Raw genomic sequence first — 72,089 nt, 5'->3', positions numbered from 1 at the left:
TGTATTTCTGTGGGATCGGTGGTGATATTCCCTTTATCATTTTTTATTGTGTCTATTTGATTCTTCTCTCTTTTTTCTTTATTGATCTTGCTAGCGATCTATCAATTTTGTTGATCCTTTCAAAAAACCAGCTCCTGGATTCATTAATTTTTTGAAGGGTTTTTTTTTGTCTCTATTTCCTTCAGTTCTGCTCTGATTTTGTTATTTCTTGCCTTCTGCTAGCTTTTGAATGTGTTTGCTCTTGCTTTTCTAGTTCTTTTAATCGTGATGTTAGGGTGTCAATTTTGGATCTTTCCTGCTTTCTCTTGTGGGCGTTTAGTGCTATAAATTTCCCCGTACACACTGCTTTGAATGCATCCCAGAGATTCTGGTATGTCGTGTCTTGGTTCTCGTTGGTTTCAAAGAACATCTTTATTTCTGCCTTCATTTCGTTATGTACCCAGTAGTCATTCAGGAGCAGGTTGTTCAGTTTCCATGTAGTTGAGCGGTTTTGAGTGAGATTCTTAATCCTGAGTTCTAGCTTGATTGCACTGTGATCTGAGAGATAGTTTGTTATAATTTCTGTTCTTTTACATTTACTGAGGAGAGCTTTACTTCCAAGTATGTGGTCAATTTTGGAATAGGTGTGGTGTGGTGCTGAAAAAAATGTATATTCTGTTGATTTGGGGTGGAGAGTTCTGTAGATGTCTATTAGGTCGGCTTGGTGCAGAGCTGAGTTCAATCCCTGGGTATCCTTGTTGACTTTCTGTCTCGTTGATCTGTCTAATGTTGACAGTAGGGTGTTAAAGTCTCCCATTATTAATGTGTGGGAGTCTAAGTCTCTTTGTAGGTCACTCAGGACTTGCTTTATGAATCTGGGTGCTCCTGTATTGGGTGCATATATATTTAGGACAGTTAGCTCTTCTTATTGAATTGATCCCTTTACCATGATGTAATGGCCTTCTTTGTCTCTTTTGATCTTTGTTGGTTTAACGTCTGTTTTATCAGAGACTAGGATTGCAACCCCTGCCTTTTTTTGTTTTCCATTTGCTTGGTAGATCTTCCTCCATCCTTTTATTTTGAGCCTATGTGTGTCTCTGCACATGAGATGGGTTTCCTGAATACAGCACACTGATGGGTCTTGAGTCTTTATCCAATTTGCCAGTCTGTGTCTTTTAATTGGAGCATTTAGTCCATTTACATTTAAAGTTAATATTGTTATGTGTGAATTTGATCCTGTCATTATGATGTTATAGCTGGTTATTTTGCTCGTTAGTTGATGCAGTCTCTTCCTAGTCTCGATGGTCTTTACATTTTGGCATGATTTTGCAGCGGCTGGTACCGGTTGTGCCTTTCCATGTTTAGTGCTTCCTTCAGGAGCTCTTTTAGGGCAGGCCTGGTGGTGACAAAATCTCTCAGCATTTGCTTGTCTGTAAAGTATTTTATTTCTCCTTCACTTATGAAGCTTAGTTTGGCTGAATATGAAATTCTGGGTTGAAAATTCTTTTCTTTAAGAATGTTGAATATTGGTCCCCACTCTCTTCTGGCTTGTAGGGTTTCTGCCGAGAGATCTGCTGTTAGTCTGATGGGCTTCCCTTTGTGGGTAACCCGACCTTTCTCTCTGGCTGCCCTTAACATTTTTTCCTTCATTTCAACTTTGGTGAATCTGACAATTATGTGTCTTGGAGTTGCTCTTCTCGAGGAGTATCTTTGTGGCGTTCTCTGTATTTCATGAATCTGAATGTTGGCCTGCCTTGCTAGATTGGGGAAGTTCTCCTGGATAATATCCTGCAGAGTGTTTTCCAACTTGGTTCCGTTCTCCCTGTCACTTTTGGGTACACCAATCAGACGTAGATTTGGTCTTTTCACATAGTCCCACATTTCTTGGAGGCTTTGCTCGTTTCTTTTTATTCTTTTTTCTCTAAACTTCCCTTCTCGCTTCATTTCATTCATTTCATCTTCCATTGCTGATACCCTTTCTTCCATTTGATCGCATCAGCTCCTGAGGCTTCTGCATTCTTCACGTAGTTGTTGAGCCTTGGTTTTCAGCTCCATCAGCTCCTTTAAGCACTTCTCTGTACTGGTTATTCTAGTTATACATTCTTCTAAATTTTTTTCAAAGTTTTCAACTTCTTTGCCTTTGGTTTGAATATCCTCCCGTAGCTCGGAGTAATTTGATCGTCTGAAGCCTTCTTCTCTCAGCTCGTCAAAGTCATTCTCCGTCCAGCTTTGTTCCGTTGCTGGTGAGGAACTGCGTTCCTTTGGAGGAGGAGAGGCGCTCTGCTTTTTAGAGTTTCCAGTTTTTCTGCTCTGTTTTTTCCCCATCTTTGTGGTTTTATCTACTTTTGGTCTTTGATGATGGTGATGTACAGATGGGTTTTTGGTGTGGATGTCCTTTCTGTTTGTTAGTTTTCCTTCTAACAGACAGGACCCTCAGCTGCAGGTCTGTTGGAGTACCTGGCCGGCCGTGTGAGGTGTCAGTCTGCCCCTGCTGGGGGGTGCCTCCCAGTTAGGCTGCTCGGGGGGTCAGGGGTCAGGGACCCACTTGAGGAGGCAGTCTGCCCGTTCTCAGATCTCCAGCTGCGTGCTGGGAGAAATACTGCTCTCCTCAAAGCTGTCAGACAGGGACATTTAAGTCTGCAGAGGTTACTGCTGTCTTTTTGTCTGTGCCCTGCCCCCAGAGGTGGAGCCTACAGAGGCAGGCAGGCCTCCTTGAGCTGTGGTGGGCTCCACCTAGTTCGAGCTTCCTGGCTGCTTTGTTTACCTAAGCGAGCCTGGGCAATGGCGGGCGTCCCTCCCCCAGCCTCGCTGCCACCTTGCTGTTTGATCTCAGACTGCTGTGCTAGCAATCAGCCAGACTCCGTGGGTGTAGGCCCGTCTGAGCCAGGTGCGGGCTATAATCTCCTGGGGCACCATTTCCTAAGCCTGTTGGAAAAGCACAGTATTCGGGTGAGAGTGGCCCGATTTTCCAGGTGCCATCTGTCACCCCTGGAAAGGGAACTCCCTGACCCCTTGCGCTTCCTGAGTGAGGCAATGCCTCGCCCTTCTTCGGCTCGCGCACGGTGCGCTCACCCACTGACCTGCGCCCACTGTCTGGCACTCCCTAGTGAGATGAACACGGTACCTCAGATGGAAATGCAGAAATCACCCGTCTTCTGCGTCGCTCACGCTGGGAGCTGTAGACCGGAGCTGTTCCTATTCGGCCATCTTGGCTCCTCCCCTCTAGTATGACAGAGTTTTAATTGCTACAGTTTCGGAATGATTATGGGGTTATTTTTGAGACAGGGTCTATCTTGCCCAGACTGGTCTCAAACTTATGGGCTCAATCAGTCCTCCCATATCGGCCTCCTAAAGTGTTGGGATTATAGGTATGAACCACTGCACCTGGCCCTTGATTGCGTTTTGACTGTGGCCATATAAGTTTCCACTCAGATCTTCAAGAGAACCTATTCTGGGGACTACAGGTGATTGACATCCAGCTGCCACCCCTTTGGAACTACCATGCATTCATGTCAATGCCACATATCTCTGGAGTTGCCCCCAGATAGTGGCTGAGTACAGCAGGAGTACTAAACTTGTTCTTTCTTGTCCAGTGCAGAACTCCTCTAATGGGCAACTTTGGCTTGGGGAACTTCTCATCAGCCTGGATGAGACTATCTTAGAACTACAGTGTAGTCGAGGCTCTTTCTACCCAATATTTCCTTCTCTTCTTCCTTTTACAGAAGTCAGACCTGCACCACAGTCTGAAGGCTCTCTGCCAATTCCTGAGCCTTCCCACTTTATCCTTCACAAACATGTCCCCCAATAAATATCTTACATGTCTAATCCCTTCTTGGCATCTGCTTCTCTGAGGACCAGAACAGACAGGTGGTTTACCAAGTGGTGCAAGAAAACAGATAGTAGATGGGTTTTGGGCAATGGCTTACTTGGTCCCTGGCACAAAGCAGCCATTTTAGTCCTGATTTAGCCAGCAGTGACCTAGGAAAACATCCCAGAGAAGGGAAATCCTCTTGCTCGTGCAATTCAGGCATTTAAAAGGGGGAATACGATGCCTACAAAGACAGCAGAGCTGGCCAACTGTTACTAAGACAAGTAATGCCTTGCAGATGGATAATGAGAAACTGAGGGCACTTAAACAGTTAAAGGCTAAGTGTGGGAGCCAGGGGGCTTCTCTGGAGCTTAACAAAGCAGCTTTTATTTCCTGCAGTGGAAGAGCAGAAATGGGATTGGATGGTCACAGAGCTCTAAAGATATTTGAATGCTCAGCCTAGGGAGATCCAGTATGTAGTCAGGGCCCTGATTGGGGAAACCAGCCTGAAGCTTTGAAACATGGGATGGGTGCCCCTGAGGATTTTGGCTCTGTAGATACCTCTGGACACTCAAGAGCTTACAGAACTGGCTCATACTTCCTAGTAAGAGCAAGCACTTCCCTCATTACAGAAAGACCTCTTCCATAATTGTTCTCAGTTTTTCTCCTGGCTGCCAAGCCATGGTAATTGGAGTTAATTTAACATCTCAGCATCATCTGCCTAGGAACTGTTGGGCCCTGATAAGAAAGGCAAGATTACACACGGAAGGAATTGAAATTAAGTTAGCATGACTATCAGGAGCCAGAGAAGTACACTTAGGATTGGATTTTAAGGGTGTTCAATTAAGGGGGCTGGAATTTAAGACGAGATAAGCAAGACTTCATGGACTTGGGTGGGGGGTACTTTTTTGGGACAGATTTAACCTCAGCAAGTAGTCCCGAGGTTAGCTTTTCAAAGCCTGGAAAAGGTGATGGCTTTGAAAAAGTGGAAATGAATTCACACCATGGCAGCTTTTAACTTGAGGAGAAGATAGCTATTTATTTTGGCATACTTATGTGGTTACTGCTCACTTACTAGTCCCAATTGTTTTGTAACCACTTTTTATTTATTTTTTGAGATAGTCTCATTCTGTTGTCTAGACTGGAGTGCAGTGGTGCAATCTTGGCTCATTGCAACTTCTATCTCTCGGGCTTAAGCCATCCTCCCACCTCAGCCTCCTAAGTTTTGCATTTTTTGTGGAGATGGGGTTTCCGCATGTCACCCAGGCTGGTCTTGAACTCCTGGACTCAAGTGATCTGCCCATTTTGGCCTCCCAAAGTGCTGGGATTACAGGCGTGAGCCACCACATCGGGACTGTTTTTTTGTTTTTTGAGATGGAGTCTTGCTCTTGTTGCCGAGGCTGGAGTACAATAGCATGATCTCAGCTTACTCCAACCTCCACCACCCGGGTTTAAGCGATTCTCCTGCTCAGCCTCCTGAGTAGCTGGGATTACAGGCGCCTGCCACTCTACTTGGCTAATTTTTGTATTTTTAGCAAAGACGGGTTTTCGCCATGTTGGCCAGGCTGGTCTCAAATTCCTGACTTTGTGATCCGCCCACCTCGGCCTCCCAAAGTGCTGGGATTACAGGTGTGAGCCACCATGCCCGGCCACCTGGCCTGTTTTATACCAATTTAAAAAGTGTTTTTTTTAGGCTTCACATGGTGGTTCACGCCTGTAATCCCAGCACTCTGGAAGGCCGAGGTGGGAGGATTGCTTGAGCCCAGGAGTTTGAGATCAGCACCTGGGCAACAGAGTGAGACCTCACCTCTACTAAAAATTAAAAAAAAAAAAAAAAAATTAACCAGGCATGGTAGTGCATGCCTGCAGTACCAGCTACTTGGGAGGCTGAGGCAGGAGGATCCCTTGAGCCTAGGAGTTCAAGGTTGTGGTAAGCTATGATTATATTACTGCACTCCAGCCTGAGTGACAGTAAGACCCTGTCTAAAAAATAAATAGTGGTTTTTAGATGATCATCTGCAAATATTTTTGTTCTTTCCCTGTATCCCTTTTTAATCTCATCACATTGATTAGGACATCCAGAACACTGGTGATTCTTGTTTTGTTCCTGACTTTAATGGCCATGTTTCCAGTGTTGTATACATGTTCCTAATTTTTGATACATACCACTGGTGACGCTAAGGACATTTCCTGATATTCTAAACTCTCTAGGAAATGGATATTGAATTATTAAAAAAAAAAGTCTCTTTTTAGCCTGGGCAACATAGTGAGACCCTGTCTCTAAAACAACAACAACAACAACAAAAATTTGCTGGCATGCTGGTGCATGCTTGCAGTCCCAGCACCTCAGGTGGCTGAGGCAGGAGGATCGCTTCAGCCCAGGAGTTTGAGGCTACAGTGAACTATGATCCTGCCACTGCACTCCAGCCTGGGCAACAGAGCAAGACCCTGTCTCTAAAAAAAAAAAAAGAAAAACAGGACCATTTTTTGCATCTGGTGACCATATGGTTTTCTCTTAATATTATGACAATTTATAACTGTTCTCATAAATGATAATGATCTATAAATTTTTATGTTTGCTTTCTTTTTTTAATAATCTCTTCTAGGTTATGAGTCCTAGGCAATTGCATTAAATTTTATAACCACAGTATTAAAAAAACTATTTATAGTCAACAACTCAATTTTGGTTTTCATGAAACACTGGGTATTTTTCAATGCTTCCCATCCCATGCAGGATAAACTCAGAGTACTAAATCTCATATTCTAAACTCCCACACAACCTGACCTTTATTTACTGGCTTCTTCATCCATTAATAAAACTGTCCCTACTCCACAAACTGCCTTTCCCTTTATAATCGTCCTTTAAAGCCCAGCTCAAATACTAACTCTTTATATTGAAATCCAATTCAAATTCCATTTCTTAGAAACCTTCATTTTTCCTTCTAGTTTACCTCTTCTTTTTATAGCATGACTTTTTAAAAACCTTCATTAGAGTGCTCACCAACCTGCCTTTCATTAATTAGTAACTCTGTTTTAGACTATATTTAAGTCCCTGAAGGAAACAAACTATTCCACAGCAGAGTACTGTGCTCCTAATAGGTAGTTTTAAAGTTTTTATTACATTAAAATTAATTTTGTAAATTTCAGTTAAATTGAAGCCTCTTGCAATGATCTGAGATATGCTTGAGATGGCAAAACTGAGATTGCTTTAAATATTACCTGTACAAAAGTCACTTATTACCAAATTGTCTTTTAGACCATTTTACCTATCTGTTGGTTGATGACTTCATACTCATATTTAATGAGTCAGACATCTCTCTCTCTTTTTTGAGACACGGTCTGGCTCTGTTGCCCAGGCTGGAGTGCAGTGGGACAATCATAGCTCACTGCAGCCTTGAATTACCGGGCCCAAGTAATTCTCCCACCTCAGCCCTCAGCCTCCCAAGTAGCTGAGATTACAGGTGCGCACCACCACGCCAGACTAATTTTTTTATTTTCTGTGGAACAAGGTGTGACCATTTGGCCCAAGCTGGTACTGAACTCCTGGGCTCATGTGATCCACCCACCTTGGCCTCTCAAAGTGCTGGGATTACAAGCCACCACACCCAGGCCATCTTTAAACTATTTAAAACTATTTAAACTCTTTAAAACTATTTTATCCATTGGCCAGGTGCGGTGGCTAATGCCTGTAATCCCAGCACTTTGGGAGGCTGAGGTGGGCAGATCACGAGGTCAACAGATTGAGACCATCCTGGCCAACATGGTGAAACCCCATCTCTACTAAAAATACAAAAATTAGCTGGGCATGGTGGCGTGCAGCTGTAATCCCAGTTACTCAGGAGGCTGAGGCAGGAGAATTGCTTGAACCTGGGAGGCAGAGGTTGCAGTGAGCCGAAATCACACCACTGCACTCCAGCCTGGCAACAGAGCAAGACTCCATCTCAAAAACAAAAACAACCCTATTTTGTCCCTTTTAGTTTCTATTTATGTAACAGATCCTATTGTCCTCACAATCCTCAGCCTGAAATCCTTAGTCATAACTGCTTCTCTCTTCCTTCCACTTTCCACTCACTCCCTGTTTTATCTGGGTTAAGTCCATCCATTATCCCTTATATTTGCTCTGCAACATCTTGGTATGTGCCCAGCCCACTTTTTCTGAATACACTCTCTTCTAAGAAGTGAGCTCTTGGTAATTTTCTGACTAGTTGCTTATACCAGGTTTAGGGTTACCAGATTTAGCAAATAAATATATAGACAATTGTCTGACCAGTTGCTTATATCTGGCTTATGGTTACCAGACTTAGCAAATAAAAATATAGGACATTCAGTTAAATTATTTGAACTTCAGATAAACAAGGAATAATCTTTTAGTGTTACATGGGACCTACACTGAACATCTGTTTATCTGTAATTCCAATTTAATTTGGCAACATTATTTTATCTGGCAATCTCAATCAGGTTTAACACTTTTCCCAAGCTGAGCTTGTCATTTCCTCCAAAAGAACACAACCCTATTAAGGACAGGTAACGTCCTGTGGGACAGCCATCCTTTGCCCTATGCTGAGAAAACAGGTTTGCAGAGAATAAAAACAAACAAATAAATAAACATTTAAAAAAGCAGTTCTGTGGAAAGAAGTACAAAAGAGGCCATGAGACTCCATAATTAAGCAGAGATGAACTGCTCTAGTTCTTAATGGCTTGTTAGTCCTCATTCCAGTCTTCCACAGGGTGTGACTTGGCTTCCATAAAATAAACTCATGGTCCCACGATCATTTTCCCTCTTTGCTTTAGCAAGAATCTTTAACTAACACAGCTCTCTTTTCATTTCCACTGTCTACCACTCTAGTCTCAACTCTCATGAGTCTGGAATTTTGCAAAAGCCTGATAAACTTGTCACATGATTCCAGTGTCTACCCATTCCTTGTAAGTAACCAAGATATTCTTGCCTGATTAAATGCTTTGAAAATATCATCTTAGGCCGGGCGCAGTGGCTCACACCTGTAAGCCCAACACTTTGGGAGGCCGAGGTGGGCGGATCACTTGATGTCATGAGTTCGAGACCAGCCTGGCCAATATGGTGGAACCCCGACTCTACTAAAAATACAAAAATTAGCTGGGTGTGGTGGCGGGCGCCTGTAGTCCCAGCTACTCGGGAGGCTGAGGCAGGAGAATAGCTTGAACCCGGGAGGCAGAGCTTGCAGGGAGGTGGAGGTTGCAGTGAGCTGAGATCACGCCACTGTGCTACAGCCTGGGCGACACAGTGAGACTCCGTCTCAAAAAAAAAAAAAAAAAAAGAAAATATCATATTGTACTGGCCACCCCTCGTTTCATAATTGTTAATAAACTTCACTACTTTGCTTTCTAATTTCGGTGAAGAACAAGCACAAGATTAAGGAGTAAGACTATGTGAAACTGGGTTATAAATTGAAAGGCTGTTGTATCTTGTAAACAATTCAACGCAATGCCAAGTGAAAATGAAGTTGTTAGTCCCTCTATCTAGACTTCTTTCCCAAATAGCTGCACATCTTTTTCCTCTTCTTCATTTAAGTCTGTGCTGAAATGTTATCTACTCAGAGAAGACACTCTGGATCATTTCATATTAAATAGTAACTTTTCTCACTGTATCCCTTTATCTAGTTGTTTTTCTTTAAGGTACCTACCAGTACCTGACATGTTGTACAGTTAAGTCCTAACTTAATGTCTTCGATAGGTTCTTGCAAACTGTAACTCTAAGATAAACTACATAAAATGAAACCAAATTTACCACAGGCTAATTGATATAAACAAGAGTTAAGATCCTATGGCACATTTCTGGTAAAAAAAAAAAAAAAAAAACCAAGCTTGCAAATAAAGACCAAAACATTTCTAATGTAAAACACTGAAGTAAATGTGAGCTAGACAACATTTAAGAAAGATGAATAAAAACAAGATGATTTATCAAATTACAACAGTTCAGGGTTTTGGGTGGTTGGAGCCCATCCTGGCAGTTCAGGGTGCCAGGTGGGAAGTGATACTAGACAGGACAGCCATCCTATTGCAGGGTGCACTCACACACACATCCACACTCACTCAGACTGGGCAACAAGAGCAAAACTCTGCCTCAAAATAAACAAACAAACAAAATAAAATAAATTATCCAGTCTCAGGTATTTCCTCTTTCTTTTTTGAGATGGAGTCTTGCTCTGTTGCCCGGGCTGGAGTACAGTGGCACAATCTCGGCTCACTGTAACCTCTGCCTCCGGGTTTAAGTGATTCTCCTGCCTTAGCCTCCCGAGTAGCTAGAACTACAGGAATGTGCCACCACGCCTGGCTAATTTTTGTATTTTTTTTTTTAGTAGAGACGGGGTTTCTCCATGTTGGCCAGGCTGTTCTCAAACTCCCGACCTCAGGTGATCCACCCACCTCAGCCTCCCAAAGTGCTGGGATTACAAGTGTGAGCCACTGTGCCTGGCCTAACTTAGGTCTTTTATTTACTGACACATCCCCTGCATACCTTATAATGCCTGGCACATGTTAAATGATGAATAAAAGAATGCTATGCTTGGCTGAACTGAACTAAGAAAGACATTCATGCTTTCATTTTAGATCCAAGAATGTGAGATATTCTGTAAGAGAAGAAAAAATGATTATATAAAAACTGTACTGTGATAGAACAGTAACTTATGCAGTATGTGTGTTTGTGTATGAAAACAAAAGTCATGGGAAAAAAAGTCTTATAAGTACTTGAATTGAGCTAACCACCAAACATGGCATTCAATTTGATCCGACTCATTACAAATTAGAGTTTCCACCAAATAATATAGCCGTCATAGAAAAACTTCATTGGGGCCAGGCGCAGCGGCTCATGCCTGTAATCTCAGCACTTTGGGAGGCCGAGGTGGGCAGATCACAAGGTCAGGAGATGAGACCATCCTGGCTCACATGGTGAATCCCTGTCTCTACTAAAAAAAAAAAAAAAAAAAAAAAATTAGCCGGGCATATTGGCAGGTGCCTGTAGTCCCAGCTACTCGGGAGGCTGAGTCAGGAGAATGGAGTGAACCCGGGAGGCGGAGCTTGCAGTGAGCTGAGAATGCGCCACCGCACCCCAGCCTGGGCGACAGAGCAAGACGCCATCTCAAAAAAATAAGAAAATAAAAAAAATAATAAAAATACAAAAATTAGCCAGGCGTAGGGTGCCTGTAATCCCAGCTACTAGGGAGGCTGAGGAGGGAGAATCACTTGAACCCAGGAAGTGGAGGTTGCAGTGAGCCAATATCACGCCACTGCACTCCAGCCTGGCAACAGAGTGAGATTCTGTCTCAAAAAGAAAAAAAAAAAAAGAAAAGAAAGAAAGAAGGAAAGAAAAAGAAAAACTTCATTGGAGAGTAGGGAAAACTACCAACATTTAAATGAAGACAAAAATAAGAAAAGTCCAGACATAAAGTGTAGGCTCTTGGTTTAAGCAGAAATGGTGTTCTTTTGGTGGTTTGCAGTTAGTAAGCTATATTTGTACTTTATGTCAGTTCAGGTTTCTGGAGTTTGTTTAAGAACTGGCTTCATTTTCCATATTATTAGGAGTTGGGAGTTCCTTTGAAAAAGAAAAGAGAAAATTTAAGAAAAACACAAATTGCAATTTTGAAATTCTACCATTAAGGACGATATCTTAAAGTAAGAATTATGTCTTAAACAGAAAGCAGAAGTGAGAATAAAAACTTTTGTTACTGTTATTAAATAATAGTCTATCAAGTGTAGAAAGCAAATAAATTTAATCTTTCATTTTCAATTAATCTTTAATATTTCAGAAGTATATCAACATTGCCTAACATGCTATTTTACACACAATATATAATCAATGTTTATTGACTTAAAAATCTTTGGTTTAGCCAGATAAATTTGTAATATTTTATGAACTAGTTAACCCTGAGTCATGAATTTACCTATTTTTTTTTTTTCTGGAGACGGAGTCTTGCTCTGTCGCCCAGGCTGGAGGGCAATGGCGCAATCTCGGCTCACTGCAACCCCCATTTCCCAGGCTCAAGTGATTCTCCTGCCTCAGCCTCCGGAGTAGCTAGGATTACAGGTGCCTGCCACCATGCCCGGCTAATTTTTGTATTTTTAGTAGAGATGGGGTTTTACCGTGTTGACTAGGCTGGTCTTGAATTCCTGACCTCAGGTAATCCACCCACCTCGGCCTCCCAAAGTGCTGGAATTACAGGCAAGAGCTTCTGTGCCCAACGTTTTTTTTTTTTTTTTTGAGACGGAGTTTTGCTCTTTTTGCCCAGGCTGGAGTGCAGTGGTGCGATCTCAGCTCACTGCCACCTCTGCCTCCCAGGTTCAAGAGATTCTCCTGCCTCAGCCTCCTAAGTAGCTGGGATTACAGGCGCCTGCCACCACGCCCGGCTAATTTTTGTATTTTTAGTAGAGACGGGGTTTCACCATGTTGGCCAGGCTGGTCTCGAACTCCTGACCTCAGGTGATCTACCCGCCTTGACCTCCCAAAGCGTTGGGATTACAGGTGTGAGCCACCATGCCTGGCCAGATTTACCCACATTTTTATAAGATTTAAAATTTTTTTTAGAGATAAGAGTCCTGCTATGTTGCCCAGGCTGGAGTACAGCAGCTATTCACAGGTATGATTGTTGCACACTACAGTGTCAAACTTCTGGGCTCTAGTGATCTTCCCACCTCAGCCTTCCAAGTAGTTGGGACTACAGGCACGTACCACTGAGTCCGGTGTATTTTTGTAAGATTTTAAAAAGGATTACACATTCTAAATTATGATGTACACATACCATTTACTTATGTGTGGAATTATAAGGTGATATTTTAAATGATGGGAATGAACAACTTGACATGTGTATCAGTAACCTCTAAACATCTATTTCAAACATTGATTAACCGAAAGTCATGATCCTTCAGCTCTTACACTAAGAACTTCCATACATTAGCGCAATATACATATTCAAAGTGACCTAGTTCAATTTGACAAGTAAATTTTTTTTTTTTTTTTTTTTTGAGACAGAGTTTTGCTCTTGTTGCCTGAGCTGGAGTGCAATGGCGCGATCTCGGCTCACTGCAACCTCCACCTCATGGGTTCAAGTGATTCTTCTGCCTCAGCCTCCTGAGTAGCTAGGATTACAGGCATGTGCCACCACGCCCGGCTAATTTTTGCATTTTTAGTAGAGACGGGGTTTCACCGTGTTAGCCAGGATGGTCTCGATCTCCTGATCTCATGATCCGCCCGCCTCAGCCTCCCAAAGTGCTGGGATTACAGGCATGAGCCACCATGCCCAGCCAATAATTTTTCTGTTTAGGTAAATTTGAAAAATATACATCATTACTACCACATTCATCCTAGTTAGAATCTCATTTATATTTATTCCACTATGTTTATGATTTGGTAACTAATTTGAAAGGCATTATATTATCAAAAGTGTATCAGATTAGCTCCCTCAACTCACTATATCTATTAACAGTTCTGAAGAAATAGGCACTGGCTTTGAATATGGCCTGTTCCAGTTTGTGAACCATTGTAGGCAAGTAAAGTTGTTGGGCAAAGAGGTGACCTGTAGGATGATTGAAGGTAAACTGTCACTACTGTATACAAAGAAGAAAAATAAGATGTAGGAAGAGATCCGTTATAATAACATATGACATATTCTATCTAAGCTTTTCATATATTTCAGAATTGTAAAACCAAAAGTATGTAATTTTTTCTAAGATGTATAAATGACTTAATAATAAATATTTCTTGATTTATAATGTAAATAAAATTAAACGAAGATGGGTTACTCGAATTAAAAAAATGGCATGTGTAAATGAGCATTTTAGTACAAATAATTAAAATGTATTTATATTATATATAAATCTACACAATGGAAGATACTACTAAAATGTTGCTCTACAGCACATCACCCTGGACAAAATAGAATTCTAGAATTCTCTTTAAAAAAAAAAAATCACTGAGAATTAGATGATGACTGTGAAATAGGTTCTCCCATTACAATACTACTTCTGTCATTCAAAGTTCTGACCACAGTTGTAGCTGGTGACTGAAGCACTTTACGAGAAAGCCTCATTCTTCCATCGGCTGGGTCACGTCCAAAGTATTTCACCTGTGTTAAAGAAACAGATCTTCCTTTAAAGTTACAGCATATTGAGTGACATCTAAACTAATAGACATTTAAATTTACATGGTCCAAATAAGGCAATGATTGTTTTTACTTGTTCACTGAAAGCATAGTTCAGTGCTAAGTGGAGGTATACACTTAATATATATAAATAGTCATTATAAAAAAGAAAAGAGACAGGGCAATTAGTTGTTCAACTATAATCTGCCGCTGAACTCATCTGTGCCTTTTTATTCTCACCAGGCCAAGTCCTTATACTGGGGGAACAGTCACAGGCATAGTGAATGATTCTAGACAAGTGCTTTGTGAGCCTAATTGTGTTATATACTATACAGGATTATGCTTAGGTCACTTGGATTTTCACTACTGCTCAAAGGACCATCACATTAGTGTTTATTTGGCTTCACCTTGGAAAATGAAAGTCAGGGACAAATGCGAAGGTTTAAAGTTCCTTCTGATGTGAAAACAACAACAAGAACAACAACAAATAAACCAAAAATTCAATCTTATACAGAGATACTGTATCTTAGCACTCATCTTCCCCTGGAGGCTACTTGGACAGTAAGACTACAGATTGGGAATAAACCAGAAACCTTAGTTACTCAGGTCATGGGTATTAGCGTAAGTGAAAGAGAACGTGGTGGAGCCCGAAAAAACTGACTGGCAATGACTTCTTTCATCCACTCATAAAGGACTACAAAGAAAGGGCCAATTTTGTTATACGAATTCTAGGCCTGAATAACATGGCTCTTACCAAGCTCAAAAACTTTAAGTAGTGGAGAAACAAAGTCTCACCTCCTCAAAGATGACATTCAAAGACTTCAACAAGTTACCTTATCAGAGTTCTTATGTCAGTCTCCAAATCATGGAGTCTGCATAGCTAACACTAACATGCTCATGTATTTTTTAAATGAACTAACGGTGACCACCATTTTGGCCAAGCTGCAAGCTCCTTGAGGGAAAGAATTGTGTCTTAAATCCTTAATGAGTCTGTTCAAGCAATTCTAAGATTAAAAATGAAGTACTGCATACAAATAAAAAACATCATAGATGGTGACTCTTCTTTCAACTTTTTGAAAAAAATGGAAGCTTCAAGAACAATTTACAACTTCAAGGCTAAAAGGTGGAATACAAGTACCTGAATTTCTTGGCCAACTTCTAATCCTAGGGCAGTAGGATGTCTAATCTGAAAAAAAAAAAAACAAAAAACCAACCATGTTAATCTATTAGTTGTTGTGCATAATTATGTAGTGTCCATGGAAGTACACATTTTTTCCTCAAGCTTTATTCGTTTTGCTGATTAAAAAAATCAGTTAGCGGCCGGGCACGGTGGCTCAAGCCTGTAATTCTAGCACTTTGGGAGGCCGAAGTGGGCGGATCAGGAGGTCAGGAGATTGAGACCATGCTGGCTAACACGGTGAAACCCCGTCTCTGCTAAAAATGCAAAAAATTAGCCGGGCATGGTGGCGGGCGTCTGTAGTCCCAGCTACTCAGGAGGCTGAGGCAGGAGAATGGCGTGAACCCGGGAGGCGGAGCTTGCAGTGAGCCGAGACCGCGACATTGCACTCCAGCCTGGGCGACAGAGCGAGAATCCGCCTCAAAAAAAAAAAAAAAAAAAAAAAAAAAAAAAAAAAAAAAAAAAATCAGTTAGCCGGGCATGGTGGCTCGAGGCTGTAATCCCAGCACTTTGGGAGGCCGGGGCAGGCAGATCACTTGAGCTCAGGAGTTCGAAACCAGTCTGACCAACATGGTGAAACCCTATCTCTACTAAAAATACAAAAACTAGCTGGGTGTCGTGGCACATGCCTGTAGTCCCAGCTACTCGGGAGGCTGAGGCAGGAGAATTGCCTGAATCTGGGCGGCAGAGGTTGCAGTGAGCTGAGATTGTGCCACTGCATTCCAGCCTGGGTGACAGAGTAAGACTCTGTCTCCAAAAAAAAAAAAAAAAAAATCAGTTAATTATAAAGATTTAAAATATTTAGAACATATTTAAAATATTTAGAACAAATTTTAAGAACATAAAAATTATCCAAAACAGGCTGGGTACAGTGGCTCACACCTGTAGTCCCAGAACTTTGGGAGGCCGAGGTGGAAGGACTGCTTAAACCAGACTGGGGAACGTGAAGATACCCCATTTCTACAAAAAAATCCAAAAAATTAGCCGGGTGTAGCGGTTTGTGGCTGGGGTCCCAGCTTCTCCAGAGGCTAAGGTGGGAGAATCACTTGAGCCTGGGAGGCTGAGGCTGCAGTGAGCTGTGATCATGCCACTATACTCCAGCCTGGGTGACAGAGCAAGACCCTGTCTCAAAACCCTCTCAAGTTGTAGATAACTACTGCTAACATTCCAATGAGTATCCCTTCAGATGTCTATTTAGTGTATGTGTACTACATTTATAAAAATGGACCCTCTGTGCTTACTGTATATCTTAAGGACATCTTTTTTTTTTTTTTTTTTTTTTGAGATGGAGTCTCGCTCTGTCATCCAGGCTGGAGTACAGTAGCATGATCTCCGCTCACTGCAACCTCCTCCTCCCAGGTTCAAGAGATTCTCCTGCCTCAGCCTCTCGAGTAGCTGGGATTACAGGTGCACGCCATCATGCCCAGCTAATTTTTTGTATGTTTAGTAGCCACGGGGGTTTGCCATGTTGGCCACGCTGGTCTCAAACTCCTGACCTAAAGTAATCCGTCCACCTTGGCCTCCCAAAGTGCTGGGCTTACAGGCATGAGCCACTGCACCTGGCCCAAGGACATCTTTTCATATCAAAAAATTAAGAATTACCATTAAGTTTCAAACTATATAGTTTATTTAAACAATCACCTAAAGACAATAATTTGTTTTAAATTCCAGTGTTCCAAATGTTAATGATTGATGAATACAGGAGAAAGATATATGAGGGTTTAGTGTATTATTCTTTCAACTTCTTTGTACATTAAAAACTTTTCAAAATAATAAGGTGAAAAAAAAATAAGTTGAAATGTAGCACAGGTCATGAATTCATCTACTCTAAATATCCTCTCCAAATAAAATCCTACAATGTCTAGGTCCATAGACATTTACCAAACACCCTCTAAAAAGTTTGTGCCAATTCACACCCCCATCAACAGTGTATGAAAATGTCCATCTTTTCTCTTATACACACTGAGAATTTTAAACTATCTGAAAGTTAAAACTGATATCTTAATTTCATTTGCATTTCAAAAATTGCTGCTGATATTAAATATCTTGGTTGACTTTTTATAAAAATAATTTGTTCATGTTCTTTACTTATTTTTCTATTGATATTCATCATTCTTACTGATTTACAAAAACCCTTTGTAAATTAAGCTTCTGTCATATGTTAAAGCATTTTTCCTTTAGGTTGCTGATTCTCTCTTAACCTTATTGAAATTTTTGCCATATAATTAAAAAATTATGGGGTCAAATTTTATAAGTTTATTTACTTTTTTGGCTTTGATATCATGTTGAGGAGTTCTCTACTACTAATCTTATTAAAACATCCAATTTTCCTCTAGTAAACCCTCCTGCCCCAACAAGATTATCTTTTCCTACCACCTTTTTTAAAAAGCACATTTAGCTCTTTGATCCAGACAGGATTTAGGTATAAAAATGAGTAGAGATCCTGTTTTAAGATAACCAGCTGTACCAACATAATTTATTAAATAATCTTTATTCACTGACTATAATACAACTTCTAGCATATATTATAATCCCATGTATATTATTTCTGGTTTTTGTTTTCTTGTTGCATGGATTATCTATTTCTGGGCCGGTAATATACTATTTTATTGTCTATGGCTTTATAATATATTTTAATATATGGTAAAACACACACTCTTTTTTTTTTTTTGAGACAAAGTCTCACTCTGTCGCCAGGCTGGAGTGCAGTGGCACAATCTCGGCTCACTGCATCCTTCGCCTCCCGGGTTCAAGTGATTCTCCTTCTTCAGCCTCCCGAGTAGCTGAGACTACATGCGCACGCCACCACGCCCAGCTAATTTTTGTATTTTTAGTAGACACTGGGTTTCACCGTGTTGTTCAGGATGGTCTCCTTCTCTTGACCTTGTGATCCACCCGCCTCAGACTTCCAAAGTGCTGGGATTACAGGCATGAGCCACTCCGCCCAGCCAATTTTTCTTTATGCTAAACAATGTAAAACTTTTTGCCAGCAGCATCTCTGCCACTTGTTTTCTCTGTTTAGGCTAGTAGTAGGCAAAGTGTATAATTCTTACCAACCTAGGTAATTTCAATACGGTGTTTCAAGGCAGTTATAAAAATGGTAACAATAACATCGTCTTTTTACCTTTCGTTGATCAAGCTGTGTGTTATGAAGCAGTACCGCAGTCATATTTGGATATAATTTTACCATTACACCAGTATCTCTACAAAAAAAAAAAAAAATAATAAGCCTGGTTAAAATAATAAGTATCTGTATATCCATTAACAAATAAAACATTATGTTTTCATATGAGGAAAAAGTAAAAAATGAAAAGAAACCATTCTAGCACGTTTTTAGAACTATAAAAAGTATACTTTTCAACTGAAAATATACCCTATAAATAAATATGTGTGAATCAAAGAATGAAGAAAAGATAAAGAAAAAACATGCAATAGAAAAGCTTTTAGAGCCAGGTGTGGTGGCTCACACCTGTAATCCCAGCACTTTGGCAGGCCAAGGCAGGCAGATCACGAGGTCAAGAGATCAATACCATCCTGGCCAACATGGTGAAACCCCGTCTCTATTAAAAATACAAAAATTAGCTGGGTGTGGTGGCGCGTGTCTGTAATCCCAGCTACTCAGGAGGGTGACGCAGGAGAATTGTTTGAACCCGAAAGGCAGAGGTGGCAGTGAGCTGAGATCGTGCCACTGCACTCCAACTTGGCGACAGAGCGAGACTCCGTCTCAACAAAAAAAACTTTTAGAATATATGTTCTTCTGTATTTCTCTTTATAATTTCCAAAAACATTTTTTTTTTTTTTTTTTTTGCCACCCAGGCTGGAGTGCAGTGGTGCCATCTGGGCTCACTGCAACCTCCGCCTCCCAGGTTCAAGCCATTCTCATGCCTCAGCCTCCCAAGCAGCTGGGATTACAGGCATGTGCCACCATGACCAGCTAATTTTTGTATTTTTAGTAGAGACAGGGTTTCACAAGGTTGGCCAGGCTGGTCTCGATGTTCCAAAAATTTTCGAAATGACATTAAATATTTTAAAAATAGTATAGAATATCATATGATTAACCTGTAAGGTAAGGATTTAAGGAAGGTGGTCAGGTAAAATGGGATACTTATTTCATTAAAAAACTAATCTTCCCTTTTTTCTCTAGTCTATGAAAATAAGCCATCCCATTTCTTATTTTTCACCTGCAATATTAAACAAATTATCTCATTGCCTTTTATTTTATTTCAAATAGCTTTGAACATTTTTGCTACATTTGATAATTTCTTTTTTCTTAAAAAAGGGATTTTCTTATCCTAAAAAAACAGGCTCTTTTAGCTGGTCAAAAAAAATGCTTTGAGATTGAAATTGGCTTTTTTTTTTTTTTTTTTTTTTGAGATGGAGTCTCGCTCTGTCGCCCAGGCTGGAGTGCAGTGGTGCGATCTCATCTCACTGCAACCTCTGCCTCCCGGGTTCAAGCGATTCTCATGCCTCAGCCTCCTGAGTAGCTGGGATTACAGGCATGCACCACCATGCCTGGCTAACTTTTGTATTTTTAGTAGAGATGGGGTTTCACCATGTTGGTCAGGCTGGTCTCGAACCCCCACTTCGTGATCCACCTGCCTTGGCCTCCCAAAGTGCTGGGATTACAGGCGTGAGCCATTGTGTCCGGCCGAAATTGGATTTAAAAATATGTGCCAGTTAAGCATTCAGATATGTTTAAAATAAGCCATCAAAAGAAAAAAAAAAAGAAATAAGGAAATATTGCTAAGTCTATTTTGGGCCTATTTAATATTTACTGGGAAAATTAATTTGGGGTTTCACCAATTACTAGTAGAAAATTTGGTTAAAGAATTCAGTTGGCCGGGCGCAGTGGCTCACGCCTGTAATCCCAGCACTTTGGGAGGCCGAGGGGGGCGGATCACAAGGTCAGGAGATCGAGACCATCCTGGCTAACAAGGTGAAACCCTGTCTCTACTAAAAATACAAAAAATAATTAGCCGGGCGTGGTGGCGGGTGCCTGTAGTCCCAGCTACCAGGGAGGATGAGGCAGGAGAATGGCGTGAACCCGGGAGGCAGAGATTGCAGTGAGCCGAGATGGCACCACTGCACTCCAGCCTGGGTGACAGAGCGAGACTCCATCCCAAAAAAAAAAAAAGAAAAAGAATTCAGTTAAGAGAACCTATCATAATTAGAACCACAGAACTGTTACTGAAATTGTATAAAATGATATAGAAAATAAAATATACCATACTTTAAAAAGTAATGATTATATGGCAATTGGCATGTAATCTAAACACCTTATGATTTCAAAGTAAATAAAGTAAATGTAAAATTAAATTGGGTTTATAATAGGAATCTGTTAAAAACCAAAACAGGGCTGGGCACGGTAGCTCATGCCTATAATCCTGGCACTCTGGGAGGCTGAGGCAGGAGGATGGCTTGAGGCCAGGAGTTTAAGACCAACCTGGGCAACATAGTGAGACCATGTCTTTACAAAAAAATTTAAAAATCAGCCACGTGTGGTGGTGTGTGCTTGTAGTCCTAAATACTCAGGAGGTTGAGGTGGGAGAACTGCCTGATCCCAGGAGTTCAAGGCAGCTGTGAGGTACGACGGCACCACTGCATCCCACTGTGGGTGGCTGGTAAGACCGTGTCTCTAAAGAAATAAAGGAAAAAGCTCAGCATAGTATATTACTTGATATTACCTGATTTCAGTTATTGTGGCGGTATACACTGCTCCAAATTCTAATTGCTGCTCTTGCTGTAAGTGCAAAATAAGCCATCAGATTCATAAAGAAAACATCAACAAAAAGTAGAAAAAACAAATATAGCTATATGATACGTAATTAATGTGATCTATACTTACATCATCCTTGCAGATTTCAGTAATGAAGTCTCTTGCCTCATGCAAAGCACTGGGTGTTGGTGCAAATACAGAAAACGTTTCTTCATCCACCTGACTAATAGTTACACCTTTTAAAAACATAATGTAACATATTAAAGTTAACTTGGCTGGGCATAGTGGGTCACATTTGTAATCCCAGCACTCTGGGGGGCTGACGTGGGAGGATCACTTGAGCTCAGGCGTTCAAGGCCAGCCTGGGCAACATAGGGAGAGACTGTTACTACAAAAAATAAATTCAAAAATTAGCTGGACCTGGTAGCATGTGCCCAACTACTTGGGAATCACAGTTGGGAGGATCACTTGAGACTAGGGGTCAAGGCTGGAGTTAGCTGTGATTGTGTACTGCACTCCAGTCTGGGTGACAGAGCAAGACCCCGTCTCAAAAAAAAAAGTTAACTTGCTCATTCCAGTGGAAACTAGTCTTAAAGATAGATGTGAGAACAGGAGGGACCTATTAGTAGCTGGGTGGAGTTATGCTGTATTTAATCATTACTTTAGGAATGAAGGAATTCATTCATCAACAAATACACTCTGCATACTTGCTAGGTAACTGGCATTATACTAGGTAGGCCTTGGGGATACAATGGTGAGCCAATATGCTTGATTTCTTGAAATTCACCATCTGGTGAAATCAAATATATCTATACAAATTTTGGAGAGTCTAGTTCTGCTCTCTTAATTACGAGTAGAAACTATAATAGAACCCTTTCCTTACCTTTTTTTCTTTCTCCCGCTTACTCTTAAAGGGAGGGGTGAATAAATGAATAAGGGACAAAATCACATCAGTTTCTCAATGTTAGCAAATGGCTAAGGTGACTCTGCTTCTCACTCTCTTGCAATAACCTCAAACCTTGAAGTATGAGGTAATTCAAACACTGCTTCAGGAAAAGTAAATTAAAGCATTTTTTTTAATATTACTCTTTAAATAAAAGAGTTAAAACTAAGTGAACGTAGCAGAATAAAAAGAAGTAACTAAGTAATGATTCCTCTAAAGTTAAAAACTAAAAATTATTCTAGATGTTCAACTATAAAATGTTGCAAAAAAGTCCTGATGAATTCTTTGTAATCCTTCTTGAATATAGTTAAGAATGACCATTTGCTAATTTATTAATAGGCACACAGAAAACTCACAGTCAAGACATGTCATATCCTTTTCTCCTGGTCTTTCTCTCATTTCTCAAATAAATATATATTTAAAGCAACATACTAGAGATGAAATAGCAAACTTTTATGGTCTAGCATTTAATTAAAAAACCCCAAACTTCATACAACTCTTACCTGTTTCAGCCTGAAGTTTTTTTAAGTTATATCCACCTGGTCCAACAAATTTTGCTCGTTTTGATAATGGAACCTGAACAGTTTCTGGAATGTAATACAGACAAATATATAAACAATTCAACTACATACATGAACCTAAAACATGCCATGGTCACTTGAGTTTTTTTTTTTTTTGACCTAGACACATGTAAAAATATTTTACTATAAAACAGAAAAGTAGATGATTAAAATTACTGAAAACTGTTAAAGAATATTCCCTAAAATTTAAAGCATTTTAACTACAAAAGTATTTAAAATATTTTCATTTTGTGCACTGGGTAAAAACAATCTAAAAGCAGTAATATTCGTTCATATATTAATGTTTATCTTACCATGATCACTAAAACTTTTTATTTTTTTTTTTGAGATGGAGTCTCGCTCTGTCGCCCAGGCTGGAGTGCAGTGGCGTGATCTCGGCTCACTGCAAGCTCCGCCTCCTGGGTTCATGCCATTCTCCTGCCTCAGCCTCCCGAGTAGCTGGGACTACAGGCGCCTGCCACCACACCCGGCTGATTTTTTGTATTTTTTAGTAGAGACAGGGTTTCACTGTGTTAGCCAGGATGGTCTCGATCTCCTGACCTCGTGATCTGCCCACCTCGGCCTCCCAAAGTGCTGGGATTACAGGCGTGAGCCACCGCGCCCGGCCGATCACTAAAATTTTAATGTATTACCTACAACAGGTCCATTTTCTTTTCTAGATGTTCGAGGTTTTGAAATAGTTTTGTTCATGATCTGTAATATCTCCTTTTTTGCCACTAGAAGAGAAAAACACAAAAATTATAACTACATAAAACAAATATGATCTGAAATACTACACTCTTAGTTTTCATGGTATACAATCTAAACCCTGTAGCTTAATAATTGAAACTTTCCACATCCCTATTACCTTGAAAATTCACTCATATTCTCTTCTCCATAAATCCTATCTTAAAGAGAGTTGCTTAATTTGTAAAAATTGAAATTTCACTGGTAACCCACTTTGGTGTTTATTCATGCGTCCCAAAAACTTAGTTGTTCTTCTTTTTTTTAAATAAATATGGGATCTCACTACGTTGCCCAGGCTGGTCTTGAACTCCTGGGGCTCAAGCAATCTTCCTGCCTTGGCCTCCCAAAGTGCTAGGATGAGCCACCATGCCATGCCTGGCTACTTAGTACTTTTTTTTTGAGACAGTTTCTCTCTGTCACCCAGGCTGGCGTGCAACGGCGTGATCTCGGCTCACTGTAACCTCTGCCTCCTGGGCTCAAGTGATTCTCTGGTCTCAGCCTCCTGAGCAGCTGGGATTACAGGTATGCGCCACCATGCCCGGCTAATTGTTGTACTTTTAGTAGAGACAGGGTTTCACCATGTTGGCCAGGCTGGTCTCGAACTCCTGACCTGAAGTGATCTGCCTGCCTCGGCCTCTCTAAGTGCTGGGATTACAGACGTGAGCCACCACACCTGGCTAGTACTTCTTGATCTAAGTTATATGAAATTCCACTTTTTAAAGCAATATTTTATAATAAGCCTAATGAGAACCGTAGTTCCCATTAGCAAAGTGGAAAAGAATGAAGGGAGAATCAAGCACACTAGCTCACCTGAAGCTTGTTGAATAGCCTCCATTACAATTTTTATTGGTATTCCAGGTAATTTAATATCAGCCTAATATGGAAAAGTCAAACAATTATATAAATATTGACTCATGGCATTATTTAAACGTTACAAAAATGAAACAAAATGGGTTTTAAAAATACCTGTAATGCAGTTATTCCTTTATTAGTGCCAGCTATTTTGAAGTCCATGTCACCATTGTAATCTTCAATTCCCTTCAGGAATTTAAAAAGTTATGACATAGTTTGAAACAAAAACAAAAGTCAACATATTCACTGTAGAAACATTTCAAAAAACAGCTTTAGAAGTAAACCATATCCTAAGTCCAAACACAAAGCAATGTTTTCTACATTAACTACCACTTCCAATTTGTGACTTTTTAAGCTACAATTATTTTCACCAGAAACATCATTTTATTTTTAGATCATTCCTTTCCCTCATAAATGCCTGAGAATGAATTTATGATCATCCTAAAGTGAGCCATTATGAATACTTACATTGTGTAAGTATCACTGCAATACTTAAGGGTAAGTATTACTACTTTTTTAAAGTAATCATTTTATTTTATTTTATTTGAGACAAGAGTCTTGCTCTGTTGCCCAGGCTGGAGTGCAGTGGCACGATCTTGGCTCACTGCAACCTCTGCCTCCCGGGTTCAAGCAATTCTGCCTCAGCCTGCCAAGTAGATGGGATTACAGGTGTGTGCCACCATGTCCAGACTAATTTTTGTATTTTTAGTAGAGATGGAGTTTTGCCACATTAGCCACACTGGTCGGGAACTCCTGACTTCCCAAAGTGCTGGGATTACAGGCATGAGTCACTGTGCCTGGTCTATTACTATTAATATAATATCTATTTTAAATTCATATCCTATAAGATACAAGGTGAATAAGCAGAGGAGGAAGGGAAGAACAAGTACCTGTTCTTCAAATACTAGCATTCTTCTAAGCATATGCTACGTGCAAAGTACATATAGTCTTCACCATTATTTGTTTTTATATTTTAATTTTTATTTATTTATTTTTAGCCTTCATTATTAAATATTTGAAACCGGGAATATACTTGCCAAAATATCTGTCAGCAAACGATAATCTTCTATTTCACCCTTCTCAGGATCGGTTTTGGTGACCAATCCTATTGCTACGCCTGCAACAGCAGATGAAATTGGAACCCCTATAATTGGAAAAAAGAACTTCTGTCGGTAATGTGTACATGAGCCTAAAACAAATATTTATCTATCAACTTTTTTTTTTTTTGAGAGGGAGTCTTGCTCTGTTGCCCAGACTGGAGTGCAGTGGCATGATCTTGGCTCACTGCAGCCTCTGCCTCCTGGGTTCAAGCGATCCTCCCACCTCAGCCTCCCCAGTAGCTGGGATTATAGGTGCCCGCCAAGATGCCTGGCTAATTTGCTTGTATTTTTAGTAGAGATGGGGTTTCAACCATGTTGGCCCTGTTGGTCTTGAACTCCTGACCTCAGGTGATCCGCCATCCTCAGCCTCCCAAAGTGCTGGGATTACAAGCGTGAGCCACCGCGCCCAGCAGACATTTATTTTTAATGTAAGTGGATATTGTTGTCTAAATTGACAATCACCGAAGCTGAGTTGGAAGTCTTAAGAGGTCATCTGACCACTTCATTTGTTTTTGAACATATAATAAAGTTCCCTAAAACAATGTAAACAAGTACTATATCCAGCAAAAACTTCTCTAACAATAGCAAACTTTATAACTTAAATTATCCATTGCTTTGCTTTTTTGCTTCAGGTGTCTTATTTTCTTTTTGTTGGAAAGTAAGCATCTATTTGGTAAATTCTTCCAGCCTGAACCCCTCAGTTTACCTCCCCATGGCAGCTAACAATAGTGTATCCTCCCAGAAAATTTCTGTGCACAAGTATAAATGTAAATATAATCTTTTGTTTTCTTTACTCGTGGCAGCAGACTATGCATTTACTGTTCTGCACCTTGCCTTTTTCACTTAATAACATGTCTTGGATATTGACACATACCACCACACAAAGCTCTACTCTATCCTTTGAATAGTTGCATAGTACTCCCTGTATGTTTTATAAGTCACACACAGAAGTGCGATTGCTGAGTCAAAAGGTATGTGCATTTACGTTTGTTAGACTGTGAAACTGCCTTCTAAAGACATAGCATTTTAAACTTTTACCAGTGGTGTAAGAAGGTACATGCTACTCTATATTCTTATTAATTCTTGTCAAATCTTTTGATTTTTCTCAATTTAAAGGGTAAAAAATGGTTATTTTAAATCTGACTTGTTTTTTTATGATGAGGTTGAAAACTATTTCATGTTCATAAACCTATTTATATGTCTTATTTTGAGAACTCCCTGTTCATGGCCTTCAACACTTTTCTACTTGGTTGGCATTCTTTTTATTACTGATTTTCTTTCAATATGGACAGATATTTATTAAAATGTAAAGATAAAATGTTATGTTTAATAACATATAAATATAAAATATTTTATTTCCTAGTTTGTTGACTTTGCTTATGGTCATTAGTTTTCTGTGTAGGATTTTTAGTTTATGTAATCATGGTTTCTGGGTTTTGCTTAGCAGAGCTTTTCTTATCCAAGATTTTGATAAAACCTACCATCTTCCATTTGTTTAAAAATGTTTAAGTTTTGATCACTTGGAATTTACTTTGGTATAAAGGAGTGTGGATCTCATTTCATTTTCTCTAAGCAACCTCATGTATACTTATGATTTTAACAACCATCTATAATGTTGATGACTTAAAAATCTATCCCTCCTGTCCAGCTCTCTGTGCCAAACCCTGGACCTGTATTAGTAAACTCCCTGTCAGACATCTCCAGCTAAATGTCCCCAAAGCACCTTAAATATATATTCAAAATTGAGCCAGGCCCAGTGGCTCATGCTTGTAATTCCAACGCTTTGGCAGGCCAAGGTGGGAGGATCACTTGAACTCAGGAATTTGAGACCAGCCTGGGCAACATAGTGAGACCTCATCTCTATAAATAATAATAATGATGATGATGAAAGAAATACATATATGTTCAAAATTCAATCACTATCAAAAAATCCTTTTCCTCCTGCATTCTTTGGTTGAAAGCAACTAAGACACTCATGCCAGAATCAACATTTCTTTCCTCATTTCCTATATCCCATCAAGTCACAAAGATCTGTTTATTTTTTAGAAAGCTGTCCTTTACCTTAAATATTAAAATACCTATTGTTACTTTTTAGTCTGAGTCCACATCATTTCTTGCCCTGGCAACAATCTCCCTGTCTGGCTTCCCAGATTTTAGTTTCTCTCTTTGCTTCTTAGTCTCTCCCATCTCATTCCCCAGGGCTACTCATCACTTAAGCTGGGAAAAACTATTTGGAAAAAACAAAAGCAGATTCAAATCACGCCACTGTTTTCCACAAAATCCTTCAAGCTCCCCATTGCCTACTTTCAGGAAATTTTTGTACATATTCTGTGGTCAAATAAATTTGGAAAAATATTACATGTCCTATTCCTAAAGAGTCAGCATTCAGATTAGCTTATTAAAGTCTATTTAATCCACATTAAATAAACCTGCCAAACCCTGCGGAAACTTAACTTGAGAACAGAATAAACTTTTTCATGGTATACAATAATCAATGTCCCGTGGAACACTATTCCATGGAATACTGAATTGGAAAAATGCTGGCTTTAAGTCCAAACTCCTTAGCATAACAATAACCTTCAACATATGGTTCTACTTTATTACCTTAAAACCTCTTTCGAGTACATTCCTGAAACACACTACACTGTAACTTCTTAACTTTGCACATGCTGGTCCTTTCATGTGAAATACAGGCCCTGCTCCTAATATGCCCAGTCAACAATTACTCAGCCTTCAAAATCAGATGAAATGTAGTAGTCTCTCTCAGCCAATTATGCTTAGCCTAGTTCAACAATCACCCTTACACATATTTGTATTATTACCTCTTTAATCTATTAGTATCTTTTTGTTTGTTTTCAAACCTTTAAGCTTTTTCAAAAACTGGGTACAATTTGTATCCCCAGGGCAAAGGACAGTGCCTGACTTAGGGCAGGGCAAGCCCTACTCAAGCAATTCAAATTCATATTTGAATTGAACTGTCTACCTTGTATCGGCCCATCCCACAGGACTTGACATTCATTCTTATCAAATTTAATTTTTTTGAGGTTTTTGGCTTTAACGCTTCAAATTTAATTTTTAAACTATTAAGCTCCATATTTTTTTATCCTGCTCAATTTTGTCAGTTACCCATTCCTTTTAATCAGTATTTTTATTGGCAGTATTTTTACTGGCAGGCCAGTGTTCTCAGTCAAGTCAACACTGAAAGAGACAGGGCTGAAATAAGCATCCTCAAGTCCTCAACTCGAGATCCTTCTCTGACCTGTTGATCAGATTAAGCAGTCCCTTTGCCCATCCCTTAACCAGTATGAATGGTGCACCTATTATCTAGTCTAAATTTCTGCATCATTTACACAAGATATCATAAAGATATCATAAACAGTAAAGCTGAATTATAGATACATCACACCAACAGCAATACCCTCTACTGCAAATGCAGTAATTTCTTCAAAACAGAAAGTGAATTAACTATGGCATGACTTATTTTGGAGAAGTCCCTTCTGACTTCTTTCTGTAGTCCCTTTCCTTTTTTTTTTTGTTTCTTGAGACAGAGTCACTCTGTCACCCAGGCTGGAGTGCAGTGGCACGATCTTGGCTCACTGCAGCCTCTGCCTCCTGGGTTCAAGTGATTCTCTTGACTCAGCCTCCCAAGTAGCTGGGATTACAGGCGTGGGCCACCACGCCCGGCTAATTTTTGTATTTTTAGTAGAGAAGGGGTTTCACTATGTTGTTGGCCAGGCAGGCCTCAAACTCCTGACCTCAAGTGATCCACCCACCTCAGGCTCCCAAAGTGCTGCGATTACAGGCATGAGCCACTGTGCCTGGCCCCTTTCCTTTCTAACTACTTATAAACCATTCTTTTTATAAGTTCTTAAGAGTCTTGTTGAGGGTCACGATCAAGTTCATTGGGTTATACTTTATAGAAAATACTTTTCTTCTCTTCCAATAATAAGAACGTTTTCCGTCCTTGGGATACTAGTCTCCACGATTTCTCAATGACTGCCATCATACTTCAGTAACCTAATCCTGAAGTTCTCATTATAATCGAGGATGAGCTTTTGTCTAGACCAAAAGATCTGAATTCATTTAAAAATGGCAGGTAAAGACTCTCCCATGATGATGTCATCTTTTATTTTTCAGTTTACTTTTTTCAAGATTTGTTCAGTGTTTTCCAGTATGAGATTTGGAATACTGAGAAACACAAGTGCCATGAAGTCTAAGACTGTTTTGTTCATCACCATGTCCTAAGAACTTAGATCAGTGCTTGGCACATAGGTGCCACAAAGTAAAGATTTGTAGAGTGAAAGAATGAAGATGAAAATAGTAGCAGCAGTATTTTACCAGCTACCTTAAATATCAGATTATGTTTTCCTTTATTGAATGAATTACAAAAGTACCTTTAGCATTTTTTGCTTTGGCCTGTTTTTAGTTTTAATTTTTCTAGATAATATTATTATATATTCAAACTATGTTTTCATTTAATCCTTTGTTACGGCCCTCTTTTCTATCTTTCATGCCAGTACTGTAAATGTGTTAAGTTATCAGAGAACTCCTTCTGGGGCCTCTTTAGTGTCTTTAGGCTCCTTCTCTATCTTCTCGAATAGCAGCATTGATGACAGTTTGGCACGAACTGATTTTAAGAATCTCCTAGCGGCCAGGCGCGGTGGCTCACGCCTGTAATCCTAGCACTTTGGGAGGGCAAGGTGGGTGGATCACGAGGTCAGGAGTTCGAGGTCAGCCTGGCCAATATGGTGAAACCCCGTCTCTACTAAAAATAGAAAAATTAGCCAGGTGTGGTAGCACACGCCTGTAATCCCAGCTACTCAGGAGGCTGAGGCAGAAGAATCACTTGAACCCGGGAGGCGGAGGTTGCAATGAGCCGAGACTGCACCACTGCACTTCAGCCTGGGCCACAGAGCGAGACTCTGTCTCAAAAAAAAAAAAAAAAAAAAAAAAAAAAATCTCCTAGCATAATCTTTCATTTTTGGCCTTTTTAGACCTGGGGATTATAATGAACCATTTGTAGTCCACCTTCCTAAAATTGTGTGTACATGCCTGAGTGGCATTGTTCTCTTGGCCTGTATAAATCGACTGAAAGATTACAGTTGCTTTCTCTTATGATTCCTAATAGTACCTACTAATCAAAACTTCCTTGGTAATTGGAATCAATTCTGGAGCTCTCTACCTTTTGGAAGGAAATAAAGTTTACTAGGTCACCAATGCAAATAAAAATTTTTCAGTGTACTGCTTTTAGCTAAAAATAAGAATTCCAGCAGATATCCAGATATCTGAAGCTTTACTTTTCAACCATCTTGCCTCTGGCTTGATTTGGTCATCTGTAATCTGACTTTGAGTTTTACTAAAATCCAAATTTAAAGAAATCTTATATTTTATACTAACAGGTGTGTATAAAAGGTCAGCATTTTTTTTTTATCTTTTTTGTAGAGATGAGGTCTTGCTATGTTGCCCAGGCTGGTCTTGAACTCCTGGCCTCAAGTGAGCCTCCTACCTTGGCCTCCCAAAGTGCTGGGATTATAGGCATGAGCAATATCAGAAGTATTGAGACATAATTCTTTTACCTGAATCCATTAATGCTAAACTTCCGCCACATGCAGATGCCATAGAAGATGACCCTATAGAAACAAAAATAACTGCTTTATATTATACTCATTTTTTAATGTAGAAAAGTGTTACTATTGGTTGTTTCCTTATAAATATTCAATTACAATACAAATATTCAATAGTCTCTTCTTCTTTTTAAAAGCACCTAAGGCAAGGTCTTTTAAGCTATAAACTACGGGGCTGCAAGGTCCAATATGGTAGCCATTAGCCATAAGTGGTGACTTAAAGTTAAATCAATTAAAATAAATTTAATTCTTCAACTAGATAGGACAGATGAAGAGGATTTCTATCATCACAAAAAGTTTTATTTTATTATTTTTTTTTAGATGGAGTCTCAGCCCACCACCACGCCCAGCTAATTTTTTGTATTTTTAGTACAGACAGAGTTTCACCATGTTAGCCCCTCTGGACCTCGTGATCCACCCATCTCGGCCTCCCAAAGTGCTGGGATTACAGGTGTGAGCCACCAAGCCCAGCCCATCACAAAAAGTTCTATTGCGCAGTATTGCTACAGATATTCTAAATAGACTTCCTAGGGCATATCTTTTTTCTTGCTTATCAGAAGTAGTTAAAGATACAGGGCTTTGGCTCTCTCACTCTCATAAGCCCATTAATTTAGTCACACCCAGTAGAGAACCACAAAGTCTTTAGTTTAAATTCTGAGTTTACCTTGGTATTTTTCCCTCAAAATCTGTGACTATCTGATTTATGTCTGTTACACCTTTAAGAACTCCATGACCTTTCTGCCTTTAATGACTACACCGTACCTTGACCCATGGACTAATTTTTTATTTAAATGTGACCTCTTGGCCTAGACTCCCTCTGTGATGTACACTTATTATTCATGTGGATATGTGACAGGTATCCCCTGCCTAATGATCACTCTATTTTGGCCCTTCCTGTCTCTGTTAACCTTGTTCTGTGGTTTGTTGGTAAAAATAAAGAAACAAGCCAAACTGGATCTACTATAACAGATAAAGAAAAACATTTGTTTTATATTGCTTTCAAAACAATTCATTAGCTAAGAACAGAGATTAAGACAAGTATATGATTAACTCAATACATTTTTCTCTTGCAATAAACTTGGGTTCTGTAGTAATAAACAAAATGTAACATTACATTTGAAAACTTAATAATAGAATAGGGAATATGGTCTTCTCTACTATGGAAGAAGTATTTCAATACCATACCATTTGACTCTAGGACTTCAGATGTAACTCTTATGGTGAAAGGAAAATCTCTGGGAATAACAGGATACAAAGCTTTCTCAGCAAGAGCACCTAAATTAGAATAGAAAACAATAAGTAAAAAATGTATTAAGTCTCTGTAAGAATACCATATAAGTTTACAGACCTGTACTTACCATGCCCAAGTTCTCTTCTATTTAAACCAGTGACTTTGCCAATTTCATTAGTTGCATAAGGAGGAAACTTAAAAAAAAAACACAAACACACATATACAATTGACATAGAAAGATGTCCAAGTTATATTATCAAAATAATAAAACAACTTATAGAACAGTATAATCTCATTTTTGTTTTTTAAAAAAGTACATTCATAAATATACAGAAAATGTATGATATAAATTTAACATACATACCAAATTGCTAAAAGTAGCTATTTCAAGTGTGTAAATGGATTAGGATGTGGGAACTGGATGGGTATGGGGATTTACACCATAAATTTCCATTACGTTTAAATTATTAACAATAACAAAAAGTTATATTTTTGTAATAAGTAAAAATATGTACATATTTAAAAAGTACACATTGAAGAATCACAGATTTTTTTTCCATAGCAAAGCCCACATTTATTTCACTAAATTGAAATTTAATTTACACCGATACTTTTTAGAGTTATCTCTCTCCACTACCTTTTTCAGATATGAAACAAAATACATGAATGGGAAAGTTGCATATTTTGAAGTATTTCTCAAGCAAAACATAATGACAAAAATGTATGGAGGAAACAGCTCTTTTCCATAAGGGTTTTATTTTAGCCAATGGTTGCAAACTGTTTTATTTGGTGGATATGTTACCTTGAAGGAATATGAATTAGTTGTGATCATTTGACAATAGGAAGACTTCCCATAAAAATCTGTAATTTCAGGCCGGGCGCAGTGGCTCATGCCTGTAATCCCAGCACTTTGGGAGGCCAAGGCAGGCAGCTCACTTGAGCTCAGGAGTTTGAGACTAGCCTGGCCAATATGGTGAGACCCTGTATCTACTAAAAATAGAAAAATCAGCCGGGCGTGGTGGCACATGCCTGTAATCCCAGCTACTCATGAGGCTGAGGCACAAGAACTGCTTGAACCCAGGAAGTGGAGGTTGCAGTAAGCTGAGACTGCGCCACTGCACTGCAGCCTGTGGAACAGAGACCTCGTTGTTAAAAAAAAAAAAAAAAAAAAAATTCCCCCAAATATCTGTAATTCCAGATTAACAATAATATTTTTTTTTTTTTTTTTTTTTAAGACGGAGTTCTGCTTTTGTTGCCCAGGCTGGCGTGCAATGGTGCGATCTCGGCTCACTGCAACCTCCGCTTCCGGGTTCAAGTGATTCTCCTGCCTCAGCCTCCCAAGTAGCTGGGATTACAGGCATGCGCCACCATGCCCAGCTAATTTTGTATTTTTAGTAGAGGTGGAGTTTCACCATGTTGGTCAGGCTGGTCTTGAACTCCCAACCTCAGGTGATCCACCCGCCTCAGCCTCCCAAATTGCTGAGATTACAGGCGTGAGCCACCGCTCTTAAAAGCAGTGGATGGAGCAGGAATCTGATTAAACCTCTGGATCTAGCAATTTGCAGGAAATAGAGAGGGTGGAGGAACATGTTGAATTGCACCACGAGTGTGCAATCAGCAACACCCAGACTGTGGGAGACTATAAGTCAAATGGCTATGGGGCTTCAACAGATAGACTGTAAAAAAGAAAGAATGTAATGGAGGAGAAATGTATAGATTTAAAAAGATTTAAAGAAATATCAGGCCAGGCATAGTGGCTTATGTCTGTAATCCCAGCACTTTGGGAGGCTGAGGCAGGCAGACTGCTTGAGCCCAGGAGTTTGAGACCAGCCTGGGCAACATGGCAAAACCCCATTTTGTAAAAAATCTAAAAATTAGCGGGGGTGTGGTGGTGCCTGCAGTCCCAGCTACTTGGTGGACTGAGGCAGGAGGATCACTTAAGCCTGGGAGATGGAGGTTGCCGTGAGCCAAGATGGTGCCACTGCACTCCAGCCTGAGTGACAGAGTGAGACTCTGTCTCAAACAAACTGAAACAAAAAAGGAAATACCAAACGTTTCAAAGAAAAAAACAAGACCAAACTATAGTATCTAAAAATGGAGCCAGGAAATCCAAGATGATTACTGTAAAACTTAGGAGAGTAGTTACCTACTTTTAAGAGACGAAGGGTATTGAGATTGGGATGAAAAACATGGAGTGGCTTTTGAGGTGGCTGGCAATGTTAAATTTCCTGACTTGGGTGGTAGTTACAAAGGTATTTGCCTTATAAAAACTTATTAAGCCATCCTTTGTTTTATACAGTTTTCAGTACCTATGCTTTATTTTATAATAAAGAGATTTACAAAAATAAAATATGGCAATAATGGCCCATATCCTTCTCCAGCTCCCTCCCCAACCCCCTTACCCAATAATCAGCTAGACCTCCATTTTGCACAGCTGCCCTTTTAAGACTGCCACATGCTCTCCAGCTCATGACAAAGAACCTGCTTTACTCAATTATAATTCCTCTCTGGCTTCTATAGCACCAGGGTACATCCAGAACAGGATATTTATAAGGGATTCAAGACATGTATGAATCTCGATGTTTATGGATATTCTGTAGCATATACTTTCTACAAAAAAAAGTTCTCTATTGATTACAGCAGATTCAGCGAGAGTGAAATGCTGGGATTCTGGGCAGCCAACAAGGGTTACACAAAAATGAAATGACTTGCTACTTTACATAAGTCTCACGTGTTGTATTCTTTTTATTTTTAGAGACAGGGTCTTACTCTGTTGCCCAGGTTGAAGTGCAGTGGGGTGATAATGGCTTGCTGCATTCTCAACCTCCTGGGCTCAAGCAATCCTCCCATCTCAGCCTCCCGAGTAGCTGGGACTATAGGCACATGCCACCATGCTTGGCTAATTTTTAGATCTTCTTGTAGAGACAGGATCTCACTATGTTGCCCAAGCTGGTCTTGAATTTCTGGGCTCAGCAATCCTCCCTCCTCGGCCTCGCAAAGTGCTGGGATTACAGGTATGAGCTACCACGCCCTGCTCTCCATGTACATTCTTCAAATAATAAAATTAAAAGTACTTTATATTAGGTCTGGTCCCTTAGGATTTGTTGTGAATAAAGTCAATCACAAACTCAATTATCTATAATCATCTCATATAAAGTAACTTAATATTAAATGTGTCATCTCTTACTACTAATCAATTGAGTATAAATATGAACATTTCAATGAGCGAACAGAAGGTGATTTGTCAGTTGAGGTACTTAAAAAACTCTACTTTTGTTTGACACACGTGTATACAGGCATGACTTTTTTTTTATTTTACCTAAAACGATATTGTCTGCTACACTTTCTTTAACTTTTATGTATGACTTAGAACAGGAAGTTGTTGATTAGAAAAATACTACTTATCTCTCTAAAGTACTTATCTCTTACCTCTCTAAAGTAGTACTTTAGACAGTGCTAAAGTACTCTCTAAAAATACTACTTACATCTCTCTCTACTTATCATTCTACACAAAGCTTGCGATGACTTCTGTAAGCAATAAAACAGTAGCCCCAAATTGACCTTAATAGATATATGATAAAACTAGAAAAGTAAAATATTATTGGTAAAACCCAGGTAGTGGATATATGGATAGTCACTGTAAAGTTCTTTCAACTTTACTGTACCCTGGAAGTTTTTAAAAATAAAATGTTCCAGTCTGAGCAACATGGCAAAACCCCATCTCTAGAAAAAAACAGAAAAATTAGCCAATTATGGTTGCACAAGCCTGTAATCCCAGCTACTTGGGAGGCTGAGGCGGGAGGATGTCTTGAGCCTGGGAGGGAGAGGTTGCAGTGAGCTGAGACTGCACCACTCCACTCCAGTCTGGGCAGTGAGAACTTGTCTCACAAAAATTAATAAAATAAAATTTTGAGGAAAAAAATTCACCTTACCTCATAGTGCAGCATGAAATTTTTATCTTTTATCCCACTAAAAATAAAAGGCATAATATTAAAAACATCGTAGGGAAAAAACATATTTATTTCAAAACACAACTGAAACAGATTTAAGGGGATTTTACAAAAGAACTAGGTGTTAATGAAAAATCAGACTGAAACTGAAAACCAAAGAATTAATTAGAAGGATGATTGTGAGATGATATTTTCTTCTGGGGCTTATGAATGAATTGTACAGATTTAGGAAACCAATTTTACTTTAAATATAAGCCCTTAAATATCCAGATTTGAATACTAAGACAAGACAATAGACGTATTTTTAAGCATTAATAACTACTGAGAGAATCCTAAATGCTATACCCACCTTAGTTAAATCTCAGAGCTACAATGCTTCTCCCAGTCAATATGTGAAATGAAGAAAAAGTCCTGGGATGGGGCAGAATCTGCATGATCATAAACTGTAGCTTTGGAAAAAGAAATCTAAAAACCAAACTCCTTCAGAGGACTAAAGGAATCACAGATTTTGCAAGCCAGAGAGGATTATAGCAGGTCACTGGCCCAGTTCATTTGATAAGAAATAGAAACCAAAGGCCAGTGTGGCTGAGTGATGATGTGTGCCCCTTTATTTACACAGGTTATAGACCTAAGACTAGAATATATGGAGGTACCCTGACCAAGCCCAGTGTTCTGCATTCCACCTTCACACACACACCTGCACTGTCAATTCTATCAGATACATGAAAAACAATTACAGCAGCTACTGGGAATTATCCTCATCAGTTGGGCAGCAGGAAAAGGAAGGCCGGGCCCTGTGGTCTTCTGAGACCCTTAACCAGGAACAGGAAGTAGCCCTACTAGGCACTGATGAAAATAAAGAACTGGCTATGAGTGTCAAGACTCTATGCAATAATGCTGGTGAGGACTGCAATACAGATTCTTTTTTTTTTTTTTTTGAGACAGAGTCTTACTCTGTCGCCCAGGCTGGAGCACAGTGGTGCGATCTCTCGGTTCACTGCAACCTCCACCTCCCGGGTTCACGCCATTCTCCTGCCTCAGCTTCCCGAGTAGCTGGGACTACAGGTGCCCACCATCATGCCCGGCTAATTTTTGCATTTTTAGTAGAGACGGGGTTTCACCGTGTAAGCCAGGATAGTCTTGATCTCCTGACTTCAGGATCCACCCACCTCGGCCTCCCAAGTGCTGGGATTACAGGCGTGAGCCACCGCGCCCGGCCTGCAATACAGATTCTTATCATCAGAATTGATTAGCATGATTTTACTGTTGACTTTTTAGGGGCAGAGGAGGACAGCCAAGTATTTCTGAACACAAAATCACAACGTGGCTTGGGACTCGACAAGGCTTTTCATTAACAAGGTTTTTCATTAACAGCCTCCAGATTATTTTCAGCAATGGGGGCTTTCGTGTATTCATTTGCTCTCTTGTTTCTAATAGAAAAACCAATCCATTCAAGATTACCAAGGAAGTCTGTCCTAAGAAATCATTCTAGAGACAGAGAACAAACTAAATATACTCACATTAAAGAATTAAATGCTTTACTAATATTTGTTCCAAATCAGTGATTTAGAAGACAATCTAGCACACACACAAAATCCTTTGAAATCATGATGATGTAAACAGAAAAATGAAGTACAAAAATACAGGTTAAAAGAAGTAACAATAATTAATAATATACCACATAAGCTTTAATTATATAATAGAACATCAGAAAACATAACAAACATCATAAAAACATAACTTACTTTATAGCTGTTATAACTTGATCTGACTTAATACCAGATTCTAATGAATCAAATGTAACGGTACAAAGCACCTAAAAAAGAAAAAGAATTCCTCAGGCTTTAATATACTAACCACAAAGATGAAAACTAAAAATACTTGAAGAATCCAACTAACTCTTGAAAAAATGAGATAAGTACATCCTCCACAAAGCTTGCCATGCTACTAACTGCAGTAAACACTCATTTATTCTATAAATATTCATACTATGTGTAAACCTCAATAATCCAAAGTTCTAACGTCACTTAGACTACACATGTAAAGCACTGCTCTAGGAGTGCTGGGGAAGGAAGGCAGGAAGAGAAAGCAATATTTTTAAGAACTATGTATGAGAGTATGCTGAGGAAGCCTCAATACAGGTTCAGCCAATACAACTGCCTGCTTAAACTTAAAAAAAAATCAGGCCAGGCGTGGTGGCCCACACCTGTAATCCCATCACTTTGGGAGGCTGAGGTGGGCGGATCACGAGGTCAGGAATTCGAGATCAGCCTGGCCAGTACGGTGAAACCCTGTCTCTACTAAAAATACAAAAATTAGCTGGGCATGGTGGCGTGTGCCTATAGTCCCAGCTACTTCGGAGGCTGAGGCAGAAGAATAGCTTGAACCCAAGAGGCAGAGGTTGCAGTGAGCCAAGATCATACCTCTGCACTCCAGCCTGGGCAACAGAGCGAGACTCCGTCTCAGAAAAATAAGAAAAGAAAAATAAATTAAGAAAATCAGTCTTCTTTGTAGAGACATAACATAATCCAGACACTCTACAATGTATCATTCACAACATCCAGAAAACAACCTACAATGAAACAGGAAATAGGGCCCATTCTCAAGAAGAAAGACCAGGAATGGAGGCTGATTCTGAGTTGATTAAGATGGTGGATTAGCAGACAAAAGATTTTTTTGTCTTTTTTTTTGAGACGGAGTCTCACTCTGTCACCCAGGCTGGAGTGCAGTGGCACGATCTCGGCTCACTGCAACCTCCACCTCCTGGGTTCAGACGATTCTCCTACCTCAACCTCCTGAGTAGCTGGGACTACAGGTGCATGCCACCATGCCCAGCTAATTTTTTTGTATTTTTAGTAGAGATGGGTTTTCACTGTGTTAGCCAGGATGGTCTCGATCTCCTGACCTCGTGATCCACCCGCCTTGGCCTCCCAAAGTGCTGGGATTACAGGCGTGAGCCACTGTGCCCGGCGACAAAAGATTTTTAACAGCTATTATAATAATACTCAAAGGACATAAAAAAGAATAAGTGGAAATTCTAGAATTGAAAACTTTAATATCTTATAATGGAAAGGAGATGGCAAGAGTCAGTAAGCATGAAGATGAATGAACAGAAATTGCCCAATTTGCAGAAGAAAGAGAACATAGTTGCAGTGACCTATGGGACAGTAACAAAAGGATAACATATGTGCAGTTGCAATTCTAGAAGAAGAGAGAGAATGAGGCATGAAAAAATATTTGAAGAAATAATTGATGAAAATTCTCAAGTTCGGTGAAAGACATCAATGTACAGATTTAGGCTCAGGACACTTTTAGCAGGATAAATTCAAAGGAAACCACACCTTTCAATCATAATGCTGAAAAGCAAAGATAAGGAGCAAATCTTGAAAGCACCCACATGAAAAAAAATAATAATAGATAAGGAATGACGATTTGAATGGGTCTTTTTCATCAGAAAGCATGGAGAACAAAAAACACTGAAACGGCTGGGCGCAGTGGCTCATGCCTGTAATCCCAGCACTTCAGGAGGCCGAGGCGGGTGAATCACGAGGTCAGGAGATTGAGACCATCCTGGCTAACATGGTGAAACCTCCGTCTCTACTAAAAAATACAAAAAAAAATTAGCCGGGTGTGGTGGCAGCCACCTGTAGTCCCAGCTACTTGGGAGGCTGAGGCAGGAGAATGGCATGGGCATGAACCCAGGAGGCGGAGCTTGCAGTGAGCCGAGATGGCGCCACTGCACTCCAGCCTGGGCGACAGAGCAAGACTCCGTCTCAAAAAAAAAACAAAAAACAAAACAAAAAAACACTGAAACATGTTTGGGTGCTAAAAGAAAAAAATGCTCACCCCAGAATTCTATACCCAGCAAAAAGATTCTTTGTACACAGAGGCAAAATAAAGACATTTCAGAAAAACAAAAGATAATAATTTGTTATTAGAAAATTCATAGGATGGGCTGGGTGCAGTGGCTCACGCCTGTAATCCCCAGCACTTTGGGAGGCCAAGGCGGGCAGATCACGAGGTCAGGAGATGGAGACCATGCTGGCTAACATGGTAAAACCCAGTCTCTACTAAAAATATCAAAAAATTAGCTGGGCGTGTTGGTGGACGCCTGTAGTCCCAGCTACTCAGGAGGCTGAGGCAGGAGAATGGCGTGAACTCCGGAGGCAGAGCTTGCCGTGAGCCAAGGATCGCGCCACTGCACTCCAGCCTGGGTGACAGAAGGAGACTCCGTCCCAAAAAAAGAAAACTCATAGGATGATATTAAAGGAAGTCTTGTCAGAATGAAGGGAAATGATACTGGATCCATACTTAGATCTTCAGAAAGGAATAAAAAGCACCAGAAATGGTAAATATGTGGGCCAATATAAAAGCCTATCTTTTTCTTATTACTTCTTTAAAATACATGATTGTATGAAAGTTATAACACTGACTTGTGAGGGTTTATGACACATATAGATGTAACTGATAAGACAACTGCAATACAAAGGATAGAAGGGGTGGGAAATGCACCTAAATGGTTGCAAAGTTTCTTCATTTTATGTTAAGTGGTACAAAATTAATTCTAAAAAGACTGTGAGGGCCTGGGATGGTGGCTTATGCCTGTAATACCAGCACCTTGGGAGGCCAAGGTAGGAGGACTGCTGGAGCCCAGGAATTCAAGACTAGCCTGGGCAATATGGCGAAACCCTGACTCTACAAAAAATTTTTAAAATATATAAATAAAAAGTTGTGAGAAGTTATGGATGTATACTGTTATTTCCATAGTAATCACTGGAAAATAATTCAGAGGTACGGCTAAAAAATAAATAGGCAAATTAAAATAAAATTCTAAAAACTATTCAATTCATTCAAAAAGAAGGCTGAAAGTAAAAAATAGAGAAACAAAAAACAGAAGGCAAAAGAAAAACAAATAATAAAATGATGGTAAATTCAATCACATCAATGATTAAATTTAACATGAACGGACTAAGTACTACAGTTACAAAGCCAGAGACTGTCACAATGGATAACAAAAGTATGCAGAACATCTTAATAAAGGCATTTTAAAAACTTGACTAAAGAGCATAAAAGAAAACCTGAATCAGGACTATATTCATTGCAGACTATAACTTAAATTGTAAAAGTATCATTCTTCTCTCAGATTAATATAAAAATTTAGTACAATTATAATTATAAATCCTAGAAGGATATTTTGAGAACTTGATATAATACTAAAATTCAAATAAAGGAACAAATGTATCTAAATTTTAAGATAATTTTGAGGGGATTAAACAAACAGGGAAGATGACTTGCTTCTCAGATATTAAAATATACCCCTAAATCATAATAATTAAAATAGTTTGACAGTAGCCCAGAAAATTCACATAACAATGAAAAAGGATATAGTTTAACAATGTATTTATAAACTTTGACTATCACATGGTGACATCACAAGTCATTGAGAAAAACAAAGTATTAGTAAATAATGTAAAATTGGCTCACTATGGAGGTTTTCATTTCATACAACATGTAGGAATAAATTCAAAGATCGACTAATGGTCTAAATTTGACAGCTAAAACTAGAAAGCTAATAGAAAAAGTAGGTAACTTTGTGACTTTGAGGTACAGAAGAATTTATATCAGAACTAAAGTTTTCAGGTTTACTCTAAACATAGTAGACTACTGCAGGCAAAGTTAAAAGGCAATAAATAAAGGAGACATATATATATAAAGTTTGTTACCAAAAGGAATTAATATTTAAAACACTTAAGAAATTACTACAAAATAGCAGGTAAAATACAGTAAACCATATTAAAAAAAGAAAAACTGGCCAAAGGATATGGACAGAAAATTCATAAAAGGGCAAACCTGAGGCAGGGCCACCACACTGCACAACTCTAGGGGACAACATCCATGTGAAAATAGTGCCCTGGAGGTGTGCAGTTCCCCAGGGCACGGTTTATGCAGTGACCATGTTGACTGGCTGTTATATAAATAATGATGAGCCTCACTAGTAATCAGGAAAATACAAATTAAAGCAAAAAGTTAGTACTTGGTACCCATCAGATTGATACAATTAAAGAAACAATGTGGGAAAGGAGTATTAAGCATAATATGGTACACAGAACAATGAATACAGATGTAGGTAAATATTAATAAACGAACAGAAGGAGAACCAGAAGGCTACCTGTTAAATACAAGAGTGGGTGCCTATGTAAAGAATAAAGAATAGAAAAAGAATAGAACTGTACAGGCTAAATGGAGAAAACAAATGAGGGCCTTCAACAGGTCAACAATGACAATACGCCATAAACTGGAGTCTGAGTTACTCAATTTTGTATACCCAATATTAAAAGGAAGATACAACAGAAATACCAGATAATTCTAGAAAATGCAAACTAATTTATAGTGACAAAAGCAGATCAGTAGTCTCTTGAGGAGGTAGGGGCAGGAAGAAGGAATTACAAAAAGGCATGAGGAAACTCTTGGGGGTAACTGATATGTTCATTATCTTTTTCATTTTTAAATTTTTTAAGAGACAGGGTCTCGCTCGGTAGTCCAGGCTGGAGTGCAATGGCATGACCATAGCTTATTGCAACCTCTCGAACTCCTGGCCTCAAGCAATCCTCCCTCCTGGGCCTCCCAAAGTGCTGGAATTACAAGCGTGAGCTACCATGCCTGGCCTGTTCATTATCTTGGCTGGTTTCTCAGTTGCATATTTGTGAAAAAGTTACCAAATCATACATTTTAAACAGCATAGTTTATTGAATAGCAATTACACCTCAAAAAAACTGTTAAAATTACATAAAAAACACACCAAAGGCCAGGCATGGTGGCTCATGCCTGTATCCCAGAACATTGGGAGGCTGTGGTAGGAGGATTGCTTGAGGCCAAGAGTTTGAGACCAGCTTGGGCAACATAGTAAGACCTTGTCTCTACAAAAAACAGCTTTCAATTAACCAGGCATAGTGGCACACGCCTGTAGACCCAGCTACTCAGGAAGCTGAGGTGGGAGGATCGCCTGAGTCCAGGAGATAGAGGTTTCAATGAGCTATGATTGTGCCACTGCACTGGAGCCTGAGTGACAAAGCAAGAAGCTGTCTCAAACAAAACAAACAAGAACTGCCAGATATTAATTTAAATAAATAATATACACCATATGACAAAACCTACAGCATCTACTAATGTGCTTCTATTAGATCTAATTAAACAATCTTAATTCAGCAAATAATTAGAGCTTTTTATATAAATTACCTGTGTTTGTCCTCTTTGAAATAATGCTGATCCATGAAGGGTTTTAAACATATCTACCTCACAACTTACATTCCTAAGTGAAGTCAAATCCCGACCATCGCACCTATAGTGATATAAGAAATAAGTACATGAAGTAATGCTGGAAACAGAAAAGTCACATGTCTTTATCCCTCCCAGGAAGTTCTCAATTTCAGTTGTGTATCATAATCCCCTGTGGAACTTTAAAAAATAATAGAAACTTGAGCACTATCCTGAATATCACTGAATCAGAATGTCTGAAGTTGAACCTATATTCCTGTGTTGTTAAAAAGCTCTACAGGTAGGCCAGGCACGGTGGCTCACGCCTGTAATTCCAGCACTTTTGTAGTCCGAGGCAGGCGGATCACGAGGTCAAGAGATCGAGACCATCCTGGCTAACACGGTGAAACCCCGTCTCTACTAAAAATACAAAAAATTAGCTGGGCGTGGTGGCAGGCACCTGTAGTCCCAGCTACTCGAGAGGCTGAGGCAGGAGAATGACGTGAACCCAGAAGGCGGAGCTTGCAGTAAGCCGAGATTGCACGCCAGCCTGGGTGACAGAGCGAGACTCTGTCTCAAAAAAAAAAAACAAAAAACAAAAAAAAAAACCTCTACAGGTAACCCTGAAGTGCAGTCAGGGCTGGCAGGCACTGCTTTATACACCAGGCCCAAGACAGATGGTCACATGTCATGTACTTTTTCTTCCATAGGTGTCCATTTATATAGCAAATATTATAATTCTTTACTGTTCACTTGAAAAAAAACAACTTTCCTTGATCAAGTTTCCATTTTCAAGGCAACTTGCAGAGACAGTGCATACTTTAATTTCAACAAAAAAGGGTATGTTTACCTTTTGTATTCATTCAAAATAATATTTCTAAAAACTTCCTTTGCAACAACATTGAAGGATTCTATTATTTCATATGGATCGGCCTGTGGAAATTTTTCTATAGAAAAAAGACAAACCAAAACAAAGATTTTTACTTTTTTAGGAGACAGGATTTCTCTAAAGTTCACAGTATAATATCAACTAACTACAGGAATCAACCAAGGGAGATGACTCTGAACGTTTAGTCCTCAGGCAAACAAAGTAGATAAATTAAATGTTCTCAACCAACTGTGACACATCAAGTACCAAGTACTACAACTGTGTTGTTATTGTGAACTTAGTTTGCTTTCTACCTGAATGACTGAATGACAGTGCTTTGAAATCAGTTCCCTTTTCTTTCTTTCTTTTTTTTTTTTTGGAGACAAAGTCTCGCTCTGTTGTCTAGGCTGGAGTACAATGCTGCAATCTTGGCTCACTGCAACCTCTGTCTCCTGGGTTCAAGCAATTCTCCTGCCTTAGCATCCTGAGTAGCTGGGACTACAGGCGTGTACCACCATGCCTGGCTAATTTTTTTGTATTTTAGTGGAGACGGGGTTTTACCATGTGGCCCAGGCTGCTCCTGAACTCCTGAAGTCAGGCAATCTGTCTGCCTCAGCCTCCCAAAGTGCTAGGATTACAGGCTTGAGCCAATGCGCCTGGCCCATCAGTTCCCTTTTCTATTATGTTACCAGAAGAATACAGCCAACCTTTACGGAAAAGGTCTGACAGTCTTTTTTTTTTTTGAGATGGAGTTTCGCTCTTGTTGCCCAGGCCAGAGTGCAATGGCATGACCTCAACTCACCGCAACTTTCGCCTCCTGGGTTCAAGCAATTCTCCTGCCTCAGCCTCCCTAGTAGCTGGGATTATAGGCATGTGCCAACACACCTGGCTAATTTTTGTATTTTTAGTAGAGACGGGGTTTCTCCATGTTAGTCAGGCTGGGCTCGAACTCCTGACCTCAGGTGATCCGCCTGCCTTAGCCTCCCAAAGTGCTGGAATTACAGGCGTGAGCCACCGTGCCCAGCCTAACTGACAGTTTTAAGAGTAGACACCCTCACTGTTTTGCCTTTAATCTAAATCTGCAAATTGGGGAAAAATTTTAAAAATATATTAGAAATCCCCACAAACTGTTTTCTATCTAATATTTGTCAAATGCTTTCATGAGCCAGGCACTTTATTGGTTTTTTAATGCTTCTAACTTTCATAATAACGTATGAACTAAATTTTATTATTCCCATTCTACAGAAGAAAAAACTGAGGCTTAAAGGGGTGAAGTACTGTGTAAGAGATAACCAATGAGTTTAAAAAAAACATAAATAAAAAATAAAGAGGTGGAGTAAACTGCCTGAGACCACACAGGTAGTACCTGATACAGCTGTGACCTGAATACAGATCTGTCAGCCTCAAAGGCTTATGGTTTAATTTTATTTTATTTTTAGCTTAGGGTTTAGATGTTAAGCTATTCTACCCTATCAATTAATTTATGCCAAGTTTTAAGTACTATTCTCTCATGTGTATGGTTTATTAAACATAACTCCAAAGTAACCAAAACACAAGAAATGGTCACAGAAAGATATATTAGATTGTATCTTCCTCAGATAAGAATAATTTTTAATATTAGACTTTAATATCTTTTCTGCTTTAACTGAGTTGTACTTGGAAAGGAAAACAATCAGTACCAAAACGTTTAAAATATCCTGTCAACCCAGACGGTCATGAAGATATTCTACTATGCATAATACAAACAAAAAGTCACTTTTCTTTTAAAATAAGACAAAATTCGCTATAAAATTTCTTTCTTACCAAATAGGATGAAATGTAGTGAGAAAGGACTAAACTTATTCAATGACAATTACAATTAATGGCCTTAATATTAATGCTAACAGCATTTTTTTTTTTTTTTTGAGATGGAGTCTTGCTCTATTGCCCAGACTGGAGTGCAGTGGAGATCTCAGCTCACTACAACCTCTGCCTAACAGGTTCAAGCGATTCTTGTGCCTCAGCCTCCCGAGTAGCTGGGATTACAGGCGCCTACCACCACGCCCGCCTAATTTTTGTATTCTTGGTAGAGATGGGGTTTCACCATATTGGCCAGGCTGGTCTTGAACTCCTGACCTCAAGTGATCCACCCACTCTGGCCTCCCAAAGTGCTGGGATTATAGGCATGAGCCACCATGCCGGGCCAGTTTTTTATCTTAAAATAAATATTATAAATATTCATGTGAGAGTATATTTGTCTATTAGAAAAATTAACAAAAACTATGTCATACTTCATTTATATTCAGTTTGTGTGAGGTTAATATTATTATTATTTTATTTATTTATTTATTTATTTTTTTGAGACAGAGTCTCGCTCCATCGCCCAGGCTGGAGTGCAGTGGCGCGATCTCGACTCGCTGCAAGCTCCACCTCCCAGATTCACGCCATTCTCCTGCCTCAGCTTCCTGAGTAGCTGGGACCACAGGTGCCCGCCACCACGCCCAGCTAACTTTTTGTATTTTTAGTAGAAACAGGGTTTCACCGTGTTAGCCAGGATGCTCTTGATCTCCTGACCTCGTGATCCGCCTGCCTCGGCCTCCCAAGTGCTGGGATTACAGGCGTGAGCCACCGCACCTGGCCAGAGGTTGATATTATACAGTAAGATCCTTTGCTTAATAATTTCTGGAGAGCTAAATTACCTAAGTTCTGTATCTTATGATTCCACCAGGTACTAAGAATAGCATCAGTTAACATTTATTGAACACTTACTGTGTGGCAAGCACAGATGAAAATGATTCACTCATTTAATCCCCATAAACCAGGTATTATTAACACTGCAATTTCACAGATCAAGAGCTCTAGAATTTTAAAGAATATATTTGGGTTTTCAAATGACAAGATACCAGGTTACATTTCTTGTATGGTAAGAGTTTGATTCAGAAAAGATCAGGAACATTCACATTCAACATTTACTAGGTACCTACTCTGCATCAAATGTAGTGCTAGCTACATTCATAGAAGTTAATTTAGCAGTAACCCTGTGAGCTATCATTATTACAAGTTTATTGAAAATAAAGCTGAGAAGCAATGAGAGTAACATTTATTTGAGATCTTCAACCAAAGTTAAAAAAAATGTCTATTATTTCTTTTAACGCTTTTAAAATTAAAAAACACATAGTAATAGTGGTTCTGTGCAAAGGGGACTTTCTCTTTCCCCGAAACAGTTCTGGGAGGCTTTGGAGAAGAGGTGGCATTTGAACTTTGGGTTAGAAGAAGACCACCTGCTATGAGAGAGCATTCTAGGTCTAGAGAACAGCAGCTGCAAAGTTCAAAGTCCTTTGAATTCTTCTTTTTTACAGATGTGATGCCTCTCCTCTTTGACCTTTAATCCCAAGAAGCAGGAGTCAGGCCATACCTTATTAAAGCTGCCCTCAGCAAAAAAATAAAATAAAATAAAATGAAATTTACCTTTTAGTTGTTCCTCCGTATCTAATCTTATTTTGTTAACAGCTTCATCTCTGGAAACCTAAAGGAAAGTTGAGGTTCAGTTATTACATATACATGACAACATTTAATATTTCTGTTTTCTAATTATTATACAATGAACACATTGTGAATTACTCAGATTTCTTTAATATTCTTTAAAATATTGGAATTAGTTCTTGATTTATGACAAACACTGCATGTTAATTCATTCAAATACATTTGTACACTCCCCTAAAACTTATATTAAAAAGAAAAGAACTTTGGGTGGCCAAGGTAGGCAGATCACTTGAGGCCAGGAGTTCGAAACCAGCCTGGCCAACATGGCCGTCTCTACTAAAAACACAAAAGATAGCTGGGTGTGGTGGTGTGCACCTGCAATCCCAGCTACTTGGGAGGCTGAGGCATGAGAATTGCCGGAAGGCGAAAGTTGCAGTGAGCTGAGATCACGCCACTGCACTCCAGCCTGATCACGCCACTGCACTCCAGCCTGGGCGACAGAGAGAGACTGTCTCAGAAACAAAACAAAACAAAAGAATGGAGAAACAATTAGGCTTTTGTTAGCTTTTCATTTAGAGGTTTTTAATAAAAATAGGACTAGCATTCATAAAGAAAATTACATGAGTTATGACAAAAATGTATTCCTAGGGCAATTATAGAAGACAAAACTCAGGTATACCTACTTTGTCATGCTCGTAATCTGTAAAAACTGCATAGAGTCTCTCCATAGCAAGTCTATTTAAGCACAAAATAAATGTTAGCATAATAATATCTGGAAACATGAGGCAGTTTCTATTATAAACAAAACTGAAATATTTAATAATAATCAGCTAAAACTTTAATAAATACTTCAGAAAGAATTAAAAATTTATATTGCTATTTATCATTGCTAATCTGTTTACTATTTATGGTATAGAACACAAATTTCTTTCTCCCACTCTCTCAGGGGAAACGACATGTGGTATCCTGTCCTTTTCTTCTTAATTGTTCAATTAATTTCACCTTTCACATACTCTTTTTAACCTCTTCCTTTCTTCATTCTACCCATTTTGGCTCAATTATCACATGAAACTCTTTTGCTAGGAAGAGTTAATTTAATTTCCAACACATGGCTGTGCAACTGACATTAAGGGAAAGTATTAACCTTTTCAATTTTTTCAAATAAAATAATTTTCCAGTGATTCATTTACATTTACTGAGTGTCCACCTAACGTTCTAAGCACTGGGTATGTAACAGTGATTACATCTGATTTCTTTTTGAGAATTCCAACAGTTTCCTTAGATATTCAAATATCTTATGTTTTATTCTCTTTTTCCCAGATGTGGAGAGATGTGGTGATTACCTGAATCTTGACCAATAAACACACTCTTTCATTTGAGATTCAAAGTTAGGTCTTACAAGAGTGATGTGGGCTTATCCTTTTTAAGGGAGTAAACAGATATTTATGGGAATGACTCTTAAAACAGAAAAGTGCTATTTATGAAGTAATGCATGGGCAGTGCTTCCATGGGAAGTTTCTCTCCCATGAGGAAATTAAATCTGATGACAATTTCACATTTTCATTTGCACAGATGTTCTTACTTATGAGTATGTTTCACAATCTCTGGCGAAGGGGTAAATAACTTCTGAGGTGTCCTCTTGGTAACACCAGTTTCTTTTACCAACTGCTGAATGCCCTGAATTATTTGTTGGGTATATTTCACTCCCACTTTGATAGCATGGCAAAAGTCCTGCTGTAAAATGTTCTCTGCAGAGGCTTCCAACATGACTATTTAAAGGAAAAAGAAAAAAAAATGACTGCCATCGAAGCTCTTAGTAATACATTTTCAACTACCATGACATGACATAAATATTATGGATCAATTTTACTTCTTAGTGATAGATCCACCTTGATTTCTTTCCTCAGAATCAACATATTTCCAAAATGTAAGCAGCGGCAAATGAATAAAGACACCTTGATATCTGTATTTAGGTTTATATTCTCCTTAAGTTTAAGGAGGGATTTCCCATAAAAAATGAAACAAAAAAAAGAGAAATTATATATATATTTTAAAAACAAGTTTTATTGAGCTATAAGTCACGTAAAATAAAAATTAAATCTTTTAAAGTATACAAGTGCATTTGTTTTTAATACTTTTTTTTTTTTGAGACGGAGTCTCGCTCTGTCGACCAGGCTGGAGTGCAGTGGCGTGATCTCGGCTCACTGCCAGCTCTGCCTCCCAGGTTCACGCCATTCTCCTGCCTCAGCCTCCCGACTAGCTGGGACTACAGGCGCCCACCACCACGCCCAGCTAATTTTATGTATTTTTAGTAGAGACGGGGTTTCACCGTGTTAGCCAGGATGGTCTCGATCTCCTGACCTCGTGATCTGCCCGCCTCGGCCACCTAAAGTGCTGGGATTACAGGTGTGAGCCACCGCCCCCGGCAATACATATTTTAAATAAAATGTAAAAATATCCAACACAATAGGAATCTAATAAATATTTCCTGTTTAACAATTAATTGTCATATTGTCTAATTCTTGCACAGATGGGGAAATCTCTGAAGTGATCCTGTTTCAAGTAAGCCAACTAAAGGACTGAATAATAGAATTTTTTCTATTGCATTAGAAATAGCTAAAGCAAGTTTTCTAAACAGAAATGAAAAAATAAGAGAAGACATCGTGGACTGTTAGAAAGGAAAGAAAATCAGTATGCAAACTAAGAATAAATATAGAGGCTGGGCGTGGTGGCTCACACCTGTAATTCCAGCACTTTGGGAGGCTAAGGTGGGCAGATCACCTGAAGTCAGAGTTTGAGACCAGCCTGGCCAACATAGCGAAACTCTGTCTCTACTAAAAATACAAAAAAATTAGCCAGGCATGGTGGTGGGTACCTGTAGTCCCAGCTACTCAGGAGGCTGAGGCATGAGAATCACTTGAACCCAGGAGGTGGAGGTTGCAGTGAGCTGAGATCATGCCACTGCACTCTAGCCTGGGCGACAGAATGAGGCTCCATCTCAAAAAAAAAAAAAATAAATAAAAAAGAGAGAAAAAGAGTAAATACAGAGCAATAAGCTTTTCTTTCCCTCTTGAGTTTTCTAAATTATGTTTGACAGTTGAAGCAAAAGCAAAAATTGTAACACTGCCTGATACAGTTCTAACTGTAGAAGAAAATGGTAACAATTGCATTCCAAATGGGAGAGGGTAAAGGGAAATAAGGTTTCCATATTTTGCACCAGGCCTGAAGAAATTTCCTCTGATACCATGATACTGAGATGGCTATATTCTTTTTCTCATCTATATTTCCAGGATATCCTCTCACTTTGACAGGATTAAACTGGGGATTTTTAAAAATTCATTTAATGGGTGTAAATTATATCTCAATAAATTGCTTTTAAAAATCAAATATGTGGCCAGGGGTGATGGCTCACGCCTATTGTCCCAGTACTTTGGGAAGCCAAGGTGGGAGGATTATTTGAGGCCAGGAGTCTGGGACCAGGCTGAGCAACACAGCAAGGTCCTGTTCCTATAAAAACTCAGCTGTGGTGGTGTGCCTGTAATCCCAGCTATTCTAGAGGCTGAGGCAGGATGATCACTTGAGGCCAGCAGTTTGAGGCTAGGCTATAGTGAGCCATGATCACGCCACTATACTCATACTCTAGTCTGGACAACACAGTTGAGAAGAGTTGAGAACCAGATTCAAAAAAATATATATATAGCTGGGCATGGGGCTCATGCTTGTAATTCCAGTGCTATGGGAGGCCAGGACAGGAGGATAGCTTGCGGCCAGGAGATTAGCCTGGGCAATACAGTGAGATGCTATATCTAATAAAAATAAAGGTAAAATTAAAAAAATAGAATATGACAAAGAAAAATGGATACCCCCCAAATAAATTCTGTTTTCACTCATTAAACTTTAATGCAATTCCTTTTAAAAAATACTTTCTAAGAAAATTCCTTTAGCCAGGTGTGGTGACATGTGCCTGGATTCCCAGCTACTCAGGAGGCTGAGGACAGATGATCGTTTGAACCCCAGAGTTTGAGGCTGTAGTGATGTATAATCACACCATTACATTCCAGCTTGGCAACAGAGTGAGACTGTCTTAAAAAAAAAAAAAAAAAAAAGACAGAAAGAACACTCCTTACAGTTGAGTCTACAGAGCTGTGCTGTCCAATATGGTAACTACTAGCCACATATGGCTACTTGCATTTAAATTATTTAAAATTACACAAAATTAAAATTTTGGTTCCTCAGTTACTTTAGCCACATCTGAAGTGCTAAGTAGCCACATGATCAGATATAAAACATTCCCTTCACTGCAGAGTTCTACTGGACAACACTGCCATCGATGCTAAAAATTTAAACAGAAAAGCTTGTCAAAATGATTGCTATAGGCCCAGCATGGTGGCTCAAGCTTCTAATCCCAGCACTTTGGGAGGCCAAGGCAGGTGGATCACCTGAGGTCAGAAGTTTGAGACCAGCCTGGCCAACATGTTGAAACCCCATCTCTACTAAAAATAAAAAATTAGCCAGGTGTGGTGGCACGCGCCTGTAGTCCCAGCTACTTGGGAGGCTGAGGCAAGAAAATCGCTTGAACCTGGAGATGGAGGTTGCAGTGAGCCGAGATCGCGCCACTGCACTCCAGCCTGGGCAACACAGTAAGACTCCATCTCAACCAAAAAAAAAAAAGAAGATTGCTATAAACTGTCAACCATTTTAGCAGTTGAAGATGAAGGAGTTTTGAGATTAGCTGAAGCTATGAATTCTAGACCCAAAATATCTTCTAAAAACTTGTTACTGGTATACTTTTTCCTGACTTATATCTTCTCACACACAGAAATATTAGTGATATTAAATATACCAGTAGAAAACAAGCATCTAAATGGTACTGTTCAGAATGTTGGTGTTGAAGTAATCCGGCAGCTGACAGCACGGAGTAATTATTCTTGCCCTATAAGATTATACTCTAAAGATTTGGATGACTGCCCGGGAGTGGTGGCTCACACCTGCAATCCCAGCACTTTGGGAGGCCGAGGTGGGTGGATCACCTGAGGTCAGGAGTTTGAGACCAGCCTGACAAACATGGTGAAACCCTGTCTCTACTAAAAACACAAAAATTAGCCAGGTGTGGTGGTGCACGCCTGTAATCCCAGCTACTCAGGAGGCTGAGTCAAGAGAATCACTTGAACCTGGGAGGAGGAGGTTGCACTGAGCCGAGATCATGCCACTGTACTCCAGCCTGGGCAACAGAGAGAGACCTGGTCTCCAAAAAAAAAAAAAAAAAAAAAAGAGATTTGGATGACTAAATGACTAAATATTTTAATAATGAAATAGTAGCAATTACTTTTTTATATTTTTGTATCAAAGAAGTTCCATGATGGTGGTATTTCACTTGGACCCGATGTTAACTTTAACAGGTAAACAAGGGGTTAAAATGCATATTTGATGCATCTTTATGAAAGCAGAGAGAGCTGGCTGAATAGCTGCATGGAAATAGTGATGCAAAAGTCATAAAATGGAGGCTGGTAATTCCTAAAAACCATCTCCTTACAGGTTGGTTCTGAATCACTCTCAGCCTCCCTCGACCCAAGACTACTCTCGAAATTTATGCACTCTAGAGTCTCATTCTTCCCTCCTGAGAGCAACAGGTGAGAAGAGCCAGCTGGAAGTCGGCCTATGGGGTATCTACGGCATGCCATATGTGCAGCAAAGATTCCTTGGTTCTGCTGGGTGCAGTGGCTCACGTCTATAATCCCAGCACTTTTGGTGGCCGAAGCGGGCAGATCACTTGAGGCCAGGAATTCAAGACCAGCCTAGCCAACATGGCAAAACCCCGTCTCTACTAAAAATACAAAATTAGCTGGGTGTGGTGGTGCACGCCTATAATCCCAGCTACTTGGGAGACTGAAGCAGGAGAATCACTTGAGCCTGGGAGGCGGAGGTTGCAGCTGAGATCGCACTACTGCACTCCTCTACCCTGGGCAACAGAGCGAGACTATGCCTCAAAAAAAAAAAAAAAAAGATTATTAGTTCATTCCTCTAATGTCTACTTACAATTAGAAGGGTTCAAACTTTAAGGCAGATAGTGGCTATATGACCAATTAGCAGCAGGTTTATTTCTGTGTCGTTTTTGTTTTCTGTTTGTTTTTGTTTTTTGAGACAGAGTCTCACTCTGTTGCCCAGGCTGGAGTGCAGTGGCGCGCTCTCGGCTCACTGCAAGCTCCGCCTCCCGGGTTCATGCCATTCTCCTGCCTCAGCCTCCCAGTAGGTGGGACTACAGGCACCCGCCACCACGCCCGGCTAATTTTTTTGTATTTTTAGTAGAGACAGGGTTTCACTGTGTTAGCCAGGATGGTCTCCATCTCCTGACCTCATGATCTGCCCGCCTCGGCCTCCCAAAGTGCTGGGATTACAGGCGTGAGCCACCGCACCCGGCCATTTCTGTGTCTTAATGATAATGGCAGGTATTAACTGTATGCTTATTAGGTACCAGTAACATGCTGGGCACTTTGCAAATCTTGACTCTTATCTTCATAACTACCCTGTAAAGTAATGAGACTAGTTTACTAATAGCGAATAAACAAACGCCGTAACTTTCAGCAAAAATTCAGATGCAGATGAACAGGAAACCAATACTTTGCTCAAGGCTCCGAGATGCTCAAACATGAGGTAGACATCATCTATTATTCATGGCTTCCCCATTCTTTGGAATATCCTCTCTACATTTTGACAGTTACTCACAGTACGAATCCCACCTTCTGGAGGCAGAATACAAAAATCATTTCCTTGCCTCGCTTGCAGTCGAGGGTATAGTCATGTGCCACAGTTCTGCTCAATGAGATGTAAGTAGAAACTGCTGTGTGGGGATTTCTGGGAAAGTTGCTTAAAACGCAGGTTGACTTACTCAACTGCCACACACCTTTTTGCTATTCCCTTCTTTTTTTTTCCTCTTGCCTATAAGTCAGATAAGTTGGCCAGAGCTCTTCATGCCAGTTCATAAGCGTGAAGATTAGGCCACATCTTGAGGATAGCAGAGGAGAAAGCTAAAAGGAATCTAGATTTTTTAAGATGTCATGTAAACACTATTACTGTCCTAGATTTACCACCTCTGAATTTCTTTTACCTGAGAGAAAAATAAAGTTTCCATCTTGTTTAAGTCTTGTTTATTTGGTTTGACAACACAACCCCCAACTAATATGTGGGGATTTTTCTAACTTATAGAACCTAATTTTAACTTCATCAGTGGCTAACATACCAGAAGAAGAAGCTGGAAATGAGATGTTTCACATATTACTTGTACAAAAACGCAGTAAAAGTTGAATAGTTTGTTTCATCAAAATGTTCCCACATCAGAAGACCCTATGTCAAAAAGTCCCACACATCAAACATCACATAGCAGAATAAACCAACAATAAAAGCCCTTAAATAATTTGTCCAAGATCACATGATTATAGGGGCAGAGACAGGTTTCAAATCCAGGTCATTCTGACTGCTAAAGCCCATTTTCCTTCCACAGAACAAGGACCTGATTTTCGTTCATGTAAGTATGACATTTCTGTCAAAGGAGTAAGTGAAAATGGCCCATGGTCAATGCATTTCTTCTATTTTATTACCAGTTTTCCACCTAGTAGAAACAGGTCATTTCTCAAGAGGATACCAAGCAGACTTAGAATGAAATAGCTAAGTTATAATATTTAAACTAATAAAATGGTTACTACCAGACTTAGAACTTCTATTTTTAAACTAAGTTATTTAGACTAATAACTTATTAGTCTAAACATAATTACTGAAATGATCTTGGTAAATATTTTTGTATATTTTAAATAAAATTGAATAAAATTCTATAATTTTAGGTATCATTTGATATGAAGCAAGAGCACTACAGAAATAGGACAGAGATAAAACATAACAAAAATTTTTATGGCTACCAACAAAACATACACACAGAGTTTAAATTCAGTTTAAGAAGCCAGAACTTGTAAGTAAAATCCAGAACAAATGTGGTATTTAAAACAACTTACCAATCTGACTTTTAGGTGCTCCAGCAACCACTAAATTTAAAGTACTAGAAGACATTTCTTTTCTTGTTGGGTTAACAACACATTCTCCATCAATTATTCCTATTCGTACTGCCCCTAAAATGTATTAGAATATTGGCAACTGTTTAATGGAAATTCCCAGTTTTCAAGACATTATTCCAGTCATGGCTTCAACCCTATCTTTGATTGTGACCACAGAATAAAATCCATGTTTCTACCACGGTATTTGAGACCCACAGAACATCCTACCCCACCCTACCTTCTGGCCTCACTGGACCACTCTTAACTGCTCAAATATACCACTTCTTCCACACCTCTGGGATTATGCTCATGTTTGTCCTCTGGTCTAGCCAGTATTCTCTCTAAGGCAAATGCTTAACACCAGATCCTACTAAGGTTCAGCTTACACAAATGACTACTCTGGGGAGCACTCCTTGACAACCTGACCACACAAAATCAAACCTGCTCTTCTCTATCATATTCTTAGCACTTTGACTATGTCTTTATAATAACACTGATTATAAATAATTATATGTCTCCTTTATGCTGAAAGCAAGAACTGCATCTTTCATCGTTGTATTGCTAGGGCCTGCTCTGCCTAGGACACATGATATTTACTCAATGAGTCATTTTTATATTGCATGATTACGAACTTGTAACAGCCATAAGTTACATTAATTTCATCCTGAAGGAGTACATACTCTGATATATCAATTTCCCAGTTAAAAAAAAAAAAAAGAAGTCCTCTAACAGAAAGAGACAATTATGAAGTCAAAATATCTAGGGGCATAAAATCTGTAACACCGTAACATATGCTATTAGAAACAGAACCCAAGACAAGGATGAAAATGTCTGAAAGACCTGAAAGGAGACTTAGAACGTCATCTACTTCAATTCAGGAAGAGGTAATACATCAGAGCCATATGCCATTGCTGTAACATGGTCACTACTACTTACTGAAAAAAATACACATATGATTTCTTACTTTTAAATCCTAACTTACCAACAGGTCCATTCCAAGGAATATCTGATAATGAGAGGGCTACGGAAGCTTAAAAAAGGAGAAAAATAAGGGCCGAAATTAAAATTTCATTGCTTTAAAAAAATCAACACTGATAATTTAATCTCTACTTTTATACTTACCGCCATTAATTGCTAGGACATCAGGCTCATTAACACCATCTACTGCTAACAGATTACACAGAACCTGGTAAAAGGGAAAAAATTTGATTTGGAAGGGTTATCATTTAGGTTAACATCCTGGCCTAAAATACAAGAGCACTATATGGCTAAAAGCAGGGGCTTTGTAGCCAAACCTCTTAATTTTGGCTATCATTTAACTAAATGCTTGACATTGGATAAATTACTTAAATTAAACCTCAAAAGCTTCCTCATCTTTAAAAAGGAAAAACAGGCCAGGCGTGGTGACTCATGCCTGTAATCTCAGCACTTTGGGAGGCTGAGGAGGGCGGATCACCTGAGGTCAGGAGTTTGAGGCTAGTATGATCAACATGGTGAAACTCTGTCGCTACTAAAACGACAAAAATTAGCCGGGTGTAGTGGCCGGTGCCTGTAGTCCCAGCTAATCAGGAGGCTGAGGCAGGAGAATCTCTTGAACCCAGGAGGCAGAGGTTGCAGTGAGCTGAGATCGCGCCATTGCACTCCAGCCTGGGTGCCAGAGAGAGAATCTGTCTCTAAATAAATAAATAAATGGGAAAAATAATGGCATCTTCCCAAAGAGTTCCTATGAGAATTAGATAAATACTGTAGGTAAAGCACTTATCGCAGTCCTCGCATGTTGCAACTATTCAGTAAATGTTAGCTATTTCTATCATATAAAAATATTTTCTAGGCCAGGCATGGTGGCTCATGCCTGTAATCCCAACATTTTGGGAGGCCAAGGCAGGCGGATCACTTGAGGTCGGGAGTTCAAGACCAGCCTGGCCAACATGGCAAAACCCCGTCTCTACTAAAAATACAAAAATTAGCCACGCCTGGTAGCGCACGCCTATAATCCCAGCTACTGGGCAGGCTGAGGCAGGAGAACCACTTGAACCCGGAGGCAGAGGTTTCAGTGAGCTAAGATCGCACTATTGGATTCCAGCCTGGGCAAAAAGAGCGAAACTCCATTTAAAAAAAAAAAAAGGCTGGGCGCAGTGGCTCACGCCTGTAATCCCAGCATGTTGGGAGGCTGAGGAGGGCAGATCACGAGGTCAGGAGATCGAGACCATCCTGCCTAACACGGTGAAACCCCGTCTCTACTAAAAAAATGCAAAAAATTAGCCAGGCATGTTGGCAGGCGCCTGTAGTCCCAGCTACTCAGGAGGCTGAGGCAGGAGAACGGTGTGAACCTGGGAGGCAGAGCTCGCAGTGAGCCAAGATCACGCCACTGCACTCCAGCCTGGTCGACAGAGCAAGACTCCATCTCAAAAAACAAACAAACAAACAAACAAAAAATTTCTGTTGGCCAGGTGCAGTGGCTCAGGCCTATAATACCAGCACTTTGAGAGGCCGAGGCAGGGGATCACTTGAGGTCAGGAGTTCAAGACCAGTCTGGCCAACATGGCAAAACCCCATTTCTATTAAAAATAGAAAAAATTAGCTGGGTGTGGTGGCAGGCACCTGTAATCCCAGCTACTCAGGAGGCTGAGGCAGGGAGAATGGTTTGAACCTGGGAGGCAGAGATTGCAGTGAGCCGAGATCGTGCCATTGCACTCCAGCCTGGGTGACAGAGGGAGACTCCGTCTCAAAAAAAAAAAAAATTTCTGTTTATAAGCATAGATGAAACAAACTTTATACTGCAATAATGTGCCCATGTCATGCACTTATGAAAAAAACTTCCGTGACCAGGTGTGGTGGCTCATGCCTGTAATACCAGCAGTTTGGGAGGCTGAGGCAGGAAGGTTGCTTAGAGCAGGAGTTCGAGACCAGCCTGGCTTACACAGTGAAACCCCCTCTCTACAAAAAACAAAAAAACTTAGATGGGTATGGTGGTTTGTGCCTGTAGTCCCAGCTACGTAGGAGGCTAAGTTGGGAGGATCACTTGGGCTCAGGAGTTTGAGGCTGCAGTGAGCCATAATCATGCCAACTGTACTCCAGCCTGGGCAACAGAGGTCCTGACTCAAAACAAAACAAAACAAAACAAAAAAACACACAAAAAAACTTCCTGAGGCTGAGGCTGTGATATTCTTGCAAAGGCATATTTACAAGGTGTATTTATTTATTTCAAATGAATAAAATGGTTACTTAAGTATATGTGTCATTATCCTGAAAGAAAATATTATTCAGAAAGTATTAACATATAATAAAGTAGAGGTTCAGAGGATCCAGCAATAAAATTAGGTAATAAAAATTAGTTATGTTGGTTGTCCTATTCCCAGCCTGATCTGGTCTCCACTCACTCTAGTCACGTTGATCTTCTTTTTAAACTCACTAATTTCTTTCCTGCCTCTGGGCTTTCAATGCTTCCCTGACACACTTTGGTTGGCTAACTCCTACTCATATTCAGGTGTCAACTCAAACAGACACTAAATAAATGTTAGCTTTCTAAAAGTAATATCTTTTGGCCAGGCACAGTGGCTCACGCCTGTAATCCTAGTACTTTGGGAGGCCGAGGTGGGTGGATCACGAGGTCAGGAGTTCAAGACCAGCCTGACCAACATGGTGAAAACCGGTCTCTATTAAAAATACAAAAATTAGCTGGGCATGGTGGTGCGCGCCTGTAATCCCAGCTACTCAGGAGGCTGAGGCAGGAGAATCACTTGAACCCGGGAGGTGGAGGTTGCAGTGAGCTGAGATCATGCCATTGCACTCCAGCCTGGGCGATACAGTGAGACTCCATCTCAAAAAAAAAAAAAAAGTACTATCTTTTTTCAAAAACTTAATGTAAAATATAACAGCATCATAAAAAATTCTTATGTTCTTTATAATGTTTAGTCTAGGAAATATTACAGAGATTCAATAAGTAATTTTTGATTGATGTGGCAACTAAAAAACCTAAAGCAGAATCTACCTGTGTATCATAGAAGTAGCCAGCTGGAAAGAGCGGTCTAATTGAACGATCTGCCAAAAGAAAAAAAAGACATTAAACCGTACTGACAGAGTTGCTTTACAGTTCAAAACTTTTGAACTAATACAGATAGCCATTCAATATGTTTTCAAGAAAAATCCCCTTGGACTGATTTACTAAGAGGGACACAGATAAATGTCAGTGCTTCCATTATTACATACCATGCCCTAACAACAAAAAACAAACACAGAAGGAGCACATTAACAATAAAGATTGGGGAGCAATTTTTCATTCTGGTTCCACAGGCAACAGTTACATATATAAGCAGAGCAAAGAGACTTAAGATCAATAGCAGACCAAAAGAAAATGCTTCCTTGCTACTTTGTGTCTGAAGACTGTATATAAATATACATAAAACAGCAATTTCTGGCCGAGTGCAGTGACTCACGCCTGCAATCCCAGCACTTGGGAGGCTGAGGCAGGCGGATCATGAGGTCAGGAGTTCAAGACCAGCCTGACCAACATGGAGAAACCCCATCTTGACTAAAAATACAAAAATCAGCCAGGCATGGTGGTGGGCGCCTATAATCCCAGCTACTCAGGAGGCTGAGGCAGGAGAATCACTCAAACCTGGGAGGTAGAGGTTGCAGTGAGCTGAGATCGCGCCATTGCACTCCAGCCTGGGTGACAGAGCAAGACTCCGTCTCAAAAAAAAGCAATTTCTGGGTAGAAGAGCTATAAATTACATATGATCCCACAATATGTAGGGATGTTAAAGATTGGAAAGATTATGGACATATTTCAGTAGCTGATGAATATAATGTTTAGGAATTACTATTCTGAACATGAAAAAATGTACTAGGAATAGATTCAACAGAGTAGAGGCAAGGGCCAAAAAATTCATATGCTGAATAGAGATTTACTCATTTAGTCAACAAATATTAATTGAATGCCTATTCTGTGCTAAGCACTATAACAGGTACAAGGGATTCAACAGTGAAGAAACAAAAGCTTTTCTCTCTCATAGTGCCCACATTTGAGTGAGGGAAGAGAAAGAGTGAATAATCTTAGGTGGTGTTAATGCTATGAAGGAAAACTTAAGGCATATTGTAGAACACAGATGCAAGAGAAGAGATGCTAACATAGGCATATCAGAGAAGATGAATGCCTCTATGTTAATATCTTACCTATTATTCGACTTGTAAGAATTTCTTTATCAGAAGTACCAATCTCTCTTCTCAGATAGTTTGTGGGAATTCTACCTGCTGCAGCAGCTTTTTGTCTGTAGTCAACCTGAAGCAGCAATTAAAAAAAAAAGTTCATATAATTCTTTTTGCAGAAACAAACTATACTGTAAGAACTACTATATGAATGCTAATTCTCCCGAGGTTGCTAACAACACAGTCTAGACTCAAAGTAGAAAATGTTATTTACTAAGCATCTTGTATCTTTTGGGGAGAGGAAAGTTGATACAAATGTTTCTGCAAAGTGATTTTAAAAAACGTTCAGGTGCAGTGGCTCATGCCTGTAATCCCAGCACTTTGGGAGGCCAAAGCAGGAGGATCACTTGAGGCCAGGGGTTTTAGAACTGCCTGGGTAACATAGAAAGACCTTGTCTCTACCCCCAATAAAAAAAAAATTAGTTGGGCACAATGGCCTGCGCCCACAGTCCTAGCTACTCAGAAGGCTGAAGGAGGAGGATTGCTTGAGCCCAGGAGTTTGAGGCTGCAGTGAACTACGATCACACCACTGAACAACTCTAGCCTGGGTGACAGAGCAAGACCCTGTCTCTTAAAAAAAAAAAAAAAAAAAAAAGTCTTCTACTCAACAGCAAGAGTGGAAGACTCACTATTTGCCACAGATGCTCATTCTGATCAAGTCAAACATTGCTTTTTTTGGTATCAACTCTGTTAAATATAATTGTACCCCCATTTTCATAATAGAAGGGAGCTATAAAATTCTAATGAGCTCATTACTAAACATATACAGTTGTCTCTTGGTATCCCTGGGGGATTGGTTCTAGGACCTCTTGTAGATATCAAAATCCATGGATGCTCAAATCCTTGATGTAAAACACCATAGTATTTGTTTATAACCTATGTATATCCTCTCATATACTTTAAATCATCTCTAGATTACATATAATCCTTAATAAGATGTAAATGCTACGTAAATAGTTTTTATACCATATTGCGTAGGGAATGACAAGAAAAAAAGTCTGTACATATTCAGTACAGATGCAATTTTTTCCCCAATATTTTCGATCCCTGGTTGGTTGAATCCATGGATGCAGAACCCAAGGACATGGAGGGCTGACTGTACTTGCAGAGTCATACTGAAGGGAAACTATGAGGGCAATGAATTCATTGCTTATTCAATGTCAAAGTACTCATGCACTTCCAATCTTCTTGTCAACTTATGCACTTGGACGTTCCAAATTCTAAAGTATGCTTAATCCTAGCATTTGCTTATGAAGCAGTTTATACTCTTTTAATCAATCAGTATCAAAAAACTACAAAAAATTCTTTGTCCTGCAAGTTTGTATTTTCCACTCACTAGACACTGGCCAAAAATATTATATGTTCTACACTTACTTAGACCATATTACAGTTTAGATAAATCAGCAAATACTTACCACCAAAGGCATAAACTGGGAAGGCGAAGGTTTTGTTTTACTGACTGCTGTGACCATTACTGCAGTGTCACCTGACTTAAACATAAAGAACAACACTGGTAAGTTCCTTTGAAAGCAGATATTATCATCTAAGTAGCAACTGAATAAATCCTTACTCCAATTAAACTCAAGAAAAGATATCTAATTCTATGACATGATTATGAAATAAAAATTATTCACAAGTAGTCCAATCTTGATCTCTGAGCTTTTCAAAAGCTATTCAATCAAAATAAGGAAAGATTAACTGGTAATTTAGTCATATCCAATGAATTGAATAGTATTCTCTACTTCTTATGTGGCTATACATAAGGAAAAATTCCCCAATTATTACTATAGAAGAAAATACCAAAATCACTTTCTCTAGAAAAGCACAACAGAATTTATTAACGCATAAAACAGAAGCCCAAGTTTGGAAAGGATGTTAAAGGTCGCTTAATATGGCTGGGCGCAGTCACTCACAATTGTAATTCCAGCACTTTGGGAGGGCAAGGCAGGTGGATCACGAGGTCAAGAGATTGAGACCAGGCCAGGTGCCGCGGCTCACGCCTGTAATCCCAGCACTTTGGGAGGCTGAGGCAGGCGGATCACGAGGTCAGGAGATCAAGACCATCCTGGCTAGCACGGTGAAATCTTGACTCTAGTAAAAATACAAAAAATTAGCTGGGCGTGGTGGCAGGTGCCTGTGGTCCCAGCTACTCGGGAGTCTGAGGCAGGAGAATGGCGTGAACCCGGGAGGCAGAGGTTGCAGTGAGCCGAGATCATGCCACTGCACTCCAGCCTGGGCAACAGAGCGAGACTCCATCTCAAAAAAAAAAAAAAAAAAAAAAAGAGATCAAGACCATCCTGGCCAACATGGTGAAACACTGTCTCTACTAAAAATACAAAAAATAGCTGGCTGTGGTGGTACACGCGTGTAGTCCCAGCTGCACGCCTGTAGTCCCAGCTGTACACGGGAGGCTGAGGCAAAAAAAATCGCTTGAACCCGGGAGGCAGAGGTTGCAGTGAGCCAAAATCGCACCACTGCACTCCAGCCTGGAGACGGAGCAAGAGTCCATCTCAAAAAAAAAAAAAAAAAAAAAAATAGGTCACTTAATACATGCAGCTCTCTGGACTCTGGTTGTTTGGAATGATTCTTACAATAGAAATTATCTTAATAGTATCTGAATTAATTTCCAGTACCAAAATTCTAAGTAGTTACACGATGTTGTAGTTACATATTTAGTATGAGTCTCCGTAACCATTTTTAAGATGAATTTTAAAAATCTGGACTTTTTACCTGTACTACAGCAGAGCCATCTGCAAATCTGGCCAGCTTTCCAGAAGATATTTCTAATTTCCTGTTTAAAAATAAAAATGCAATACAAGAAGACTTAGGTCATCTGTACAATTCTTGCTTAGTATAAAATAATAAAAGATTCTAAGGGAAGATTCTAACCCCCCACCCACCCACTCCACCAACAAAAAGGAGCAGAATCCATGATCATTATCAAAAGTAAAAGTGGAATTTAAGAGTGGCTTAAAGAAGAATACAGAAACTAAGGCACAGGATTGATGTGAACAGGAAAGTCTTTTGGAGGTTCAGAAGTTAACTGCTTCCCTAAATGTTAATACCCATGTACCATCCATTTTTTTGTGGGGGGGTGGTCATTGTGCCTTGTATCTTCTTTTTCTTTTCTTTTTTTTTTTTTGAGACAGAGTCTTGCTCTGATGCCCAGGCTAGAGTGCAGTGGCACAATTACAGCTCACTGTAACCTTAACACCTGGGCTCAAGCGATCCTCCAACTCAGCTTCCTGAGTAGCTGGGACTACAGGTGCACACCACTACACTTGGCTAATTTTAGTTTTTGTATGGATGAGATCTTACTATATTGTTTAGGCTGGTCTTGAACTCCTGGCCTCAAGCAATTCTCCCGCCTTGGCCTCCCAAAGTGCTGGGATTACAGGTGTGAGCCACTGTGCCTGGCTCCATTTACCATTTTAGTAAAGTCTCTTATCATCTCTCACCTTGTTGACTACAGTAATATTTTAACATACAAACAGGATTGTTTCCCTACTTAAAAATCCTTTAGCCAGGCGTGTTATCTCCCACCTGTAATCCCAGGACTTTGAAACGCTGAGGCAGGCCTGATCACCTGAGGTCAGGAGTTCAAGACCAGCCTGGCCAACATGGTGAAATCCCATCTCTACTAAAAATATCAAAATTAGCTGGGCATGGTGGTGCGTGTCTATAATCCCAGCGACCACGGAGGCCGAGGCAAGAGAACTGCTTGAACCCAGGAGGGGGAGGTTACAGTGAGCCGAGATTGTGCCAACGCACTCCAGCTTGGGTTACAGAGTGAGACTCTGTAACAAAAACAACAACAACAACAACAACAACAAAAACTTTAGAATTTCTCCCAATGCTTTTAGGACAAAATATAAACTTCTAAATATTGCCTATAAGGACCTTCATGTCCAACAGAAGGGAAAGAATAATCTTCAATTCAATGAGGAAAGAGTAGTCTTTTGAGGCAATAGTGGACAACCGGATGCAAAAAAGAATGAGTCTTCATAAATTAACTCAAAATGGATCCTAGACCCAAACGTAAGAGCTAAAACGATAAAAGTCTTAGAAACAAAACACAGGAGTAAATCTTCAGAGACTTGGGCCACACAAAGTCTTAAATATGACATCAAAAGCATAAATGACAAAAGAAAAAAATAGGTTAAGCTGATTTCATCTAAATTTAAAACTTTAATTAAGAAAGTAAAAGAAACGCCATAGATTAAGAGAAAAATATTTGCAAACCATGTATCTGATAAGGGACTTGTGTTTTAATATCTAGAATATTTAAAGAATGCTCACAATTCAACAATAAAGACAACTGAATTTTAAAACTTGGCAAAGGACTTGAACAGACATGTGTCCAAAAAAGACAAATGGCTAGTAAGTACATAAAAATATGCTCAATATCATTAACTCTCAGGGAAATACAAATCAAAATCACAATGAATACCACTTGACACCTGTTATGAATGTTCTTTGTAGCATTATTCATAATAGTTCCCAATGGAAACAACCCAAATGTCCATCAACTGATGAATGGATAAGCTAAATGTGGTATAATCCATACAACTATTATTCAGCGATAAAAAGGAACAAAGTACTAATACATGTTACAACATGGATAAACACTGACAACATTATGTTAAGTGAAAGAAGGCAGTCACCAAAGACTATGTTTCCATGTAAGAAATGTTCATAATAAGCAAATCCAGAGATGGAAAGTAGATTAGTGGTTGCCTGGGGCTGGGGAGAAACGCTAAGTGACTACTGCTAATGAATTTCTTTTTAGGGTGATAGAAGTGTTCTAAAATTGATGGTGGTAATGGCTGCAAAACTTTGAATATACTAATATCCATTGAATTGTACACTTTATTTATCTGTATTTACTTATTTTGAGATACGGTCTTGCTCTGTTGCCCAGGCTGGAGTGCAGTGGTGCCGTCTCAGCTCACCGCAGCCTTGACCTCCCAGGCTCAAGTGATCCTCCCATCTCAGCCTCCTGAGTAGCTCGAAATACAGGTATGCACCACCACGCTGGGCTAATTTTTAAATTTTTTGTAGAGATGAGGTCTCACTATGTTACCCAGGCTGGTCTCAAACTCCTGGACTCAAGCAATCCTCCTGCCCTGGCCTCCCAAAGTGCTAGGATTACAAACATAAGCCACTGCTCCCAGATGAGTTGTACACTTTAAATGAACTGTATGGTATGTGAATTATATCTTAATAAAGGTGTCTTACATACATGAAATAGGCAGCACTATTAGCCTTATTCCCCAGTTTCAGCAGAGAATGCAAAAAGAGGTTAATGAGGTCTTGAAACAGACCAGCAAAACTTGTCAAAGAGCTCAAGATTAATCAAAAGGTGTTTTGAGATGAAACCAAGTCAGTGACCCCTGAAGATACAGAGGAAGATGTTCTGTCACGTGAACTCAGCTTCGGCAACATTCTATCATAGTCTGGTGCTGAAAATGCACAAACCAAACACAAGCATGTAGAGAGGCCCAATGCCCTACCCCAAGTAAGATTATTCTGTCCTTCACATACCAAAGAGATGAAGGAACAACCCTTAATATTTTCACCTATTAAATACCTTTGCCAGAAGTCTGAGTTAATGAAAAGCATATTTATCTATTCAGTTAGACTCATGTTGTTAAGTTTGAAAGTCAGAACAAAGTATGTACATTTAATATATGTTAATAAATACAATGATTTTGTAGTATCAAATTCTTGACTCTGAAATATTAGTTTTTTTAAAAACTCAGGGAATATTTGAGAAATTCTAGTTGGGTTTCTATTTATTCAACACAGATGTTATAATGATGAAAGCCTACAATAAAATGGGTCTCCTCTGACTGATGGGAATGAGGTACAGAGAGGAGGCTGATGCTGGATTAATACGTGGAGTAGATGGAAGGAATGAGATACTCAAAACCAGTCACACTGTGTAGTATCACAGACCTACAACAACGTATAGCTGAAATCAGTATTAAGTAATGGTTTCATGTGGCAAATGTAAATTTGACATCTTGAAATTTTGTTTAACCCTGAGTAACATGCCACCAGTGCTTCTCAAAACCTACCAGGAACTGGCATTCTGTCTACCAACGTAAATTCTGAATACCTAAGTGATCTCTGTGAAGGGGAGTGGAGGATCTTTAACTAGACGGAAGTGGGCCCAAAACACAGGGAAGAAAAACTGTGAAAGCTACAGTTCTACTCTACTAATGGGGCTACTGCCTTAGCATTTTGCCCACTGTGGCATATTCTGTTGAATATCCTCAGTGATTTGATGCATAGTAGATGCTCAATAAAAGCTTGCTGAAACGAAAATTAAACACCTGCCTCCAAGGTTACTGTGAGCATTAAATATACTATCCGAAAAACACCTACAATAATTATATAATCTTCCAGAATGCAGTAAAGAATACATATGATAACAAATATAATGTGCCTGGTACATAGTAGTCACTCAATAAATGTTGCCAATGGCAAACAAGACAAAAATGAAAGAATTTATCCAGCAAGTATGATATTTTATGAGTCTAGTTATTTCAATACATGACACGAGTTTAAAAAGAACTACCTACAAAAGAGGAACAAGTTGATTAATAAATGAAAGAGTCAAAGTAGATTATTTATGGAAAATATGGAGGGCAGCAGCTGCATCTTGTTTTCAGTATCTAGTGCCTATCTCACAGTACGTGTCTGTTGAATGAAATGTTCTGGGCATTTCTTCGAAGCATGTGTAGTCCTTGAAGAATGGAAGAGATGTCCTCTTTCCTCAAAAATCAGAATTAATGAATGCTGGGAGTGGAATGAGCCTTAGAGATAATCTAGTCTAGGGGCGACCAAACTACGGCTCGTGGCCTATTTCTGTATTACTCTTCAATTAAAATTTTTTTTTTATATATATATATTTTTGAGACAAGAGTTTCACTCTTGTCACCCAGGCTGGAGTGCAATGGCACGATCTCAGCCACTGCAACCTCTGCCTCCTGGGTTCAACCGATTCTCCTGCCTCAGCCTCCCAAGTAAATGCAATTACAGGTGCCTGCCACCACGCTCAGCTAATTTTGTATTTTTAGTAAAGACGGGGTTTCACCATGTTAGCCAGGCTAGCCTCGAACTCCTGACCTCAGGAGATCCACCCACCTCAGCCTCCCAAAGTGCTTGGATTACAGGTGTGAGCCACTGTGCTCGGCCGTTTTTAAAAATATTTCTAAAGGGTTTGTAAACACATACACACAGTGTGTACCCCAAAAAGCCTAATATATATATTATCTGGTCCTTTATAGAAAAAGTTTCCAGACCCTTGATGGAATCCAGTCTCCACACTTTGCACAAGAAAATGGTCAATTAACCTGTTCAATGTCAATTACTTATCAAAGTTAGAGTGGGAGACCTGGATTCAAAATGATTTTTTTGCTTTTTGTATGAACTGGGGTCCAAATTTTTTCAAAGTACACATAAAAAATTTAGATATATGAATTTGCATTAGCAATTCCATTTATTCCAAAAACGATTAAAGCATACTTTTTTTTTTTTTTTTAAAACGGTCCCTTAAAAAAAAAGTATGGGCTTTGTAAGCAAGAAACAGAAATTCAAAAACCACCTAGTCCCATAATACTAACTTTTTTATTGACTCTTAGAAAGTTATCTTACCTTTTTTGAGCCTCTGTAGTCTTAACTATAAAATGAGGGTAATAGTATCTTTACGACAGGTTTAAAAAGATTGCGAGGATCATATAACTGGCGTTCAAAACACTGACTTTTCCTTTTCCTCCTAACCCAGGGTCATAGTGGCCACACTTTAGGCAATCAGTTAGATTGGATGACATAATATCTTGTACTCCTAATTTCAAGTCATCCTTCTGCCTTAGCCTCCCAAAGTGCTGGGATTACAGGTGTGAGCGCCTGACCTTTTGCCATCTCTTTGCATCGATCTTTACTTTTGTTTCTCTGTGTCCCCTTGCCTGTCTCCCTGTCACTGTCTGTCTCTCTCCCCTGCCTCCCTCTTGGTCTCTTTCTGATGACCTTGTTCCTATCTCTGTACGTGTGTGGCTCTCTCCCTGCCCATCTCTTACCATCTCTGCCTTCCTCTCCCAGGTCTTAAACGAATATTTCCACAATGTCTGTGAGCTGGACCTGGTGTTCAACTTCTACAAGGCAGGCTCCTGGTGAAGAGGAGGCTGAAGGAGCCCGAGGAGTGGGACGGGGGGGACCCGTGGTGCACTAGTCACCCGGAGCCTCTGCTGAGGTCTGTGTCCCAGCTCGAGGGGCATCAGAGCCCCAGCTTCCAGGGTCCAGGCCAGCATCCCGGGGGGCCTCGTCTCACCCACGTCAACTCGTTATCCCTAGGTGGAATGTTTCCCACTTAAGAGCCCAATGGTCCCGGAAAGTAAAGAGATCGGAAGTCAGGTGGACGGACAGAGTCGGATGGTGCAAAGAAGTCCGGCACACACCAACAGAGAGCACGACATAGCGCGGGAAGAAGGAGGGTCCAAGGAGACACATTCCAAACCCGGAAAGGGAAATTTGGAATTTAGATTTAGGGTAAGGAGAGATTAAATAGACCTGGGATACTGGGTTTCTACCCTGGGAGATGAATACGCTCAAGCTGGCTGGACAAGACGCCTTATGACAATACAGTGAACGCACGTCACTCCTTACCTGTTGCCTAAGTCCACGGCCACAGCTCGAGACCCTGTGCTACTCCATAGTGCTCGCACCAGCAACTGGGTGAGTGCCCGATCCCGCCCTGGCAGACAGAAAGGACCATCGCTCAGGGGCCGGAGCCGGAGGCACGAGCAGCAGTACCTGCAGGCCGCCATGACACCCGGCACGCGGTCAACTCAGGCTGTGCCCTGACTGGCTCACTCCGCAATCAGGGGCGGAGCCTGATGCAGTTTCGTTTCCGCGGTGCCCGAGGGACGCCGGGGTACCGGAAACCTTGGCCACCTTCTACGAAGACTAGAGAGGGTCAAACCTATCAGAACGCGATTATGTTGCAAACGATCTTTGCCTTTACGTGCCAACGAAAGGCAATTAGATAAATAAGGTTTTTGTGTGTGTACTATTGTAATTTAAAGGAGAAGTCCTAGAATAATGTAAATGTTTAATATGCAGAGTAAATTTATATTTACTTTTAATACTAGAAGTCATAGAACAACACATTATTATTATTTGGCTCTGTGAACTAAGAATTAGAATTTGGGTGGTGGGCCTTGGAAAGAGATCTCCTTCTCCCTTTCTCTGCCCTGGTTTTTATTTTATAAATTTCACATAGCAGATATGTTACTACAGCTTTGTGTTAACCAATTTACAGTAAATTCATTTTTCATCGACTTGTAATTTTAGAAATCTTTATTGTCACTTCTGATTCATTTTCATTTCCATTGCTAATAATTAGCAATTTATATTTCTGTCCCTTTTGGTCGAACTCTTAAATGCAAAATGCCAGCTACTGTTTGAAGTAAATATTTTGTAATATGAAAAAAAAAAAGTTTTTGGGATTTGAAAAATTTTTAGAGAGTGGATAAATTTCTTCCACCCCATTAATCCATTCTGTTAGAAATTCTTTATGTTTTTCCTTGAATGAACCAATGGGCATTTTCATATTATGATGTATATTTTTTGTGTAAGGTGATAACCGCCTTCCCCCAAAGAAAACCAAACAACAAAAACCCAACACTCATTCAAACACAGTTTTAAGAATTAAAAACGTTGGCTGGACGCGGTGGCTAACGCCTGTAATCCCAGCACTTTGGGAGGCCGAGGCGGGCAGATCATCTGAGTTCGAGACCAACCTGACCAACATGGAGAAACCCCGTCTCTACTAAAAATGCAAAATTAGCCGGGCATGGTGGTTTATGCCTGTAATCCCAGCTACCCGGGAGGCTGAGGCAGGAGAATCGCTTGAACCCGGGAGGCGGAGGTTGCAGGGAGCCGAGATCGCGTCATTGCAACAAGAGTGAAACTCGGTCTCAAAAAAAAAAGTCCGGGCGCAGTGGCTCATGCCTGTAATCCCAGTACGCTGGGAGGCAGAGGCGGGTGGATCACGAGGTCAGGAGACCCAGAGCATCCTGGCCAACATGCTGAAACCGCGTCTCTACTAAAAATACAAAAATTAGCTGGGTGTGGTGGCGCGTGCCTGTAATCCCAGCTACTCTGGAGGCTGAGGCATGAGAATCACTTGAATCCAGGAGGCGGAGGTTGCAGAGAGCCGAGATCGCGCCACTGCACTCCAGAGCGAGAGAGACTCCATCTAAAAAAAAAAAAAAAAAAAAAAAAAGAATTAAAAATGTTGATCCGTGATGATTTAAAAAAGAAAAAAGAATGATGAGCTCTAAACAAACAAATGATGTGGTGGCAAAGCAGCTTTCTGACACCTTGCTTTCATGAGCTATTATTACTGATTTGGGATTTCCATTCCAATAGAGGGATTACCATTAACTTTGTTTACAGATTTTTGGTGTTAAAGCAGTTTTTGCGTCTCCTCCCTTTTACTTTACCTTGAGTTGCCACAGTTTTCAAGACCAATCAATCTATTGAAATCTCTCATGAAGATAAATGTCTCAGAAAACCTACTTGCCACAATTGAACATGACTTTTGATTTATAGAGTAAGAATACAAAATCATCTTTTTGGTAATATACTTAAGTACTATGTAATCATTTTCATTTAGACAGTATTGCCTAATAGTTTAGAGCATAGTCTTGGAGTTAGTCCCAGCTGGTTCCAATCTTGTCTCTGTTAATTACCAGTTGTGTGACTCTAGCTCTCTGAGCCTCAGTTTCCCCACAAAAACAGATAGTAATATGAATCTAATAGGGTTTTTGTAAGGATTAAAAGTGTCAGATGATATAATAGTACCTAGCACTTTGTCAACACTCAATAAATGGTAAATTTAGCTTTCATCCAGCCTTTTCCTTTTTTTTAAGACAGAGTTTTGCTCTTGTTGCCCAGGCTAGAGTGCAGTGGTGTGATCTCAGCTCACTGCAACCTCCGCCTCCTGGGTTCAAGTGATTCCCCTTCCTCAACCCTCCCAAATAGCTGGGATTACAGGCTCCTGCCACCATGCCTGGCTAATTTTTTGAATTTTTAGTAGAGATAGGTTTTCGTCATGTTGGCCAGGTTGGTCTTGAACTCCTGACCTCAGGCAATCCACCCGCCACGGCCTCCCAAAGTGCTGGGATTACAGGCATGAGCCACCGCGCCCAGGCTTATCCAGCCTTTTCTTAATTCTTCCTCCAGTTTCCAGGTATTCTGAACATTTTTCTCTTCTTCAGAACTCCTTGAACTCCTTGAATCGGTTAGCTTTCACCCAGCCAGAAATGATGGAAAGGAGCATTTACCTATTAAGAATCCCCCACCCCCATTTCCTCACACAAATCTGATATAATTCAAATAGTAGTAATTGGATCGTAAACTCAAAAGCAAATGTAGGCACTAAAATCTTG

General features: G+C 39.8%; 1 protein-coding gene across 2 annotated transcripts; it reads right to left on the bottom strand.

The window, feature by feature from the left end:
- Positions 1-12,544: 12,544 nt before the first annotated feature.
- PNPT1 (polyribonucleotide nucleotidyltransferase 1) lies at positions 12,545-69,537 on the bottom strand. Of its 2 annotated transcripts, XM_054473850.2 has the most exons (28): positions 69,301-69,537; positions 63,361-63,421; positions 62,046-62,120; positions 60,598-60,703; positions 59,414-59,463; positions 56,545-56,608; positions 56,405-56,452; positions 55,384-55,497; positions 48,963-49,149; positions 48,064-48,115; positions 47,366-47,423; positions 43,901-43,997; positions 43,033-43,135; positions 37,542-37,612; positions 35,779-35,815; positions 31,974-32,040; positions 31,801-31,890; positions 30,568-30,621; positions 24,929-25,035; positions 24,006-24,077; positions 23,850-23,913; positions 22,946-23,029; positions 22,236-22,319; positions 20,919-21,025; positions 20,758-20,813; positions 18,198-18,276; positions 15,035-15,082; positions 12,545-13,881 (listed from the first exon to the last, which is right to left on the bottom strand). In XM_054473850.2, exons 1-28 carry the CDS (start codon positions 69,459-69,461, stop codon positions 13,726-13,728), a joined length of 2,352 nt encoding a protein of 783 aa, XP_054329825.1. In that variant the 5' UTR covers positions 69,462-69,537; the 3' UTR covers positions 12,545-13,725. The 2 variants fall into 2 exon arrangements, with proteins under 2 accessions (XP_054329825.1, XP_054329826.1); XM_054473851.2 differs by lacking the exon at positions 69,301-69,537 and having other exon boundaries at positions 62,046-62,116.
- Between the last annotated feature and the right edge of the window lie 2,552 nt (positions 69,538-72,089).

The sequence above is a fragment of the Pongo pygmaeus genome, chromosome 12 (genome assembly GCF_028885625.2).
Source record: "Pongo pygmaeus isolate AG05252 chromosome 12, NHGRI_mPonPyg2-v2.0_pri, whole genome shotgun sequence".
NCBI classification, from domain to species: Eukaryota; Metazoa; Chordata; class Mammalia; order Primates; family Hominidae; genus Pongo; species Pongo pygmaeus.
The sequence above is the reverse complement of the archived record's forward strand: the minus strand, read 5'-3'. Positions and strand labels throughout refer to the sequence as shown.

Coding starts and splice junctions, on each gene's coding strand:
- PNPT1 (XM_054473850.2), bottom strand. CDS start 69,461: ATGGCGGCCTGCAGGTACTGCTGCTCGTGCCTCCGGCTCCGGCCCCTG. Junction 56,453..56,544: donor TGTCCTAGCAATTAATGGCG/GTAAGTATAAAA, acceptor TCCTTTTTTAAG/CTTCCGTAGCCCTCTCATTA. Junction 37,613..43,032: donor TTCAAAGAGGACAAACACAG/GTAATTTATATA, acceptor TTTCTTTTTTAG/GTGCTTTGTACCGTTACATT.